General features: G+C 39.4%; 1 protein-coding gene across 1 annotated transcript; it reads right to left on the bottom strand.

Moving 5' to 3' along the window:
• Positions 1 to 15,456: 15,456 nt before the first annotated feature.
• LOC110542654 (uncharacterized protein C2orf78 homolog) lies at positions 15,457 to 48,873 on the bottom strand. Its single transcript, XM_060374669.1, is given in 6 exon segments — positions 15,457 to 17,318; positions 18,994 to 19,223; positions 19,225 to 19,318; positions 19,321 to 19,626; positions 19,629 to 19,708; positions 48,854 to 48,873. Coding segments are annotated over 6 exon segments (2,592 nt in total).
• Between the last annotated feature and the right edge of the window lie 23,216 nt (positions 48,874 to 72,089).

Here is a 72,089-nt window from a genome sequence, read left to right as displayed (position 1 = left end):
CATCAGGTACCAGCAGGCCTACTAACACAAGAGACACCTGATGGCTAGTGGCCAGCAATAAATTCCAAGGCCATGTGACACCACCAAAACCCAACTATTCTACTAGAGATACTATCGCACTTGGAGTGCAAGAAAATCATCTTAAATCTGAGGTTATGAAAATAGCCTTTAAAGGGGAAAATAAAGCCCTCAAAGAAATACAGAATAAAACAATCAAAGAGGTGAAGTAATTGAATAAATCAATTAAAGAATTACAGAAATATACAATAAATAGGGGATGAAAATGGACAAAACTGTTAAAGTCCTAAACATGGAAATAGAAGCAATCAAGAAATCACAACCTCAGGCAGTCTAACAGACATAAAACCTAGGAGAGACAACAGGAACTACAGACTCAAGCATCACCAACAGAATACATGGCGTGGAAGAGAGAATCTCCGTTGTAGAAGATACAATTGAAGAAATTAATGCTTCAGTCAAATAAAATGTTAAATCTAAAAAGTTACTGACATAAAAGGTCCAAGAAGTCTGAGACACTATGAAAAGACCTACAAACATTAGGAATAGAAGGAGTAAACTCCCGAATAAAAAGCCCAGAAAATGTTTTCAACAAAATCATATAAGTAAACTTTCCCAAACAAAGAGATACCTATAAACTTTCAAGAAGCTTACAAAACACTAAATAGTTTGGACCAGAGAATAAAATTCTCTTACCATATAATAATCAAAATACTATTTGTACAGGACAAAGATAGAATATTAGAAACTGTAAGGAAAAAAAGGACAAGATCCTTAGAAAGGCAGACCCATCAGAATTACACCCAATTTCTTACCAGAAACTCTAAAAACCAGAAAGTCCTGGGTAGATAGCTTAGAAACTCTTAAGAGACCACCGATGTCAGCCCTGACTACTACCTAGCAAAACTTTTCATCACCATAGAAGGAAAAGAGATAGTATACTACAAAAACATATTTAAACAGTATCTAACCACAAATGCACTTCTACAGAAGATGCTAGAAGGAAAACTCTAACCTAAGGTGGTTAAGTACACCCCCCCAAAAAAAACACATGAGATAAGCAACCAAGTAAAAGACCTACATGACAATAATCTATCTGATTCAATGCAATTCTCCTCAAATTACCATCACAATTCTTTACAAACCTTGAAAGAAAAATTGTCAAATTAATATGGAATAACAGAAAGCCAAGAATTGATAAACCAATCTTCTACAAGAAAAGATCTTGTGGAGGTATCTCCATCCCTGATCTCAAGCTATACTACAGAGCCAAAGTAAGAAAAAAAATTCATGCTACTGGCACAGAAATAGACTCATGGATCAACAGAATAGAAGTTTCAAATACAAACCCACACACCTACCAACACTTGATTTTTTTGACAAGGAGCCAAACCATACAATGGAAAAATAGATAGCATCTTCACCAAATGGTGCTGGCCTAACTGGATGTCTATATGTAGAAAAATGAATATTGCTCCATATTTATCACCCTGCACTAAAATAAAGTCCAAGAGGATCAAAAACCTCTAAGGAAAACCAGACACACTAAATATGTTAGAAGAAAAATGAGACAGAGCCTCGAACTCACTGACACAAGAGACAATTTCCTCAACAAAGCACCAACAGCTCAGGCTCATGATCTACAATTAATAAATGGAACCTGTGAAATTGAAAACCTTCTGTAAAGGAAAGAATACTGTTGCTAAAACAAAATGACAGCCTACAGAATGGGAAAAGATCTTCACCAACCCTACATCCATGGAGGGAATATATACAGAATATATAAAGAACTGAAGAAATTAGACACCAACAAAAGAAGTAATCCAATATGAAAATGGGTTACAGAGGTAAATAGAGAATTCTCAACAAAAGAATATTGAATGGCAGCAAAACACTTAAAGAAATGCTCAACATCCTTATTCATCCATTTGTGAAATGCAAATCAAAATGATCCTGAAATTCCACCTTAGCCATCAGAATGGCTAAGATCAAAAACTCAAGAGATGAAACATGCTGGAGAATATGTGGATAAAGGGAAACCCTCCTTCTTTGATGGTGGGAATGAAAACTTGTATCTCAGAAAATTAGGAATAGTGCTAACTCAAGATCTATATCTATCTATATCTATCTATCTCTATCTCTAATCTATATCTATATCTATCTATATCATCTATCTCTATCTCTATCTATCATCTATATCATCTATATCTATATCATCTATATAATCTATATCATCTATATTTATCTCTATCTATCATCTATATCATCTATATCTATATCTATAATCTATACCATCTATACAGCTAATATCTGGAAACAACCTACATGTCCCTCAACTGAAGACTGGATACAGAAATTGTGCGACATTTACACAAAAGAATACTACTTAGCCATTAAAAACAGGGAAATAATGAAATATATAGGCAAATGGATGGAAGTAGAAAAGATCATCCTGAGTGAGGTAACTCAGAAGCAGAAAGACACACATGGTATATACTCACACATAAATGGATATTAGCCATATAATATAGGATAAACATACAGGATAGGGGCCTTCCACAGGGGGTCTCTGAAAGACTCGACCCATCAGGGTATTGAAGCAGATGCTGAGACTCATAGCAAAACTTTGCGAAGAGTGCATGGAATCTTAAGGAAGAAGGAGGAGATAGAAAGACTTGGAGAGAACAGGAGCTCCATAAGGAGATCAACAGAGGCAAAAAATCTGGGTTCAGAGGTTCTTGGTGAGGCTGAAGAATCAACCAAGGACCATGTACTGAGAAGACCTAGACCGCCTGCTCAGATGTAGCTCATGGGCAGCTCAGTCTCCATGTGGATTCCCCAAACAGGGGAGCTGGGGCAGGCACTAGCATGAACTCGGTTGCATGCTGTTTGATCACCTCCCTCTGGGGAGGTGGCCTTACTAGGCCACAAAAAAAATCCAGACAGTCTTGATGAGACCTGATAGGCTGGGGTTACATAGTAGGAAAGGAGAACCTCCCTTATCCTTGGAAGGAACATGAGAGCAGGGAAGACAGAGGTAGGATGGGACCTGGGGGAGGTGTACACTTGGGATGTAGAGTGGTAAAGCAACCAGGAGATCGTGGAGAAGGTAAAGCCAAGAATATAGGCCCATCACTTTGTGTTGAGTAGCAGTTTCTTGAACTCTGAAGTTTTTTTTGTAGAGGAGGATAGAGACATATGAGACTCAGTACAACTCACAAGTTCAGAAAAGCTGAATGGTAAAGTGCCCAGGGCTCCTCCCCAAGCTTATAAAAGAGCCATACCAATATTGGGAATATACCCCACCCCAATCTGACTTCAGGTTTTTTCAAGGAGCTGCAGGAACCAAGGTATCCTGATTTGTATCTTATGCGTCCACATCTAAATCATCCACCCTAGTGCATTGTAACATAGTTAAATTGCTCAGTATACAAAATAAATTTCAATAAAAATAAAATATGTTCAGTAAATAGTTCAATCAGAACTAAAGTCAATTAGAAAAAAAATTAATCTAAGTATAATATTTTAATTGCATTAAGACTAAAAAATGTTTCTGAGCTTTATTTTACATGGATTATTTCTACAAGGTCCTTTATATGAAAACATTACAATGATAATAATAATAATAAAGTTAAAAGATATATATCCAAATTGCTTCATATCACTTCCATAGTATAAAGTGATGTACAGTGGCCCCATTACAGTGCCTTTTCTGGAGTTAAAGCAGCACATGGTGAATGATATCCCCAAACACCTCAATATTCTGTTGTCTTTTTCATCACTCCCTTCTACCCAAACTTGTCCTATGAAGATTAGATGCCACAGGTGTTGGCATATTTTAATGCAGGCCTTCTCAACGTTGCTTAATGGGTGACTATTTATTTTAATTAATTTTTATTTTTTTTAATATTAGTTACAGTTTGTTAACTTTGTATCCCTGCTGTATCCCACTCCCTCTTTCCCTCCCAATCCCATCCTCCCACCCTCATCTCCTCCCTGCCCCTTTCCAAGTCCACCTATAGGGGAGAATTTACTCCCCTTCCATCTGATACTGGTTTATCAGGTATCTTCAGGACTGCAAAGTCCTCCTCTGTGGACTAGCAGGGCTGCTCCTCCCTGGCAGTGGGAGGTCAAAGAGCCCGCCATCGAGTTCATGTCAGAAACAGTCCCTGTTCCCCTTATTAGGGTACCCACTTGGATATTGAGCTACCACAGGCTACATCTGTGCAGAGACTCTAGGTTGCATCCATACATGGCCCTTGTTTGGAGAAACAGTTTCATAAAAGACCCCTGTGCCGAGATATATTTGGTCCTTGTGGAGTTCCTGTCCTTTCTAGGTCATATTAACTATTAACTACCTTCCTTTTTTTTTTTTCTGATTCCCTGCACTCTGCCGAAGGTTTGGTTATGAGTCTTAATATCTGCTTTAATACACTGCTAGGTAGAGTGTTTCAGAGGCCCTCTGTAGTGAGCTCCTGTCCTATTACTTGTTTTCTTTTACATCCAATGTCCATCCCATTTGTCATCCTTTTTTTTTAAATTTTATTTTTCTTATTAGTTACATTTTGTTAACTCTGTGTCCCAGCTGTATCCTGCTCTCTCATTCCCTCTCCAACTCCACACTTCCTCCCTGGTCTCCTCCCTGCCCCTTTCCAAGTCCACTGATAGGGGAGGACCTCCTCCTCTTTCATTTGACCCTGTTTTATCAGGTATCCTCAGGGCTGGCTAAAAAGTCCTCCTCTGTGGCCTATCAGGACTGCTCCTCCCCTGGGGGGGTGGGGGTGGGGAGGTCAAAGAGCCTTCCCTTGAGATCCTGTTAGAAATAGTTCTTGTTCCCCTTACTTTGGGAAACTACTTGGTTACTGAGCTACCACGGGCCACATCCGAGCAGAAATTCTAGGTTATATCCATAGATGGTCCTTGGTTGAGTGTCAGTCTCAGAAGACTCTGTGCCCGGATATATTTGGTCCTTGTAGAGCTCCTATCCTTTCCATATCATACTAACTCCCCTTCTTTCATATGATTCCCTTCACTTTGCTGAGGGTTTGGTTATGAGTCTTAGTGTCTGCTTTGAAACACTGCTAGGTAGAGTCTTTCAGATGCTTTCTGCAGTAGACTCCTGTCATACGTTCAATGCACATCCCATTTGTCTTTCTAAATGAGGATTGATCATCTTTGCCCATGTCTGCTTTCTTGATTATCTTCTTTAGGTGTGTAGATTTTATTATGTTTATCATATCTTGTAGGTCTATATAAGTGAGTATATACCATGTTTGTCTTTCTCCTTCTGGGATACTTCACTCAGAATGATCTTTTCTAGATCCCACCATTTGCCTGCAAATTTCATGATTTCCTCCTTTTTGATTGCTGAGTAGTATTCCATTGTGTAAAAATACCACAATTTTTGTATCCATTCTTCCATTGATGGACATCTGGGTTGTTTCCAGGTTCTGGCTATTACAAACAAAGCTACTACAAACATGGTTGAACAAATGTCCTTGTTGTATACTTGAGCAAATTTTGGGTATATACCTAGGAGTGGTATAGCTGGGTCTTGAGGTAGCACTACTCCTAATTGTCTGAGAAAGCACCAGATTGACTTCCAAAGTAGTTGTACCAGTTTACATTCCCACCAGCAATGGAGGAGGGTTCCCCTTTCTCCACAACATCTCCAGCATGTGTTGTCACTTGAGTTTTTGATCCTGGCCATTCTGATGGGTGTAAGGTGAAATCTCAGGGTCGTTTTGATTTGCATTTCCCTGATGGCTAATGAGGTTGAGCATTTCTTTAAGTGTATCTATGCCATCGATGTATCGAGAATTCTTTGTTTAGCTCCGTTCCCCATTTTTTAATTGGATTACTTGGTTTGCTGCTTTTCTGCTTCTTTAGTTCTTCATATATACTGGATATCACACGTTCAGCAAAGTGGCAGGATACAAAATCAACTCAAAAAAATCAGAAGCCCTCCTGTATACCAAAGACAAAAAGGCTGAGAAAGAAATTAGGGAAACAACACCCTTCACAATAGCCACTAATAACATAAAGTACCTTGGTGTGACTCTAACCAAGCAAGTGAAAGACCTGTTTGAGAAAAACTTCAAGTCTCTGAAGAAAGAAATCTAAGAAGATATCAGAAGATGGAAAGATCTCCCGTGCTCATGGATTGGTAGGATTAACATTGTGAAAATGGCCATCCTACCAAAAGCAATCTACAGATTCAATGCAATTCCCATCAAAATACCAACTCAATTCTTTACAGACCTTGAAAAAAAGATTCTCAGCTTCACATGGAGATACAAAAAACCCAGAATCTCCAAAACTATCCTGTACAACAACAGATCATCTGGAGGTATCTCCATCCCCGATCTCAAGATGTACTACAGGGCAACAGTAATAAAATCTGCATGGTATTGGCATAGAAACAGAAAGGAGGATCAATGGAACTGAATAGAAGACCCAGAAATAAACCCACACACCTATGAATACTTGATATTTGACAAAGAAGCCAAAACCATTCAATGGAAAAAAGACAGCATCTTCAACAAATGGTGCTGGACTAACTGGATGTCTACATGCAGAAAAATGAAAATAGATTCATATTTATCACCCTGCACAAAACTAAAGTCAAAGTGGATCAAGGACCTCAACATAAAACCAGATACTCTAAATCAGTTGAAAAAAAAAAAGCAGGGAACGGCCTAGAACTCATTGGTACAGGAGACAACTTCCTGAACAGAACACCAACAGCACAGGCTCTAAGAGTAACAATCAATAAATGGGACCTCATGAAACTGAAAAGCTTCTGCAAAGCAAAAGACACCGTCATCAAAACAAAACGACAGCCTACAGATTGGGAAAGAAATCTTCACCAACCCTTTATCTGACAGAGGGCTAATATTTGTTTGTTTTCCTAAGTGAGGACTGATTATCATACCCTGGGTACTCTTTCTTGTTTATCTTCTTTAGGTGTGTAGATTTCAGTATGTTTATCCTATCTTATAGGTCTGTATAAGTGAGTATATACCATGTGTGTCTTTCTGCTTTGGGGAGACCTCACTCAGGATGATTGTTTCTAGGTCCCACCGTTTGCCTGCAAATTTCATGATTTCCTCATTTTTAATTGCTGAGTAGTATTCCATTGTGTAAAAGTACCACAATTTCTGTATCCATTCCTCAACTGAGGGACATCTGGGTTGTTTCCAGTTTCTGGTTATTACAAATAAAGTTGTACAAATATGGTTGAGCAAATGTCCTTGTTGTGTACTTGAGCCTCTTTTGGAACAGAACACCAACAGCACAGGCTCTAAGAGCAACAATTGATAAATCATAAAAAAAAAGACAGTCTACAGACTGGGAAAGGATCTTCACCAACCCTATATCTGACAGAAGGCTGATATCCATAATATATAAAGAGCTAAAAAAGTTAAAAAGCAGCAAATCAAGCAATCTGATTAAAAAATGGGTACAGAGATAAACAGAGAATTCTCAGTAGAAGAATACAGAATGGCAGAGAAACACTTAAAGAAATGCCCAACATCCTTAGCCATCAGAGAGATGCAAATCAAACGACCTTGAGATTTTACCTGACACACACCAGAATGGCTAAGATCAAAAACTCAACTAACAACACATGCTGGAGAGGTTGTGGAGAAAGGGGAACCCTCCTCCATTGTTGTTGGGAATGCAAAATTGTACAACCACTGTGGAAATCAATCTGGTGCTTTCTTAGACAATAGGAATAATGCTTCCACAAGATCCAGCTATACCACTCCTAGGCATATTTCCAAAAAATGGGTGATTCTTGACAGCAAAAATACCTTGTTGGTATAGACAGGATTGAGCTTTCACAGATGTTGGGGATTGTCAAAATAGTGACACCATGAAAATCTAGCCTTGGGATGCAGACAATAACCCAGTAAAATCCCGATGCCATTCCTCCTAGTAGTAGAAAAGCCACCTTAGTTTTTAGAATTCACTTTACAGCCCTATCATAGCCCCACTCCCTCCTCTATTTCTGGTGGCATCCTCTCTCCCTCTGCCTCCTCTCCCTCCCTTACTCCTGATATAAGGGAAGCCCTCCTCACCAAAACAGACTACAGCAGCCACATCAAGTCTGATCAGGACAAAGCACATTCTCTTCCTCTGTAGGCTGGGAAGGCAGCCCTGTTGGGGGGTAGTGATCAAAAATCAGGAACACAGTTTATGTCAGAGACAGCCCCTACTCCCCTTTCTACGTGACCCACGTGAAGACCAACCTGCCCATCAGCTACATGGGTGTAGGGGGCCTAGTTCGAGTCTATGCATGATTCTTTTTTTGTTCTTTGATCTCCGCAAGACCTGGTTAGTTAGCTCTGTTGGTCTTCTTGTAGAGTTCCTGTCACCTCATTTCTATATTCCCCTGAGTCTTCCATAAGACTACCTCCACTTCACCCAGTGACTGGCTATGAGTATCAGCATTTATTTTAATCCTCTGCTGGGAGGTGCCTCTCAGGGAATTGGAATTCTAGGCTCCTGTCTGCAAGAATAGCAGAGTATCATTAATAGTGTCCAGGGTTAGCTCTCTCCCATGGGATCTGCTCTATTTTTATTCCTGCATGTCTTGTAGGCAGGTAGTTAAAGTGATCCTTTCCAACAAAGAAAGCAGTATTTGCTATTGTGTCTACAGACAGAGTATTAATATGTAGATAATTTATAACTAGATAAAATATAAAAATAGTAGGAAACGAGGCAACTCAGTTTGTTGAGGACAAATAAATTTACAGTCCTTACAGATTTAATACAAAAAGAACGTGAAAAACATAAAAAAAATGTTCAGTATGAGGAGTCAACAAAATGCAGCGTGAAAGTCCAAGAGATGTCATCCCAGATTGATCAGAAAAGAGATGACAAGCACTGATAAGGGCATACATAGGAAAAATGCTATGCACTGCTGGTGTAGATGTGGCATACTCCTGCATGTTTGAATGTTAGTATGGGTTGTCCTCCAAAAGCCAAGATCTGGCCTACAACCTGGTGCAAGTACACCATTCCAAATAACTCGACATATTTAGAGAGACACTTGCCCGTCAGTGTTGACTTGCAGCACTGTCTGTAGTACATTAGGGCACCAAGTTTGGTGTCTCACAGAATTGTCATGGGTTGAGGAAAATGTGATATGCGTTGAGAGGGACGTATTTTCAGCCATAAAAGAAATGAAGTTATGTTATTTTACAGGAATCTGCACTGAACTCAAGCCTGGTGAGACGGCTTAGCAGATAACACTTGCTGTTCTTGCAGAGTCACCAGGTGAATTCCCTTTTGTCCTGTGTGGGCACCACACATACGTGTTGCCAAGTAACATACACTGAAGACACACACACATAAAATAAATATTAAATGGATGTATTCTAAAATGGATACAAAGTGATGTAAATATACAAATCGGATTAAATCCTCGTAAGAAATATAGTCATCCTGATACGTTTATTTTTTTTTCTCATATGCGGGCGCTGAATTATATATACATGAAAGCATGTATATAACCTCATGAAAAAGCAGGCAGAGCTCTGTCTCCAAAAAATGGTGATTAAGGGCTGGGGTGAGGCTTTCAAAATCAGAGGAATTGTGTTAACAGCTGCTGTGTTTTCAGTTTATAATATAAACTTGAGAAAACATACTACATTCAGTGACTAGTACAAAGAAAATAAAAGTCAAGGAGAATAATTTTATTAGCACTACAGATTTTGAGGAATTGCTTTAGTATTAAGTCAGAGTTTTATATTATATGCAGTATTTATGTACATATATTTTTGTCAACCTAAATTATTAATATCAAAGTTATGAGAAAAAAAATCCTCTCTGTATACTATAGATTAAAGAACTTTCTTGAATATTTTTAGTCAATTTTACTGTCTTCAAATGTTTACAAGAAAATATGTCTGTTCATTTATGTAAACACAGGATCTGGGTATTCATTTATGTACCTACATATGTAGCTATGTTTCTATATATTCATGTAACTGTTGAATAATATTCTGTGGAATGTATACAATATACCCTTGTCATTCACATATTGATTTCTCTACCCCACTATCTGGTTTCAATCCAGAAATTTCATTGTGATGCTTATTCTAAGCATCACCTGTCTCAAGTTTGTGTAAACATGTCACCATTTGTTCTCTATATTGCCAATAAAACAGCCAGCCTATACTGAGCAATGGAGAGAATAGGGTGGGGCATCCTGTTTCAGAGGGGAGGAAAAAAAAGCAATTTGGAGGAAAGCCTGGGAGAGAGATCTGAGAGGAGAGGACATGGAAACACCAGGAGAGATGAACCAGACCTAAGATAAGACTAAAAACAAGTATAATGTAGGAAACCTGAATGGCAAGAAGCCATGGGGGCTTAGAGGTTTGGGATAGAGTAATTATTGCCCAGCATTGTGCTCTAGGTTAATTAAATAAATGTTAGTCTCTGTGTGTTGATTTGGGTGTACAGCTGGTTTTGGAGTAACTGCGGTTTAACTAAAAGCTAAATCAATAACAAATATTATTATTTCAGCAACAAATGGCATACCAACATGTGGCAGATTTTATAGTAATCAAGCAATAATTTATGTAGAAAATTAACTACAGATAACTTTCTTAGTTATGTTCCTTAAAACAGAATAAAAGAGTTTCTAAGGTAGGAGCTCACAGATTTTTGACCAGACAGCACCCGCACCCCCATACAAAGCAGCAAGGCCTCCAGCAAGCTGCAGAAAAACAAAAATTGATAAATACTAACTCCCAAAAGGCTGTTTCTTTTGGTAGAGAAAAAATAAATTGGCTCTTTAACAAGAAAGTTTTTTTTATAACCAGACCTTGCTATAGAAGGAAGAAAGCAAAATCCCTTTGAGAAGGGGTTCTTGCTGATCTGAGCAGCAAACACTTGTGGACCCAATAACTTCCCAGAGTGAGTAATGGGTCGGAATCAGTGAGGAATGTAGAAAAATACCTCTCCCTGGAAGCAGGATCCAGAAACTGACTGAGAAGCCTCAAGCATCTGAACTATAAGGTGTAGGAGGGAAGCTGGGTCTAAGAAAGTAAAGTCCTTAGGGAAAGGTTTTGAGATTTAAAAAGATACTTTTCTATGTTGAAAATGGAGGAAGACACAATGACACAGTGTTTCTGGATACCATTTGAGTTTGTTTTTGTTTGCATAAAACTAATTTTTACTGATGATTTCAGTTTTGTGTATCCTGTGTGGGAAAGATCATGATAAGACAGATTTAGAGAGAGAAGAGACTGAGAAAATAGATACTAAAATAAAGGCCATAAAACAGAGTTTGGGGGAATATTTGAATCAAAATAGAGAGCCTTCAGAGAAATCCAATCTGAAATATACAATAACAACAAAAGAGGTAGTTCCATATGAGAAAAGTTCATGGAGGCTTGAAGATCTTGCAAAATGGCAGCCCATTGAAATGCTGGAGAGAAAGTCTTCAACTATAGGCCAGCTTGATCAGACTGGATATTATATGTTTAATGTCAAGTTTCAATTACTGAATAAAGGTCTATATGATAGTGAAGAAATGGAGATCCTATTTAGTGTTGTCTTGGAACAAGATCATACAATGGCCGGTGTGCTCCATTTTACAGAGTTTGGAGAACTGAAATATGTGCACCATGCCATAGATTCATATTTAGAATTCCACTGGGCTTTTGCCTTAAATTCTGAAAAGCATGATCCTAAGGTTACACATTTGTTATAGATGGTGAATGTTTTGCTGATGCCCTTGCAAATTGGGGCTGATGGTCCTTTATCATGTGTATCCATTGGAATTAAACATTTTAGACATTTTTTCATGAAACCTGATACAGATATAACTTCTAATACCACAGGTCAAATAATTATGAAAATATTTAAAAATAGTAATTTTAAAAAGATTGTCATAAAACAGAAGGGAAATATAATATCTCCCACAATTATATTAATGATTTATCAATTTAAAAACATTTAAGTGTGATAAGTAGCACACCTGCTAAGACACAATGGAATTTAGAAAGGACTTTTGAATTAGAGTAACATATTAAGGTCCTAATTCCAAAATGGAGAGGATGGAATATGTTATGATGGGGAAGAGGTTTTGCATATGTTCATACAGGAGAAGAGAAATTATGGGTTCCATTCAAACTAATAAAAATCAGATATGACAGAGGAAGACCACTTGAAGATCTTGGCCACCCACAAGAAAAGAGAAATCAAGAAAACTAAACAGAACAGGTAACATAATTTGCTGATCCTTTCAAATAGGAACAACTCTGAAACTGAGATAAAAAAAATGTCTTCAACAATACATGGCCAATAAATCCTTGGCTACAATACCCTCAAATTTTATTATGTCATTCTTTTAATTGGCATAGATAAAATTGGTTTACAGTTTAGTTTCATCCTGCACATCTCATACATTTATAATTTTAGGTCTGTACAATGCTGTAAGAAATTTTATGTTTTCAGAACAAAAGGACTGGACACCAGAGATGCTGTATCAAATGTGACAGAATTCAATTTCAGCATGCTGAGACGTTGACACATTTATTCTGGCATTGTGCTTGTTCCTGCCTCAACTGCTTCAATTGCTGTTTCTCAGCAAAGCCTGCTCCCAAGAGAGCTTTGAAGAAAGCTACTAATCCCAATTGGTCTAGCATTTTAGACTGTTCCAAACAGGATTTCTATTAAGCCTGAAATTTCTCAACATTCAAAGACTGGACCACTGTTTTGCCTGATTCATGAAATCCCCCAAAAGACTACCTTTGCAAAAACATATCAGGATCTTTATTCACTGCTTTTTCTGAGACTCTCACAGATACCAAGGCATTTGTATCCAGCAGAGAGCGCTGAGCTCAGGACTGTGGGTGATATGTAAGTCCCAAACCTTCCCCTGCTACGCCCCCCCCCCCCCCCCAGTGCACTCAAAGCTGGGGGATTCCAGCCTGGCAAGCTTCTAGTGATTAAAACAGAAAAGGGAGGCTACATTTCAGGAATTATTTGCTTTGGTAAGGTGCCAAAACCATGAACATTTCTGGCTTTCTTTGTTCTCTCTCTGGTCTTGGGAGAAACTGTTGGCCTTGTGTAGTCTGAGCTATTTTCAGGAGCAAAGCCAAGTGTTGGAAAGAGTTAGGGGCCATCTTGGCTGGTTCCATGGCAACGATATCTGTAAGGAGCAGCAAGGTCAGCTCTTCCCTGCAGTTGGCTGGATCTGCCTAAAAGCAGAAAGGTCCTCTGGGCTGATGTGTTTTAAACTTTTTAGCACAGTAACCCAAGAAACCTAATTTTTTATTCTCTGGTCTCTCACACACATGTTAATACTTGCTTAATTAACCATTTTCCCAATTTCCTTTGGGCCCCCTAACAGGAGTATTGTGTGTCCAAAAAATCAGCTAGAAAAAAAAAATACATGAGGACAACATCTATTTTCTTTTATCGGGTGCTGAGTAGGTTTTTGGTTGTTTTCTGGGGCTATAAATGTTTATTGTCATTGGGAGATGGTTATAAGTTCATAATGATTTTATTCTGAGAGAAAATAAGGTTAGGATATTAGGTAATGCATGCTAATTTTAGTTAATTAACTCATAGTCATATCAGACACTAGTCTAATTTATCACAGGAGTGATTTAACCAACTTACTTATGTTTATATAATCATATATAAATTACATCATTGGTTTAACAGATAGATATGATTATATAAACATAAGTAAGTCAAGAACCTGAGATACCTACAGAACATGACATTTAAATATGCCTTTATTGTTTAAAGATCGTTTGACAATGAGACAGTTCATCTCCTGGCAGCACTCAGCCTACCTCAAAGATGATGATGAGCACCAAAGAACCTCCATATGGAGATGGTTTCAAATGTGACAAATGAGCCACCTGGGCAAAAAGAAAATGCCCTCATTTCACAACAGACAGAGTTCGCTTAAAATGGACAAGCTTAAATGCAGGCCAAGTTTACTGCCAAACTCTGACAACACAGGGTAATCATGCCCTAAATAGATCTGTCAAAATAAACAAAGTCAGAAGGCTGAAGATGATGCTCCAGTGTTACAGAGAGTTTTGGCAGCAAACTGTCTCTGTCATTAAAAAAAATTTTTTTTGGAAGCTGCTAACATGCACTTACTATTTATTCCCATAACTAATTTTATTCCTTCTCAAGTCTCTGGTGGGGTTGATGACCAAATAGCTATAGTTCCACAATTAAGCCTAAGTTGTTTAGGACTTAAGAAAATGTTTTCATATAGGTAATACAAATAAAGATAAAAGTTAGTTTAGGTATAGAACTCTAAACTTGTCAAGATAGAATAATCAAATACTTTCTCCTAACTTACCAAATGCACATGGACGGGACATTGCACATGTAAATCTTACCTCATAGTTTTCATAACTGTTTTATAATTATTAATGTATTGAAAGTAAAGGAGCCTTTTATTGGACTTAAAGGTGGAAATGTTGGTATAATGTTCTTGTGAAAGGTATACAATTTACTCCTGTTTATTCACATACTGATTTCTCTACCCCACTATCTGGTTTCAATCCAGGCATTGCATTGTGATGCTTACCTTTTTTTTCCTTTTTTAATTTTAATTTTTTATTAATTACATTTTATTCACTTTGTCTCCCCCAATAAACCCCTCCCTCCTCCCCTCCAAATGCCACCTTCCCTCCCCTTTCTTCACTCATGCCCCTCCCCAAGTCCACTGATAGGGGATGTTCCCCTCTTCTTCCTTCTGATCTTAGTCTATCAGATCTCATCAGGAGTGGCTGCATTGTCTTCCTCTGTGGCCTGGTAAGGCTGCTCTCCCCTCAGGGGAATGATGATCAAAGAGCAGGCCAATCAGTTTATGTCAGAGGCAGTTCCTCTTCCCATTACTATTGAACCCACTTGGACACTGAAGCATCACCTGTCTCAAGTTTGTGTAACTATCCTACCATTTGTTCTCGGTATTGCCAATAAAACAACCAGCCTATACTCAGCAATGAGGAGAATAGGGTGGGACATCCTGGTTCTGAGGGGAGGAGAATAGAAGAGAGTGGGAGGAAAGGCTGGGAGAGAGATCTGAGAGGAGAGGACCTGGTAACACCAGGAGAGATGAACCAGACCTAAGGTATGACTGAGAAGCAAATATAATGTGGGATATCTGAATGGGTAGAAGCTATGTGGGACTGGTGGTTTAGGATGAAGTAACTATTGCCCAGCATTGTGCTCTAGGTTAATTAAATAAATCTTAGTCACTGTGTGGTGATTTGGGTATACAGCTGCTTTAGGAATAACTGCTGCTTAACTAAAAGATAAATCAATGCTAAATATTAATAATCAACAACATGTACCACTTTAAATTCTATGTATACCTCTTTAATGATGTCGATATTAATCCTTGTACACTCAGAAAAATCATTGGTACAAAGATCTGGCCTGCTCTTACGCTAAATATCCATAATATTCAGAAATTTCCATATCCTTTTCCCTCTGAAGGAAAATCTTCAGCTTCTCATTGGAGGGACACTTGACAGCATTCTTTCTCTCTAGTTGAGCTCTCCTCTTCATGGCCTCCCTCTCTGGTCTCTGCTCTTTTGTGATGGGTCGTGAAACAACTGGACCTAAAATATCAACTTTCCTCCACGGAATAGCTTGGCGGCTAAGGTCTTGCAGCAGATATTTGGTTTGAGGTTTTTGAGGTGATGGCATCTTGTTCTTGGTAGGAGAAATCAGCTGCCTCTGTAGAGAAGCATGATATAACGCTCTGTAGGTTGCAGGCTTTGAGTTAGATGACAGAGGCATAGTGCTAAATTGGATGGTGTTGGTTTCATTAGCTCTTGTGCCACTGCTTGAAATTGGCAGAAGTGGCTTAGCAGAGGCCATCAAAGATGTGCTGGCAGGAGGTGATTGTGATGACCCTACAAAGTTAGGTTGACTTGATTGGGAATGAGGCCCTGCAGGGTCAGCTGCAGTGGCCCTCTGTGAAGCCAATAAGGGAAGTATTTTAGAAGCAGGTGTGTCTTGAAGCGTGTTCAGTGTTGGGTAATGTGATGGAATTAACTTGACTTTCTCATGTGGGGGCAGCTCATACTTGGATGAGGTTGGACAGTCCTTGTGAACATTGATCTCTGCTCTCTGCAGGTTTCCCAGGGTTTTGTCAGGGCCCTGGCCTTCACGTGGCATACCCAGTAGTGCTGTGGCAGGCAGGCCTGGCCTGAGATCTTTCTTGCTGCTGGAAAATCCCTGAACCCTGGAGGAGCATGTGCTTGTTTTCATCTCAGTCTTTTTGCCCAGTGGGTGAAAAACTTGCACAGACTCCACCATGTACATGCCCAGCTCGGTTCGAGGTTTTCTAAAGCTGTTGTGGCTGAACTCAGATGGATTCCTCTTCCTTCTGATCTTGGGCATTGTAGATTGCTCTTCAGCCCTGAGTCCCTTCTTTGAGTACTTAAGCTCTTTTGCTTTCTTTAAGTTGTTTTCTCTGCTCCACTTGGTCTTATATTGCTCCTGTCCTCTCCCTCTGCTGGGCCTTGGGACAACATTCTGAGCTTTGCCCTCCAAGTGCTTGGCCGTGTTCTTAATAGCCTGGTCACTAGCTCCGACACTGCCCACAGCTCCCTCTCCCTTCACCAGGTCCCAGCACTTGATTTTGGCCTTGGGAGCACCATCGAGCAGCTTGGACGCTTCATGGTCTTTCTGTTCAGAGGGTCCAGTAATAACTCTGGCGATGTCCTGGACCTGAACCCTCTGGATAACTGTGGAGAGTTTAGATTTGGTTGTTGCAGCATCTGGATATTGTTCTAAGTTTGCGAAGGAGTAGAATAGTTGTGGACGGTGAATGTCTCCCACCAGTGTCTTTGTGTCTCCAATGTAGATGGTGGACATCATCAGATGTTCCAGTGACCCTTGCTGTAACAGACCAAGGCTGCTACGTCCCATGCTGGCAATGTGAGAAGCAGGATTCTGCCTTAGCCTCCCACCAACAGTACAGTGTGGAGGCAGCTGCATATCAGGATGTGCCAAAGGGAGGACTGGTGTGTTTTGGTTTTCATTTGTGCCCTCATAGGCATGGAGGAGCATTGAAAGGTCAGCTTCAGTTTCATCAAAGTTTCTGTTATTTCCTTGTTCTAGGATTGGAGCTGGAGGGAAGACCAGGATGGGGGCTGTTAAGGACCTGCCCCCATCAACAAGTGATGTTGTCATTTCAGTAACCTGGTTGCAGGTGTTGTGTATTCTTGGAGTCTGCAGGAGAATTACTGTCTGGTCTGAAGGTGGCAATCCCAGGGATGCCTCCATTTCCACCACTGAAAAAGAATCAAGGAAGAAGTCAGTGCCTGGTCAGTAAGATGCCTGCTCAACCTTTCATACCACCACAGCATTTAGGCGCTTGCAGCTGTGGTACTGTGAAGGCATTCCTATGAGCTCTACTTGAGCAGCACTGCGAGCACCTCTGTCCACAAACAGGTAGTAACTGATCTGTTTCTAGTTTCCATGCCATGTCATGTTTTCTCACATGTGTTTGTGTCCTTTGTGTTTGTTGGTGTGTGCATAGCCACAGTGGGTAGGTTACAGAATTCCTTTGATGTGTGCTCCTCAATTGCCTTCACCTTTGTCTTTGATACAGTGATTCTCATTTCCTTGGAACTTTGCTATTAGGCAGGTTGTCTGGCCCATAATATTCGAGAACTTACCTGACTGCCAACTTCTTTCATTAAATGTCATTGCTCAGATGCCTCCAGAACCCTGGCTTTTTATGTGGGTTTTGATGTGCAAACCCAATTGGGGCCTGCTGTGAACAAGCATTTCAATAACTGAGGCTTTCCTCCTGACCCGTGTTTCACAAACTTATAATAAGTGACATGAAAAGTGATTTAAGAAATTGAAATCTTTGGGTTTGGGTACGACTCAGTATTTGAAAACATGTCTTCATGATCTTGTAATCTTGGCTGTGGATTACGTCTGAAGTACCACAGCAAAAGTAAAAAGAAGTGAAAGCTTTGGCCGACTTTGCAATGGTATATGGGCTGCACCTAACATGTTTCTACAATTTTTTTAACTTTTTATTTAACTTTTATTAATTACACTTTATTGATTTTGTATCCACCCATAAGCCCCTCCCTCCTCCCCTCCCGGTCCTACCCTCTCCCCCCCTTTCTGCATTCAAGCCCTTCCCCAAGTCCACTGATAGGGGAGATCCTCCTCTCCTTCTTTCTGATCTTAGTCTATCAGTTCTCATCAGAAGTGGCTGCATTGTCAGAGTTCTAGGTTATCTCCATGAATAGTCCTTGGTTGGAGTATGAGTCTCTGGGAAGTTCCCTGTGTTCAAATTTTCTTGTTCTGTTGCTCTCCTTGTGGAGTTCCTGTCCTCTCCAGCTCTTACTATTTCCCACTTCTTAAAATTCCATTCACTCTGCCCGACAGTTGGCCATCAGGCTCAGCATCTGCTTTGACAGTCTGCATGGCAGAGGCTTATGTTTCTACAATTTTAGGTATAAGAGAATGCCATGAAAAGAGCTTGGGATCTCAGAGGAGTACTTACTCCATGAAATATTTGAGCTGCACTGCTCTGAAAGATTTCAACTTGTGGTAAATCTAGTGTTACCAAAACAAAAACAACAACAAAAAAAACAAAACAAAACAACAACAACAAAAAGGAATCCTCAGTATTTTCTTAGCCCAAAGCAATAGAAGGAAGAGATGATTGCAATTTGTTGGTGCATGGATTGCTTCACTTTGATAGTGACACGTGTGACTATAGTATGCTCTGTGGTCATCACTTGATGCAGGATGGATGCCATATACTATGGCTTTGCATTCTCTCTCATTATGGAGTCTGGTGACAAGGATGGGAAGCCAGAGCTGGAATAACCTGCCAGGACTCACATTTTCTTTCTGTGGGGAGTGTCTACTACTTAAAGGTAGATCTGAGTCTCCTTGGAGTGCTGATCCCACTCCTTCCCCTCCTGGTTCTTTACTCACCTTGAATACTGGTGCCTGGCCTTGCTTGGTCAGATGTGGAATAAGAGAAGGCAGAGGTGAAGGGTGGGGTTTGGATATTCGTTGGCTGAATCTCCTGTAGCACCATGGCCATCTCTGGTTGCAGAGCAGATGCCTGACTCCCAGGGTAGGACATGGAGCTGTAGGCATGCAGGCCCCGCCTGAGTTCTCCAGGTGTCAGAGAGTTCAGGTTGTTGTGCCCATAGTAGTAGACCTTCTTGGTAAGAAGGTTCCAGGCTGTATCTTTGATTTGGCACCTGTGGTGTTGTGGCATCGACAAAACTTGCAGGCAGTGTTAGATAAAAGAGACTATGTCTTTGGGATCAAAAATGTTATCATGCTCAGCTGTTGCAGACAGTGAGGTTACTGTGGTGTCCTGGTGAATGATAGTCATAGGGAAATCCTGGAGCACAGATGCCCTCCCATGTGTGCTTCCTGTGAGATTCCACCTGAGAGAACCCAGATAGAAAAGTTCTGAGATGGGCATCAGGCCCTGGTCAGTCAGCAATGTCAGCATGGTTGAGCCAGGATTTTGGTAAAGGTAGGCACTGTCCATGAGAGCCTGGAGAGAAGTGTTGAAGGCTAATGGCATGTGCTATGCTGAATACCCACCAGAGTGGAGACCCTGGAGAAGTTGCACACCCTTCCTGCTGAGGGTGGGGAGTTGTTCACCATAGGCAGAGAGGGCTGAAGGGCACTTGCAGCCACAAAGAAAGGGACACTTTAAAAATTTTCTGAAGCCAGGATTAGATGGAAGGGGAGGAGGACCTCCCTTATCAGTGGACTCAGAGAGGGGCAGGGAGGAGAAAAGGGAGGGAGGGTTGGATTAGGAGGGAATGAGGGAGGGGGCTACAGCTGGGATACAAAGTAAATAAACTATAATTAATATAAAAATTAAAAATTTAATTAAAGATTTCTGTGGGAAGCAAGAGGACAGTGGGAAAAATATAACATTGATGCTTCCTATCTTCCTGCGGGAAGTAGTGCTATTTCCAGTTTGTACTGGATGGGAAATTCTAAGACCAATGTTCTCTCAAACATCCCAGTTGCAAGTGTTCAGATGGATTCTCGGTACTGCATAGGATGATGCTTCTTTGTTGACCTGCCTGTTCTACCTGTGTGAGCATGGAAATCCCAGTTGATTTGTTTCAACCTCTGCTCCATTATAGACAGTACTATGTTGTCCCACTTTGATTTGTTCTTTCTCTAATTCTATTTATTTATTTATTTTACATTCTGATTGTAGCTCTTCATTCCTCTCCTCCAAGTACCATGCTTACTGCCTTTTCCTACTTCCCCACTTTGCTGTTCCTCATAGGAGAGCTGCCCCACCGACCTACTCCAACTCATCAAAGCATATCAGGTCTGACCATGTTATCTTCCCCTGTGACCTGGTAAGGCAGCCCTAACATTGGGAGGTGATAAAAAAAGCAGGCACTGTGTACATGTCAGAGGCAGCCCCAATTCCTCTTACTAGGGAACACAAATGATGCATGATTTTCCCTTCTGCTCCATCTGGGTAGGGGGCTTTGGGTCAGTCTTGCATGGTTCTTGGTTGGTGCTTCAATCTCCATAAGACCTTCTGGGACCCAGATAGTTGCCTACGTTGTTCTTCCTGTGGAGCTATCAACTCCAGGCCCTTCTATCTTTCCTTCAACTCCTCTACAAGACTCCCTGTATTCTGTCCAATGTTTGCCTATGAGTTTCACCATCTGTTTCCATCTGAAGCTGGATGGAGGCTCTCAGAGGACAGTAATGCTTGCTCCTGTTGTGACCATAGCAGAATATTGTTGCTAGTTTCAGGGGTTGGTTCTCTCCCATGGAATGGTTCTCAGGTTGGGCCTGACATTGGTTGGACATTCCCTCAATCTTTGATCCATTTTTATCTCTGCATATCTTTTGTCTTGCTCTTAAACTTGAGAGTAAGGTGTCTGTCTAAAGTCACCTTCTAATTATGAACCAACGTGAAATGTGGCACAGAACACTATCGCATCTCTAGTATTCTAAGGATTTCAGTGTATATTAAACATAAGGTAAGATGCAAGATATGATGAAAACAGACATTTTAAAGTTTTTTTTTTCCTTACCTGAAAAGGTTGAGGTCGGGTGGGTGGGAATAACAGTAATCCAAATTACTATGGAGCAGGATAAATGGTGGTCCCTGACTGGTCTAAGGACCAAACTAGCCCTTGTGTCCAGTATCAGACAGAGCCCACTGGACACAGGTGATTTGTGATCCAATTTGTGTACAGGCAAGTCCATGGAAACCTCAAGTTTCTCCCAGATTCTGATAGGGGGAGAGGGAGAATGATGTCATAATTCAAGCAGTAGGCAATGAGAAAGGCAGATTCTGAGCTAAAAGACAGGGTTGGGTGGAGAAGATGCCAGGAGACCATCAGCAGCTATGAAGGCCAAGGTGCGAGCTGATCATGGAATGGCAGTCCCTCTTCCTATGACTTTTGCTTAGGAGACCATGTCAGTAATTCATATGAGGCTCATTGATGAAACTTTTTTCATGTATAGGATGTGTTACATTCCAAGAAATATATACCCAATAAGCATGCAATCACTGTACATGTAGATAGTACCCTTGGACAGGAAGAAAGAGGGATGTCTAGGTTGAGTTAAAACCATTGAGTAACCTTTTTTTCTTTTCTTTTCTTTTTTTTTTTTTTTTTTTTACTTTGGCAACCTTTTTTGTTTAGTCATCCCAAAAGGATAGTTATAATTTTTATAGTTAATATACTGTGGTTTTAAAAATTTTATTTATTTTTATTAATTACGGTTTATGCACATTGTATCCCTGCTTTAGCCCCCATTCTTATCCTCTCCCAATCCCACCCTACCTTGCTTATCTCCTCCCATGCTCCTCCCTAAGTCCACAATAGGGGAGGACCTCCAAATCTTCCATATGACCCTAGCCTATTAGGTCTCATCAGGACAGGCTGCATTGTCTTCCTCTGTGGTATGGTAAGGCTGCTCCTCCATTAGGGGGAGGTGATCAAAGAGCCAGTCACTGAGTTCATGTCAGAGATAGTCCCTGTTCTCATTACTAGGGAACTCACATGGAGACTGAGCTACCATGGGCTACATCTGTGCAGGGATTCTAGGTTATCTCCATGCATGGTCCTTGGTTGGAGTAACAGTCTCAGAAAAGACCCCTGGGCCCAGATTTTTTGGTTCTGTTGCTCTCCTTGTGGAGTTCCTGTCCCCTCCAAGTCTTTCTATCTCCCCCTTTTTCCATAAGATTCCCTGCACTCTGCCCAATGTTTGGCTATGGGATTCAGCATCTGCTTTGATTCATTGCTGGGTAGAGTTCAGAGGCCCTTTGTGTTGGACTCCTGTCCTGTTTCCTGTTTTCTCCCTCTTCTGATTTTGGTCCTGTTTGCCTTTCTGAGTGATTATTCATATTACCCAGGGTCCTCCTTCTTGCTTGGCTTCTTTAGGTGTATAGATTTTAGTATATTTATCCTATATTATATGTCTAATATCTACATATAATTGAGTATATACCGTGTGTGTTTCTGCTTCAGGGATAGCTCACTCAGGATGATCTTTTCTAGTTCTCATCATTTTCATGCAAATTTCCTGATTTCCTTGTTTTTAATTGCTGACTAGTATTCCATTGTATAAATATACCACAATTTCTGTATCCATTCCTCAACTGAAGAACATCTGGCTTGTTTCTAGACTCTGGCTATTACAAATAAACCTGCTAGGAAACAAGGTTAAGCAAATGTCCCTGTGTATACTTGAGCATATTTTGCATATATGCCTAGGAGTGCTATAGCTGGATCTTGAAGTAGCACTATTCCTAGTTGTCTGAGAAAGCGCCAAATTGATTTCTGAATTGGTTGTACATGTTTTCATTCCAACAGCAATGGAGGCATGTCCCCCTTTTTCCACATCCTCTCCACCATGTTTTGTTACTTAAGTTTTTGATCTTAACCATTCTGATGGATGTAAGGTGGAATCTCAGGGTCGTTTTGATTTGTGTTTCCCTGATGACTAAGGATGTTATGCATTTCTTTAAGTGTTTTCCTGCCAATCGATATTCCTCTATTGCGAATTCTCTGTTTAGCTCTGTACCCCATTTTTTAATTGGATTACTTGATTTGTTGCTGTTTAACTTCTTGAGTTCTTTATATATTCTGGATATTAGCCCTCTGTCAGATACAGGGTTGGTGAAGATCCTTTCAAAGTCTGTAGGCTGTTGTTTTGTTCTGACGACAGTGTCTTTCACTTTACAGAAGATTTTTAGTTTCATGAGGTATCATTTATTGATTATTGATCTTAGAGCCTGTGCTGTTGGTGTTCTATTCAGGAAGTTGTCTGCTGTGCCAATGAGCTCAAGGCTCTTCCCCAAGCTTTCTTCTAACAGGTTTAGTGTGTCTGGTTTTATATTGAGGTCTTTGATGCACTTGAACGTTAGTTTTGTGCCTGGTGATAAATATGGATCTATTTGCATTTTTCTACATGTAGACATCCACTTAGACCAGCACCATTTGTGGAAGATGCTGTCTTTCTCCATTGTATCATTTTGGCATCTTTGTCAAAGATCCGGTGTCCATAAATGTGAGCGTTTATTTGTGGGTCTTCTATCCGGTTCCATTGATCCACCATTCTGTTTCTATGCTAGTACCATACAGTTTTTATTACTGTTACTCTATAGTACAGCTTGAGATCAGGAATGAAGATCCCTCCAGAAGATCTTTTATTGTAGGAGATTGTTTTAGTGTTTCTGGATTTTTTGTTATTCCATATGAAGTTGATACTTTTTCTTTCAAAGTCTGGGAAGAAGTGTGTTGGTAACTTCATGGGAATTGCATTGAATCTGTAGATTGGTCTTGGTTAAGATGGCCATTTTTACTATGTTAATCTTGCCAAGACATGAACATGGGAAATCTTTCCATCTTTTGATATCTTCTTGTATTTCTTTTTTCAGAGACTTGAAGTTTTTTTCATACAGGTCTTTGGCTTGCTTTGTTAGAGTTACTCCAAGGTACTTTATGTCCTTGGTGGTTGTTGTGAATGGTGTTGTTTCTCTAATTTCTTTCTCAGCCCATTTGTACTATATATACAGGAGGGCTACTTTTTTTTTTTTTTAGTTAATTTTGTATCTATCGATATTGCTGAAGGTTGTTATCAGTTGTAGGAGTTCCCTAGTAGACTTTTTGAGGTCAATTATGTATACTATCATATCACCTGCAAATAGTGATACTTTTTAAAAGTAAGGACTAATGATTCACTTAATTTCTTCAATGTCTGTTGTTCTGTCTACCTTTTCTTTTTTGATTTTACTGATTTGGTTATTCTCTCTATGCCCTTAATTAGTTAGGCTAAGGGTTTGTTTATCTTGTTGATTTTATTGAAAAAACAAGCTCTTGGTTTCATTAATTCTTTGTACTGCTCTCTTGGTTTCTAATTCATTGATTTCATCCCTGAGTTTGATTATTTACTGCTGTCCACTCTTCTTGAGGGTATTTGCTTTTTTTTATTTTCTAAAGCTATCAGGTGAGAGGTTATGTTGCTAATATAGGATCTCTCCAATTTCTTTAGGAAGGGACTTAATGCTATTAAATTTCCTTTTAATACTGGTTTTATTATGTGCTGAAAGTTTGGGTATGTTTTGGTTTCATTTTCATTGAAGTTTTACAAGTCTTTAATTTCTTTCTTTCCTGATCCAAATCATTGAGTAGGGAGTTGCTCAGTTTCCACGAGTGTGTAGGCTTTTTGTTATTTCTGTTGTTGTTCAAGCCCAGCTTTACTCCATGGTGATCTGATAAAGTACATTTTTATTGTATTGGATAAGGTTTGCTTTTTTATTGATGAGATGGTTGATTTTGGAAAACGTTTTCTGAGGTATTGAGAAGAAAATATATTGTTTTCTTTTTGGGTGAAAAGTTCTAGAGATATCACTTAGGACCATTTGATCCATGACATCTGTCAGTTTCATTATTTCTCTATTCTTTTCTGTGTCGACGATCTGTTCATTTGTGAGAAAGGGGTACTAAAGTTTTTAACAATTAATATGTGGGGATTGATTGATGTGTGGTTTATGATTTATGTTTCTTTTAAAAGTTATGCATGCACTTGCATTTGGGGCATGGATATCCAGAATTGAGATGTCATTTTGGTGGAATTTTCCTCATCTCTTTGGATTAATATTGGTAGAAAGTCTATCTAATTAGTTATTAGAATGTTTACTCCATCTTGCTTCTTGTGTCCTTTTGCTTGTAAAACTTTTTTCCAGGTCTTGACTTTTAGATAACCTCTATCTTTGTTGATGAGTTATGGTTTTTGTATGCAGCAGAATGTTGGGTTCTGTTTATATATCGATTCTGTTTAGATATCTATGTCTTTTTATTGGAGAGTTGAGTCCTTTGATACTAAGAAATGTTAATGACCAATGTTTATTAGTTTCTTATATTGTGATGTTGGTAGTAGTGGTGTGTTTGTATTCTTTTGGTTTTATTATTGTGAACTTATTTATATCCTGTGTTTTCTTGTGAGCAGTTCATCTTGTTGGGTTTGAATTTTCGCATAGTATCCTTTTTAGGGCTGGGTTTATGCATAGATATTTTTAAAATTTGGTTTTGTCATTGAATATGTGGTTTTCTCAATCTATAGTGATTGATAAGTTTGCTGGGAGTAGTAGTCTGGGATGACAACGGTGGTCATTTAAGTTCTGCATACATTTGGCCAGGCCTTTCTGATTTTCATAGTCTCTGTGTTAGGTCAGGTATCATTCTGATAGGTCTGCTTTTATACCTTACCTGGCCTTTTTCCCCTTTAAGCTTTTAATATTTATTTCTTTGTTCTGTCCATTAAGTGTTTTGATTATTATGTGATGGAAAATAGGGAAGGAAGTGGAACAGGGAGAAGATAAGGGAGGGGTCTATAATCAGGATGTAAAATGAAAAAGTAAATTAATTAATTTTGAAGCACTTAAAAACCACTGTTAAATAAATTAAATAAGTAAATGAATATAAACATAGATAGAAAGAAAGAAAGCAAGAAAGCAAGAAAGCAAGAAAGAAAGAAAGAAAGAAAGAAAGAAAGAGTGAATCTTGGATTTTTTCACTGTTGAATATGAAGTTATGTTCTTCTCTTTGTCAACTTTGGTTTGAAGTACTATTACTATTGTTAATAATAATTTATTTTATTCTGGATATTAGCTCTTTGTCATAAGTAGGGCTGGTGAAAGATTTATATGAAAAAAACCTACAAATCTCTGAAGAAAGAAATTAAAGAAGAAATCAGAAGATGAAAAGATCTTCCTTACCTCTTGGCACTGTGTAACTTATTAGTCAACTTCCAATACTCCCTAACAGCCGTCAAGTATCTAAAAAAACCTGCAGTGCCAGCCATGATAAAATTTGTTTTGAGTTTTTTTTTTGTTGAGAATAGATTATATTCTTATTTGATATAACTTGATTATACTTTATTCTCCCTCTACTCATCCCAGATCCTCCCTACCCCATAGTTCTACTCCCTTTATGTCTTTCATTAGAAAAGAACAGGCTTCCATGCAACAACAAAACATTAAAAAATAAAAGATAATAAGACAAAGCAAAAACTATCATATCAAAGCTGGACACAGCAGGCCAACAGGAGAAAAAGAATACCAAGAGTAGGCACAAGACTCAGAGACACACTTGTCTTACAGCCAGGAGTATGATAAAAAAGATTAAGGTAGTAGCTATAATATATGTAAAGAGGACCTGGTGTAGAGCCATGTAGACCCTGTGCTTGCTGCTTTAGTCTTTTTCTCTTTTTTTTTAAATTAAATTTTTATTTACTTTTTCTTCTTTTAATTCTTTTTCTATATTTTTATTTTAATTTTTTTATTAATTATATTTTATTCACTTTGTATCACCCCAGTAGTTCCCTACCTCTTCCTCTCCCAATCCCTCCTTTCCTCCCTCTTCTCCACTCATGTCCCTCCCCAAGTCCACTCATAGAGGAGGTCTTTTCCTTCCTTCTGATTTTAGTCAATTAGGTCTCATCAGGAGTGGCTGCATTGTCTTCTTCTGTGGCCTGGTAAGGCTGCTTCCCCCTCAGGGGGAGGTGATCAAAGAGTAGGCCAATCAGTTCATGTCAGAGACAGTCCCTGTTCCCATTACTATGGAACCCACTTGGACACTGAACTGCCATGGGCTACATCTATGCAGGGTTTCTGTGTTATCTCCATGCATGCTACTTGGTTGGAGTATCAGTATCAGGGAAGACCCATGTGCCCAGATTTTTTGGATCTGTTGCTCTCCTTGTGGAGCTCCTGTCCCCTCCAGGTCTTACTAACTCCCACTTCTTACATAAGATTCCATGCACTCTGCCCAACAGTTGGCCTCCTCAAAGTTTGCCCATAAGTCTCAGCATCTGCTCTGATAGTCTGCAGGGCAGAGCTATTCAGAGGCCTTTGTGGCAGGCTCCTAACTTGTTCCCTGTTTTCTCCTTCTTCTGATGTCCATCCTCTTTGCCTTTCTGGATGGGGACTGAGCAATTTAGTGAGAGTCCTCCCTTTTGATTAGTTTCTTTAGGTGTACAGATTTTAGTAGGTTTATCCTTTATTATATGTCTATACGAGTGAGTATATACCGTGTTCATCTTTCTGCTTCTGGGATAGCTCACTCAGGATGACCTTTTCCACTTTTCACCATTTACCTGCAAATTTCATTCATTCTTTCTTTTTTAATTGCTGAGTAGTATTCCATTGTGTAGATGTACCATACTTTCTGTATCCATTCCTCAGTTGAGGGTCATCTTGTTTGTTTCCAGCTTCTGGCTATTACAAATAAAGCTGCTACAAACATGGTTGAGCAAATATTCTTATTGTGTACTTGAGCCTCTTTTGGATATATACCTAGAAATGGTATGGCTGGATCTTGAGGAAGCATCAGATTGATTTCCAGAGTGGTTGTATAAGCTTACATTTCCACCAGCAGTGGAAGAGGGTTCTCCTTTCCCCACAACCTCTCCAGCATGTGCTGACACTTGAATTTTTTATTTTAGCCATTCTGATGGGTGTAAGGTGAAGTCTCAGGGTCGTTTTTATTTGCATTTCCTTGATGACTAATGACACTGAGCATTTCTTTAAGTGTTTCTCTGCCATTCGATATGCCTCTATTGAGAATTCTCTGTTCAACTCTGTACCCCATTTTGTATGCAAGCTGTAGCCCTCTCCCCCATTCCCTACCAATCCCAACTTCCTTCCCTCATCTCCTCCTTGCCTCTCTCCAAGTCCACTGATAGGGGAGGTCCTCCCCTTCCATCTGACCCTAGCTTATCAGGTTTCTTCAGGACTGGATGCAATGTCCTCCTCTGTGTCCTAGAAAGGCTGCTCCTCCCTCAGTGGTGTGTGTGTGTGTGTGTCAAAGAGCTAGCCATTTGAGTTCATGTCAGAAATAGTCCCTGTTCCCCTTATGAGGGTTCCCACTTGGATACTGAGCTGCCATGGGCTACATCCGAGCAGGGGTTCTAGGTTGTATCCATACATGGTCCTTGGTTGGAGATAAAGTCTCATAAAAAGACCCCTGTGCCCAGATATATTTGGTCCTTGTGGCTGATTCAGTCTTTATGAGCTCGTATGGACCTTGCTTAGTTGGGCCTTGCTCAGAGGGCCGTGTTATTTTTTTCATTTTTAATTAAATTTTTATTTTTTATATTAATTACAGTTTATTCACTTTGTAGCCCGGCTGTACCTCCTCCCTCATTCACTCCCAATAACACCCTCCCTCTCTCATTTCCTCCTATGTCCCTCTTAAAGTCCACTGATAGGGGAGGTCCTCCTTCCCTTCCATCTGACCCTAAACTATTAGGACTCATCAGGACTGGCTGCATTGTCTTCCTCTGTGGCCTGGTAAGACTGCTCGTCCCTCGGGGGTGGGGTCAAAGAGCCGGCCACTGAGTTCATGTCAGAGACAGTACCTGTTCCCCTTACTAGGGTACCCACTTGGATACTGACCTGCCATCGGCTATATCTGAGCCGGAGTTCTAGGTTATATCCATGAATGGTCCTTGGTTGGAGTATCAGTTTCAGAAAACATCCTTGTGCCCAGATATTTTGGTTTCGTTTCTCTCCTTGTTGAGCTCCTGTCCTCTCCAGGTCTTACTATATTCTCCTTCTTTCATAAGACTCCCTGCACTCTGCCAAAGGTTTGGTTATGGGTCTCAGCATTTGCTTTTATACACTGCTGGGAAGAGTCTTTTAGAGGCCCTCTGTGGTAGGCTCCTGTCCTATTTCTTGTTTTCTCCTTCCTCCAATGCCCATCCTGATTGTCTTTTTGAGTGAGGATTGATCATCTTACCGAGGGTCCTCCTTCTTGCTTAGCTTTTTAAGGTGTACAGATTTTAATATGTTTATCCTATATTGTATGTCTAGTATCCACTTATAATTGAGTATATACCATGTGTGTGTTTCTCCTTCTCGGATACCTCACTCAGGATGACCTTTTCTAGATCCCCCCGTTAGCCTGCAAATTTCGTGATTTCTTTGTTTTTAATTGCTGAATAGTATTCCATTGTGTAAATGTACCACAATTTCTGTATCCATTCCTCTGCTGAGGGACATCTGGGTTGTTTCCAGGTTCTGGCTATTACAAATAAAGCTGCTACAAACATGGTTGAGCAAATGTCCTTATAGTGGATCAAAGACCTCAACATAAAACCAGACACACTAAACCTGTTAGCAGTAAAATTGGGGAAGAGCCTCAAAATCATTGGCACAAGATATAATTTCCTGACAGAACACCAACAGCTCAGGCTCTAAGATCAGCAATCAATAAATGGGACTACATGAAATGGAAAAGCTTCTGTAAAGCAAAAGACGCTGTGGTCAGAACAAAACAACAGCCTACAGACTGGGAAAGGATCTTCACCAACTGTACTTCTGACAGAGGTCTAATATCCAGAATATGTAAAGAACTAAAGAAGTTAAAAAGCAACAAATCAAGTGATCCAATTTAAAAATAGGGTACAGAGATAAACAGAATTCTCCATAGGGGAATATTGAATGACAGAGAAGCACTTAAAGAAATGTTCAATGTCCTTAGCCATCAGGGAAATGCAAATCAAAATGACCCTGAGATTTCACCTTATACTCATCAGAATGGCTAAGATCAAAAACCCAAGTGACAATACATGTGGTGAAAGGGGAACCCTTCTCCATTGCTGGTAGGAATCTAAACTGGTACAACCACTTTGGAAATCAATCTGGCGCTTTCTCAGACAAGTAGGAATAGTGCTTCCTCAAGATCCAGCTATACAGCTCCTAAGCATATATCCAAAATATGCTCTAGACAACAGGATCCTTCTGCAGCAAGCTTTATTACAGTCAAGCGATGAAAGGAGGAAGACCCCGAACCCCGAAGTGGCGCTGTTCATATAAGCCCTGCTCGCACCAGAGTGGTGTGAGATGATGTATCATTCCCTGATTGGCTGCTCACCCATGGTGTGAGATGACGTATCATCCCCTGATTGGCTGCTCACCCATCACCCCATATGACGCCCCGGGCTGGGCTCGTGACTTGGCGCGCTATTGCCGAAAGGTCATGTGCTCTAGGACTTGTTTACCAGTTTTGAGGGCGGAAGCCAGCGACATGGCGACCAAACCCCAGCTCTCCACATCTCCCCCTTTTTTATTTTGTTTGAAAAGTAAGCTTCCTACTGTCAATACATCATTATGCCAGAAAGCCAACGTCTGAGCCTGGTGGAAGGCAATGCTTCAGCCGTTGCCCGTCATTGGAGCAACCTCCTCACTGTGAGGCTGTCCTGTCTTAGGTCAGTGAAGACTTATTTGCACTCTTCCGTCACTGACTTTCCAGATCGTTTGGCAAGAGAAAAATTGTGATTTACACCCATCCCCGTGCAATGGGAAACAGATCCCCAGGGAGTGCAAGGGCTGTAAATCCAGATTGTGGCATGTGCCTGCAAAGACAGAGGCAACCTTGTCAAACATTAATTTTTCAGCATGGATAACCAAATATTGGGGGAGGTGGCTTGCTCCAGAGCGGCTAGCGCCTGTGCGATCACCACCTTGTCACATTTTTGTTGGGTTTTGAGTTTGCAGAACAACCAGAGGACAAATATTAAACCACAGCACAGGGCAGCGCCAAACATCCCAACGCCCACCCATTCCTTAAAATAAGAAAAGGCAGGAGAAACCCAGGATAATAAGCCATCTGTGAGCGATAAATTCACTCGAGTAGAATTAATGGTCACCACCGCCGCCCTTAGCTCTTCAAGTAGTTGCAGGTATATTCATTGAAAGATCATCTTCAGCTGCCGCGAGCTTTCGTGTGAGGTGCTCTGGTACCCAGAATGGATTGTTTTCTTCCTGTGGGAAAACACAGACAGCTCCCCTGGATCTTATTAAGATAGGATCCGGGCCTTTCCATTAACCAGTCAAGACATCCTTCCATTTGACCATTTCCTTAGGCCTATCAGGCTCTACAGGGCACGGCTTGCTGTAGAGCCCAGCCTCTCAAGCTGCATGATTGTAAAATTAGCATCCACCCCGTACTTGTTAACTGATTCTGCCAGTTCTTTGACTAGGGAGTAGTCTATAGGCACGTAGACACGGCCTCCCTCCACGTCTTCGAATACTGGAAAAGTCTGAAAAATTTTATGTCTATCTTTTGTTGAAAAGAAGGAGTCAGGGCAGTACCTCCCAATGTAGGGAGGAGGAGGAGCACTAGGGACAACAGGAGCGGCCGACCAAGAAAGTGCACGCTTCCTGTTTCTCAGTAGTGGCCGCTCATCCAGGTGGTATCGTTCTTCCTCATAGCGGGCTGCTTCCTCCTCTAGATCTGAATCCTCGGAGGGACTTAACTCCTCCGACTCAGAATTGCCAATTTCTTTTGTCGGATAGAGAGGCTCCTTTTTAGATTTTTTTCTTCTCCTTATCATGTTTCTCTCCCAGGGTGTCCTTTCCCTTGCCTTTCGCTCCCACGGCTTTACCGTCCGTGGAAGGGTCTTTATCCTTAGGGACATCTTTCGAGACATCCTTTTCCTTTTTTGTAAGAGCTCTTAACCTTTTATCCCGTTCTGTTTCTGACATGCTGTCTTGTATCTCCTCCAACACTTCCTGACCAGCCTTAATAGAGGAACGACAGTTTTCATCTTCCAAGCAAGATTTAACCAAAAGCCACAGTGATCTAGTACCTGCTCTTAGCTTTCCGTTAATCTCTTCCCTTTCGAGATGGCCCTCAAGCTTGTACAAAACCAAAAGAAAAAGGATGAGGGCAACAGTCACAACAGGGAAAGCAATAAGGGCTCCTGCTAGCTGAGGTGAAAGATGAGATAAATCAAGACCAAACATACCTCTCAGAACTTACCTCTATGCTGCAGTTCTGAATCCTCCCCGCGAACGGGGGCTCTCCTCGGCACCGACAATGGCAGGCTCCCCGGCGTCCCGGGTTTCGGCACCAGATGTTGAGACCCACATAATCGTCTCGCCAGCAAGAACGCACGCGGACAACAGGATCCTTCTGCAGCAAGCTTTATTACAATGAAAAGAGGAAGACCCCTAGCCCCGAAGTGGCGCTGTTTATATAAGCCCTGCTCGCACCAGAGTGGTGTGAGATGACGTATCAATCCCTGATTGGCTGCTCACCCATCACCACATATGACGCCCCGGGCTGGGCTCGTGACTTGGCGCGCTATTGCCGAAAGGTCATGCGCTCTAGGACTTGTTTACCAGTTTTGAGGGCGGAAGCCAGTGCCATGGTGACCAAACCCCGGCTCTCCACAGAGGTTCTAGGTTTTATCCTCTCATGGTCATCGGTTGAGTGCCCATCTCAGAAAAGACCCTGTGCCCAGATATATTTGGTCCTTGTGGAGCTCCTATCCTTTCCACATCAAACTCCCCTTCTTTCATATGATTCCCTGCACTCTGCCAAGGGTTTGGTTATGAGTCTTAGTATCTACTTTGGAACACTGCTAGGCAGAGTCTTTTAGATGCTTTCTGCGGTAGACTCCTGTCATACGTTCAATGCATATCCCATTTGTCTTTCTAAATGAGGATTGATCATCATACCCCGTGTCTGCTTTCTTGGTTATCTTCTTTAGGAGTATAGATTTCATTATGTTTATCATATCTTTTAGGTCTATATAAGCGAGTATATTCCATGTTTGTCTTTCTCCTTCTGGGATACTTCACTCAGAATGATCTTTTCTACATCGCACTATTTGACTACAAATTTCATGATTTCCTCTTTTTTGATTGCTGAGTAGTATTCCATTGTGTAAAAATACCACAATTTCTGTACCTATTCCTCCATTGATGGACATCTGGGTTGTTTCCAGGTTCTGGCTATTACAAATAAAGCTGCTACAAACATGGTTGAGCAAATGTCCTTATTGTGTACTTGAGCAAATTTTGGGTATATGCCTAGCAGTGGTATAGCTGGGTCTTGAGGAAGCACCATTCCTAATTGTCTGAGAAAGTGCCAGATTGACTTCCAAAGTGGTTGTACCAGTTTACATTTCTACCAGCAATGGAGGAGGGTGCCCCTTACTCCACAACCTCTCCAGCATGTGTTGTCATTTGAGTTTTTCATCTTGGCCATTCTGATGGGTGTAAGGTGAAATCTCAGGGTCGTTTTGATTTGCATTTCCCTAATGGCTAATGACGTTGAGTATTTCTTTAAGTGCTGCTCTGCCATTCTATATTCCTCTACAGAGAATTCTTTGTTTAGCTCTGCTCCTCATTTTTTAATTGGAATACTTGGTTTGTTTCTTTTCAGCTTCTTTAGTTCTTTATATATACTGGATAAGAGTCATCTGTCAGATAAAGGGTTGGTGAAGATTCTTTCCCAATCTGTAGGCAGTCGCTGTGTTTTGATGATGGTGTCCTTTGCTTTACAGAAGCATTTCAAAAGTTTCATGAGGTCCCATTTATTGATTGCTGCTCTTAATGCCTGTGCTGTTGGAGTTCTGTTCAGGAAGTTGTCTCCTGTGCCAATGAGTTCTAGGCTGTTCCCCACATTTTCTTCTAACAGATTTAGCGTATCTGGTTTTATGTTGAGGTCTTTGATCCACTTAGACTTTAGTTTTGTGCAGGGTGATAAATGTGGATCTATTTTCATTTTTCTGCATGTAGACATCCAATTAGACCAACACCATCTGTTGAAGATGCTATCTTTTTTTCATTGAATGGTTTTGGCTGCTTTGTCAAAATTTGAGTATTCATAGGTACATGGGTTTATTTCTGGGTCTTCTATACGGTTCCATTGATCCTCCTTTCTATCTCTATGCCAATACCATGCAGTTTTTATTACTATTGCTCTGTAGTACAGCTTGAGATCAGGGATGGAGATACCTCCAGATGATCTGTTGTTGTACAGGGTTGTTTTGGAGATTCTGGGTTTTTTGTTACTCCATATGAAGCTGAAAATCTTTTTTTCAAGGTCTGAAAAGAATTGAGTTGGTATTTTGATGGGAATTGCGTTGAATCTGTAGATTGCTTTTGGCAGGATGGCAATTTTCACAATGTTAATCCTACCAATCCATGAGCACTGGAGTTCTTTCCATCTTCTGAGATCTTCTTCAGTTTCTTTCTTCAGACATTTGAAGATTTTCTCAAACAGGTCTTTCACTTGTTTGGTTAATGTCACCCCAAGGTACTTTGTTATTAGTGAGTATTGTGAAGGGTGTTGTTTCCCTAATTTCTTTCTCAGCCTATTTGTCTTTTGTGTAGAGGAGGGCTTCTGATTTTTTTGAGTTGATTTTGTATCCTGCCACTTTTCTGAATTTGTTTATCAGGTGAAGGAGTTCTCTGGTTGAATTTTTGGGGTCACTCATGTATACTATCCTATCATCTGCGAATAGTGACACTTTGACCTTTTCCCTTCCAATTTGTATCCCCTTGATCTCCTTTAGTTGTCTTATTGCTCTGGCTAGGACTTCAAGTACCATGTTGAAGAGATATGGAGAGAGCAGGCAGCCTTGTCTTGTCCTTGATTTCAGTGGGATTGATTTAAGTTTCTCTCCACTGATTTTGATGTTGGCTGTAGGCTTGCTGTGTATTGCCTTTACTATGTTTAAGTATGTGCCTTGTATCCCTGATCTCTCCAAGACTTTAAACATGAATGGGTGTTGGACTTTGTCAAATGATTTTTCAGCATCTAAAAAGATGATCATGTGGTTTTTCTCCTTCATTTTGTTTATGTGATGGATTACATTGATATATTTCCATATGTTGAACCACCCTTGCATGCCTGGGATGAAGCCTACTTGGTCATGGTGGATGATATCTTTGATGTGTTCTTGGATTCGGTTTGCAAGTATTTTATTGAGTATATTTGCATCAATATTCATAAGAGAAATAGGTCTGAAGTTCTCTTTTTTTGTTGGGTTTTTGTGTGGTTTGGGTATCAGGGTGACTGTCGCTTCATAGAATGAGTTTGGTAGTGTTCCTTCTGTTTCTATTTTGTGGAATAGTTTGAGGAGAATTGGTATTAGCACTTCTTTGAAGGTCTGGTAGAATTCTGCGCTGAAACCATGGGGCCCAGGGCTTTTTTTTGGAGGGAAGACTGTTAATGACTGCTTCAATTTCCTTGGGGGATATAGGGTTATTCAGTCTTTCTACCTGATCTTGACTTAATTTCAGTAGATGGAATCTATCAAGAAAATTGTCTATTTCGTTTAGATTTTCAAATTTTGTGGCGTATAGTCTTTTGTAGTATGACCTAATGATTGTTTGGATTTCTTCAGTGTCTGTAGTTATGTCCCCCTTTTCATTTCTGATTTTAGTGATTTGGATAGATTCTCTCTGCTTTTTAGTTAGCTTGGCTAAGGATCTGTCTATCTTGTTGATTTTCTCAAAGAACCATCTTTTTGTTTCATTGATTCTTTGAATAGTTTTATTTGTTTCTAATTGATTGATTTCAGCCCTGAGTTTGATTATTTCCAGCCTTCTGCTCCTCTTGGGTGTATCTGCTTCTTTTTTTTTTTTTTCTAGGGTTTTCAGTTGGGCCTTTAAGTTACTTGTATGTGATGTTACAAATTTCTTCTTGAAGGCACTTAGTGCTATAAATTTTCCTCTGAGCACTGCTTTCAATGTGTCCCATAAATTTGGATATGTTGTGCCTTCATTTTCATTGAATTCTAAGAAGTCTTTAATTTCTTTCCTTATTTCTTCCTTAACCCAGCTGTCATTGAGTAACAAGTTGTTCAGTTTCCATGTGCGTGTAGGTTTTTGGTTATTTCCATTGTTGTTGATGTCCAGCTTTAGTCCATCGTGGTCTGATAGAATACAAGGGATTATCTCAATCTTTTTATATATGTTGAGGCTTGCTTTGTGAGCAACTATATGGTCTATTTTGGAGAAGGTTCCATGAGGTGCTGAAAAGAAGGTATACTCTTTTGAGTTTGGGTGGAAAGATCTGTAGACGTCTATTAGGTCCATTTGATTTAGGGACTCTGTAACTGCTTTTATTTCCCTATTTGGTTTCTGTCTAGTTGATCTGTCCCTTGGTGAGAGTGGGGTGTTGAAGTCACCCACTATTAGGGTATTGCGATCAATGTGTGGTTTAAGCTTTAATAATGTTTTATTTATGAATGTAGGTGCTCTTGTATTTGGGGCATAGATGTTTAGAATTGTGATTTCTTCTTGGTGAATTTTTCCTTTGATGAGAATGTAGTGCCCCTCTATGTCTTTTTTTATTAGTTTTGGTTGAATATCTATTTTATTAGATATTAGGATAGCCACTCCTGCTTGTTTTTTGGGTCCATTTGCTTGAAAAACTGTTTTCCAGCCTTTTACTCTGAGGTAATGTTTATCTTTGTTGCGTAGGTGTGTTTCTTGGATGCAGCAGAATGTTGGTTCCTGTTTCCACACCCATTCTGTTAGTCTGAGTCTTTTTATTCGAGAGTTGAGTCCATTGATGTTGATAGATAATAATGACCATTGAATATTATTTCCTATTATTGTGGAGTTGGCGATGTTACTGTGAATCATTGCTTGTTTGCTTTTGATTTTTGTTGGAAATTATCTTTAACCTATGTTTTCTTGGGTGTATTTGTTTGCATTGGATTGGAATTTTCCTTCCAGTATCTTCTGTAGGGCTGAGTTGCTGTTCAAATATTGCTTAAATTTAGTTTTGTCGTGGAATATTTTATTTTCTCCATCTATGTTGATTGAAAGCTTTACTGGGTAAAGTAGTCTAGGTTGGCATCTGTGATCCCTTAGCGCCTGTATGATATCTCCCCAGGCCCTTCTGCCTTTCATAGTTTCTGATGAGAAGTCTGGTGTGATTCTGATAGGTTTGCCTTTATATGTTACTTGGCCCTTTTCCCTTGCTGCTTTTAGTATCTTTTCTTTGTTCTGTAGATTAAGTGTTTTGACTATGATGTGGCGTGAGGAGTTTCTTCTCTGGTCTAGTCTATTTGGTGGTCTGTAGGCCTCTTGTATGTTTGTGGACATCTCTTTCTTTAGGTTGGGAAAATTTTCTTCTATGATTTTCTTGAAGATATTTTCTGGACCTCGTAGCCTGGACTCCTCTTCTTCTTCAATTCCTATTATTCTTAGATTTTGCCTTTTCATGGTGTCCTTGATTTCTTGGATGGTTTGTGTTTGGGATTTTTCTGATTTTATTTTTGCTTTGAGAGAAGTATCAATTTCTGTGAGTGTATCTTCAGCATCTGAGATTCTCTCTTCTATCTCTTGTATTCTATTAGTGATGCTTCCCTTTGTGATTCCTTCTCTTTTCTCTAAGTTCTTCAGTTCCAGGGTTTTCTCAGTTTGTGTTTTCTTTATTGATTCTAATTCTGTTTTCATGTCTTGCAACATTTCCTTCATCTGTTTGAGTGTGGATTCCTGTGTCTCCAAAATGGTCTCTATTTTTTTCTTTGTTTCCTCTCTTAGTGCCTCTGCCTCCAATTGTTTGGCTATATTTGCATGTGTTTCTTTAAGAGCTTCTTCGTTCACTTCATTTTTCTTTGTTTCTATTTGGGAGGCCAAATCTTTTTTCTTTTTCTTTTTTTTTTTACATTTTTTAAAATTTTATTTTATTTTTTTCTTATCAGTTACATTTTATTAACTCTGTATCCCAGCTGTATCCCGCTCCCTCATTCCCTCCCAGTCCCTTCCTTCCTCCCTCATCTCCACCATGCCCCTTCCCAAGTCCACTGATGGGGGGGGACCTCCTCCTCATTCATCTGTTCCTGTTTTATCAGGTATCTTCAGGACTGGCTGCAAAGCCCTCCTCTGTGGCCTAACAGGACTGCTCCTCCCTTGGGGGTAGGGAGGACAAAGAGCCAGTCATTGAGTTCCTGTTAGAAATAGTCCTTGTTCCCCTCAATTTGGGAAACCAATTGGTTACTGAGCTACCACAGGCTACATCTGAGTGGAGGTTCTAGGTTATATCCATACATGGTCCATGGTTGAATGTCAGTCTCAGAAAATACCCTGTGCCCAGATATATTTGGTCCTTGTGGAGCTCCTATCCTTTCCCCATCAGACTAACTCCCTTTCTTTCTTATGATTCCCTGTACTCTGTCAAAGGTTTGGTTATGAGTCTTTGCTTTGAAAACACTGCTAGTTAGAGTCTTTCAGATGCGCTCAGTAGACTCCTGTTATATATTCAATGCACATCCCATCTGTCTTTCTAAACGAGGATTGATCATCTTACCCCATGCCTGCTCTCTTGATTACCTTTTTTAGATGTATAGATTTCATTATGTTTATCATATCTTATAGGTCTATATAAAGGAGTATATACCGTGTTTTTCTTTTTCCTTCTGGGATATTTCACTCAGAATGATCTTTTCTAGATCCCACCATTTGCCTGCAAATTTTGTGATTTCTGGAGGCCAAATCTTTAAGGGATTTTTTTTTAATCCTCTTTAACTGTTTGAATCTCTATGACTATTTCTCTGAGAGATTTGTTGGTTTCCTCTTTATGTGCCTCAAATAACTGGATAATCATAGCTTTAAAATCATTTTCTTGTGTTTCTGCTGATTTGGAGTGTCCAATAATTTTGGAGGTTGCTGGTGAAGCCATGATATCTTGATTTGCGTTGGTTGTGTTCTTTCGCCGACCTCTGGCCATTTGGTTATCCATAGTGTTCACTGTCTGTTCCTGGATTCTGCAGGTCAGACTGGTTTTTCTCTGGTATTTGGAGAATTCTTCAGGAAAATGGGTGAGGTCTAGTGGTTTCAGTGTATATGTTGGTTATTCAGCTATACCTGTAGAAGGAAAGTTCGCAGGCACAGAAGGACAAATGCTGGTTAGCGTGTGTTTGAGCATGTGCTTATGGGTGTGTCCTAAGGGACAGGGTGTTGGTGAATGAAGAGGCCTTCAGTGTGTGAGAGGGGTGCCCTGTAGGCACTGAAGTTGTTGCAGGTGCTAAGAGATCGCAGGCGCTAAGGGATCGCAAGTGCTGTTGAAGAATGCGTGCACGTATTGATTTTACAAGTCTGCTGGTCTTTGGTGTCTATTCAGCTGGTTTTCTGCCACTGAGGGCTTGGATGGCCCATACAATCACTGGCTGGGCAGCCCTGTGTAGTCTGTGCTGTCACTTGCAGACTTGGGATCTGGGACGGGTTGTACTGTGGATCTGAGTCTCTGTGGCTAGCACTGTATTGGGCGTGTGCTCTGGCAGGGTGGAGTTTCGGTGGTGCGTGCACTCCTGCAGAGCCGGGTGGTGGTGGTAGTGAGGGGTGTGTTCTGAAGGGTCAAGAGCTTGGCGAGAGGGCCCTAGGTGGGGTGTGTTCTCCTCTGAGTGGTGGGGTTCAGCAGGTCATTACTGCTCTCCCCTGCAGCTGCGGGGTCTGGATCCCTGCCTCCCTGCCTCTGCCTGTCTTGGGTCCCAGACACTGAGCTTTGCGGCTTTGGTATCCAGGAAGAATTGTATGTGGATCTGAGTCTCTGTGGTTAGCGTTCAGTGGTTGGAGCTCTGTGATTGGGCCTGCGCTCCTCCTGTGAGGAGGTTTCTGGGGTTATTGTGCTCTGGCCACTTGGGGCGTGAGATCCACTGCACTTCCTGCTGTGGTCTAGCTTGGGATCACGTCAGCGGGATGGGGGAGGGGATGCTCCGCGAGTTGGAGGGCCCTGAGCGTCCTGAGCGGGGCCGGGTGGGACGTATGTCCAAGGAGGGGACGGGTGTTCAACGGGTGGTTACAGCAGACCGCTGCTGGAAGAGGCCCGGAGCACTGTCTCTGCTGCCTTGATCTCCTGGATGTGAGCTTTGTGCTCCGCTGCTTGGTGCTGTGTGTGGGTTTCCCCGCGGGAGGCCCGGACAAGGGAAGAGCCCTATTTCCTTCCCGGAGAAGTCCGAGCCCGATCTAAGTCTACTAACACTCCACGCTTCTGTGGTGGCCCTTCTCCTTTAGAAAGCCCAAAAGTCCAAATTCTAGCTTTGAGTGACTCTCCACTCACCAATTCCGGAGCTTCATGTCTTCTGCCTCTCCAAAATGGTGTGCTCTGCTCGCAGCCATCTTGGAGTCTGAAGATTTTCTACACTCTGCCCAAAGTTTGCTTATGAGTCTCACCATCTGTTTCGATACCCTGCTGGGTGGAGTCTTTCAGAGGGTCTCTGTGGTAGGCTCCTGTCCTCCTTCTTGTCCTCTATACACTTTTGATGTTTCTCCTGTTTGCCCTTCTGAATGAGGATTAAGCATTTTCCCAGGGTCCTCCTTGTTGTTTAGCTTCATTAGGACTATAGATTTTAGTATGTTTACCCTATATTTTATGGCTAATATCCACTTATAAGTGAGTGTATTCCATATATCTTTGTGCTTCAGGGTTATGTCACTCAGGATGATCTTTTCTAGTTCCATCTATTTGCCTACAAATTTAATGATTTCCCCGTTTTTAATTGCTGAGTAGAATTCCACTGTGTAAATGTACCACAATTTCTATATCCATTCTTCAGTTGAGGGACATCTGGGTTGTTTCCCAAATTCTGTATATTATGAATAAAGCTGCTATGAACATAGTTGAATAAATGTCCTTGTTGTATGGTTGAGCATCTTTCAAATATATATATGGAGTAGTATTGCTGGATTTTGAGGTAGTGCTATTCTGAATTTTCTGAGAAAGCACCAGATTGATTTCCAAAATGGTTGCACATGTTTGCAAATGCACCAGAAACAATGTAGGACTGTTCTCCTTTCTCTACAACCTCAGCAGTATATACTGTCAATCTTAGCTAATCTGATAGGTGTAAGAGGGAATCTCAGAGTTGTTTTGATTTACATTTCCCTGATAACTAAGAATGTTGAACATTTCTTTTTTTCTTTTTTATTATTATTATTTTTTACACTTTATTCACTTTGTATCCCCCCATAAGCCCCTCCCTCTTCCCCTCCCAGTCCCACCCTCCCTACCCCTTCTTCATGCTTGCCCCTCCCCAAGTCCACTGATAGGGGAGGTCCTCCTCTCCTTCCTTCTGATCTTAGTCTATCAGATAACATACAGAGTGGCTGCATTGTCATCTTCTCTGGCCTGGGAAGACTGCTCTCCCCTCAGGGGGAGGTGATCAAAGAGCAGGCCTATCAGATTAAGTCGGAGGCAGTCCCTCTTCCCATTACTATGTAACCCATTTAGACACTAAACTGCCATAGATTACATCTGCACAGGGGTTCTAGGTTATCTCCATGCCTGGTAGTTGGTTGGAGTATGGGTCTCTGGGAAGGCCCCTGTGTTCAAATCTTCTAGTTCTGTTGCTCTCCTTGTGGGGTTCCTGTTCTCTCCATAACCTACTATTTCCCACTTCTTACATAAGATTCCATGCACTCTGCCCAACAGTTGGTCATAAAGTCTCAGCGTCTTTGATAGTCTGCAGGGCAGAGCCTTTCAGAGGCCCACTGTGGCAGGTTCCAAGGTTGTTTCCTGCTTTCTTCTTCTTCTGATGTCCACCCTCCTTGCCTTTCGGGATGTGGATTGAGCGTTTTAGTCAGAGTCCTCTCTCTTGATTAGTTTCTTTAGATGGACAGATTTTAGGTTTATCCTATAAGTCAATATGAATGAGTATATACCGTGTGTGTCTTTCTGCTTCTGATACAGCTCACTCAGGATGATCCTTTCCAGGTCCCACCATTTACCTGCAAATTGCATGATTTTTTTTTATTTTTCATTGCAGAGTAATACTCCATTGTATAGATATACCACAGTTTCTGCATCCACTCTTCAGTTGAGGGGCATCTGGGCTGTTTCCAGCTTCTGGCTATTACAAATAAGGCTGATACAAACATGGTTGAGCAAATGTCCTTATTGTGTACTTGAGCCTCTTTGGGATATATGCCTAGGAGTGGTATGGCTGGATCTTGAGGAAGCGCTATTCCTAGTTGTCTGAGAAAGCACCAAATTGATTTCCAGAGTGGTTGTACAAGTTTACATTCCCACTAGCAGTGGAGGAGGGTTCCACTTTCTCCACAACCTCTCCAACATATATTGTCACTTGAGTTTTTCATATTGGCTATTCTGATGGGTGTTAGGTGAAATCTCAGGGTTGTTTTGATTTGCATTTCCCTAATGGCTAATGAGGTTGAGCATTTCTTTAAGTGCTTCTCTGCCATTCGATATTCCTCTCCAGAGAATTCTCTGTTTAGCTCTGTTCCCCATTTTTTAAGTGGATTACTTGGTTTGCTGCTTTTCAGCTTCTTTAGTTCTTTATATATACTGAATATTAGCCCTCTGTCAGATAAAGGGTTGGTGAAGATTCTTTCCCAATCTGTAGACAGTTGCTTTGCTTTGATGATGGTGTCCTCTGCTTTACAGAAGCTTTTCAGTTTCATGAGGTCCCATTTATTGATTGTTTCTCTTAGAGCCTGTGCTGTTGGTGTTCTGTTCAGGAAGTTGTCCCTTGTGCCAATGAGTTCTAGGGTATTCCCCAGTTTTTTTTCTAGCCTATTTAATGTGTCTGATGTTATGTTGAGGTCTTTGATTCACTTGGATTTCAGTTTTGTGCAGGGTGATAAGTATGGATCTATTTTCATTTTTCTACATGTAGACATCCAGTTGGACCAGCACCATTTGTTGAAGATGCTATCCTTTTTCCACTGTATGGTTTTGGCATCTTTGTCAAAAATCAGGTGTCCATAAGTGTGTGGGTTTATTTCTGGGTCTTCTGTTCGGTTCCATTGATCCACCATTCTGTTTCTATGCCAGTATCATGCAGTTTTTGTAACTGTTGCTCTATAGTACAGCTTAAGATCAGGGATGGAGATACCTCCAGAAGATCTTTTATTGTAGAGGATTGTTTTAGCAATTCTGGGTTTCTTGTTATTCCATACGAAGTTAAGAATTTTTCTTTCCAGGTCTGTAAAGAATTGTGTTGGCAATTTGATGGGAATTGGATTAAATCTGTAGATTGCATTTGGTAAGATGGCCATTTTTACTATGTTAATCCTGCCAAGCTATGAGCATGGGAGATCTTTCCATCTTCTCATATCTTCTTCTAATTCTTTCTTCAGAGACTTGAAATTTTTTTCATACAAGTCTTTGACTTGCTTGGTTAGGGTTACACCAAGGTACTTTATGTCATTTCTGGCTATTGTGAAGGGTGTTGTTTTCCTAATTTCTTTCTCAGCCCTTTTGTCTTTTGTATACAGGAGTGCTACTGATTTTTTTTTTTTTGAGTTAATTTTGTATTCGGCCACTTTGCTGAAGGTATTTATCAGGTGTAGGAGTTCCCAGGTAGAGTTTTTGGGGTCACTCAGGTATACTATCATATCATCTGCAAATAGTGTTAATTTGACTTCTTCCTTTTCAATCTGTATCCCCTTGATCTCCTTCAATTGTCTTATTGCTGTGCAAGGACTTCCAGCACTATGATGAAGAGATATGGAGAGAATGGGCAGCCTTGTCTTGTCCCTGATTTCAGTGGGATTGCTTTAAGTTTCTCTCCATTCAGTTTGATGTTGGCTATAGGCTTGTTGTATATCACCTTTACTATGTTTAGATATGTGCCTGTATCCCTGATCTCTCCAAGACTTTAAACATGAATGGATGTTGGATTTTGTCAAATGCTTTTTCAGCATCTAGGGAGATTATCATGTGTTTTTTTTTTTCTTTCAGTTTGTTAATATGGTGGATCACATTGATGAATTTCTGTATACTGAACCACCCCTGCATACCTGGGATGAAGCCTACTTGATCATAGTGGATAATATCTTTGATGTGTTCTTGTATTCGGTTTGCAAGTATTTTGTTGAATATTTTTGCATCAATGTTCATAAGGGAGATTGGCCTGAAATTCTCTTTCTTCGTTGAGTCTTTGAGAGGTTTAGGTACCAAGGTGACTGTGGCTTCCTAGAATAAATTTGGTAATGTTCCTTCTGTTTCTATTTTGTGGAATAGTTTGAAGAGAATTGGTCTTTAAGGGTTTCTCAGCCATTCTATAGTCCTCTATTGATAATTCTCTGTTTAGTTCAGTACTCCACATTTAAATTGGATTATTTAGCCTGTTTTGTTTGTTTGTTTGTTTTTTAGTGTTTAATTTTTTGAGTTCTTTATACATTTATGTTGTTAGCCCTCTGATGAATGTAGGGTTGGTAAAGATCTTTTCCAAGTCTATAGGCTGTTTTTTTGTTCTAGTAACAGAGTTTGTTGCTTTACAGAAACATTTCAGTCTTATGATGTCCCGTTTATTAATTGTTGATATTAGAGCCTGGTCTGTTGGTATTCCGTCAGGAAATTTTATATCTTATGATTATATCCTATGATTTTGAGGCTCTTTCCTAATTCTTCTGCTAATAGATTTAGTGTCTGGTTTTGTGTTGAGGTCTTTGATCTACTTGGAGTTTAGTTTAATACCGATTGATATATATGGATCTCTTTGCATTTTCTACATGTAAGACATCCAGTTCAACCAGCACCATTTTTTAAACATGTTATTTTTTTTTCATTTTGGCTACTTTGTCAAAAATCAAGAATCTGTAGGTGTGTGGGTTTATTTCTGGGCCTTCAATTCTATTCCATTGATGCATGAGTCTGCTTCTATGCTGGTACCATGCAGTTTTCTTTCTTTTCCTCTGTAATATAGCTTGAGATTAGGGATGGAGATATCTCCAGAAGATATTTTTTTGTACAGGATTGTGTTAGATATTCTGTTTTTTTTCCATATAAAGTTGAAATTCATTATTTTAAGGTCTGTAAAAAATTGTGTTGGCATTTTGATGGTGATTGTATTGAATCTGTAAATTGCTTTTCGTAAGATGGCCATTTTTACTATGTTAATCTTACAGATCCATGAGCGTGAGATAACTTTATATCTTCTGATATCTTCTTCAATTTCTTTCTTCAGTGACTTGAAATTCTTCTATAAGTCCTTGACTTGTTTGGTTATTTCATGTGTCTTCTTGGGTGTAGTTAACCTTCCTTGGGTGGGATTTTACCTTCTAAGTATCTTCTCTAGGGCTTTGTGTAGGCTTTCTGTCTGTTTGTGGTTAGTACTGTTTAAATTTGGTTTTGGATGGGAATATCTCCCTCTATGGTGATTAAAAGTTTTGCTAGGTAGGGCTGACATCTGTGGTTTCTTAGTGTCTTTAAGGTATCTTCCCAGGACCTTCTGGCTTTTAGAGTTTCTGCTAAGAAATTGAGTGTAATTTTGATGGGTCTGCCTTTCAATGGAACTTGTCTTTTTTCCTTGAAGCTTTCAATATTCTTTCTTTCTTCTGTACATCTAGTGTTTTGATTATTGCAGCAGGAGAATATTTTTCACTGGTCCCAACTGTTTAGTGTTTTGTAAGCTTCTTGTGAGTTTCTTCAGGGTGGGGAAGATTTCTTCTATGATTTTGTTAAAAACAAGTTCTGGGCCTTGGAGTTGGGAGTCTACTCCTTCTATTCCTATTGTTCGTAGGTTTTTTCATAGTGCCTCAGATTTTTTGGATGTTCTGTGTCAGGAACATTCTAGATTTAATATTTCCTTTGATTAATGCATCAATTTCTTCAGTTGTATCTTGTACACTGGAGATTTTCTTTTCCATCTCTGGTATTCGGTCGGTGATGCTTGTGTCTGTAGTTTCTGTTCTCTTCCTTAGGTTTTATGTCTCCTGGAATGACTCAGATTGTGTTTTCTTGATTACTTTTTTTTTTTTTCAATGCAGTTTATTCAGGAACATTGAACAATCCTCGGACCCCGGGGAAAGCCAGCCCACAGCTTAAATAGCCTCTGGGTAGCCAACCCAGGCATGCCACGGGGGCAATGCAGATAGGTCTACATACATGGAAGCAAGCCAGATCCTCAGCCTTAGCCAAATGTGGAATTGTTCCTGACAGAGAACACTCACCATCGGGAAGGTGGAAGGCGGAAACCAGCTCCATCTTTAAGGCATAGCATTCTGCAGCTCTCTACAGTTCCCCCTTTTTGTTTTAGACGTCCCAATTTATTTCTAATATCAGAGATCAGACCTCTACTCTTGCCTGATGCGTCTTGATTACTTTTATTTCTGTGTTTAGGTCTTGAACAGTTTTGTTCTTTTCAGTCTCCTGTTTATCATATATTTCTGTATTTCTTTAAGGGATTTATTCAGTTCCTTCACCTCTTTGTGTTTATCTGTATTTCTTTGAGGGCTTTATTTTCCTCTTTAATGGTCTCTATCATTTTTATAACCTCAGATTTAATATCATTTTCTTGTGCTTCAAGTGGGTCCCAGGTCTTTTTGACAGGTGAGGATGAAGGGCTTCACCAGAGGGACACTGTCTGTTTGATAGGCCTAGAAGATAGTGGGTCACTCCCCTGGAGACAGAAAGTGCCACCAACATACTGGTTTGGGGTTCTTACCTGCTGCACTGGTGGAATCTGTTGCTTGGCTTTGTGTTTGTCTGTCTTGCTGTTTATGAACATATAGTTTTAAAACACAGTTAGCACTCACCAAATCTCAGAGATCAAAAGTCAGAAATGACAGAAATGGAAAAGGATTAGCAAACAAAAATTAAAGGATAGTCACAAAAAACAAACAAACAAACAAACAATAATATAGGTACCGTTCTCCATTACCCGCTTCTCAGGTAAGATCAGTGAAGACTGAGCTTCACTTAATTTTGTCATTATCAAGACCACTTTCTCCCACATTTAAAGCTTTGTAGTTCTTAATTTATTCCAGTTATAAAAATCTACTGCTTTTGGAAATAGCTAAAGGAGAGGCTACTTTAGCTATTTTTAATCTTCACTTGCCCCTGCTCACATCTAAAATGCCAGACACACCCAATTTCTGCTAAGAAACAGCTTTAGTCTGAATTTCTGGTACTCCTCAGACTGAGGTATATAATTTTTTTTCTTATATAAGTCCTCAGGTTTCTTTGACCCACCTTGCTTAAAGCAGCAGGAACAATCAGTACTTTATAACTGTGACAATTTCTAATATTCAGTCTAGAACATCAAACTATGTGGGCTCAAGGGGTCAACTGGCATAGAAACAGTTCATTTGTCATTAATTTTTCTTTTTTAAAATTTTTTTATATTAATTACAGTTTATTTACTTTGTATCCCAGTCGTAGCCTACTCCCTCATTCCCTCCCATTACTACCCTTCCTCCCTCATCTCCTCCCTGTCCCTCTCTAAGTCCACTGATAGGGGAGGTCTTCCTCCCCTCCCATTTGATCCTAGCTTATCTGGTCTCACCAGGACTGGCTGCAATGTCCTCCTCTGTGGCCTAGGTAGGCTGCTCCTCCCATGGGGGCGAGGGGGGGGAGTCAAAGAGACGATAAACATACTCATTTGTCATTCTTATAATGATACATTTCAAAAAATTAGAATTTTTTTGTTATTTTATGTATGCCTTTCTTTTGCTTGTACATATACCTGTGCACAACATACATGCCTGATGCTCACAAGGGTCAGAAGAAGGACCCTCGATACCCTGGAATTGGAGCTATCGAGGATTCTCACCTCCCATGTGGGTGACAGAAACTAAATCCAGGTCTTCTGTGAAAGAAGCCAGCATTCCTGAGGGGTGTAACCTCTTTAGCCTTTCTCAAACAACAAGGTTGCCTTAGCATCCTGCGGCATGACCTTTATAGTGTCTATAGTTCTCTTTATTCACCAGAACTACCTGGATCCAAGGACTTTAAGAGCAGCTCAATTTAAACAATTATTCAGTGATATGATGTGCAAAGGATGTCAATGGGTAACAAATGTAAATTTTCTATGAATATGGTTGAGTTAAAGAGGAGAAAAAAACAACAACAACATAAACAAACCGTATACCCGTAGGTCTACTTAAGGCTTTAGGGCTCCTCCAAGTTCCCCATAGGAACACTTTGCTGGAGTTCACCCAGCCAATATGGACCAAGGATTTCATAAGGCATAATAAATTTTACTTGTAATCATATGAAGGTTTGTAGAGTTTTAAAAGCCCTCTAACACACTCATGATAATTTTGAACACTGCATACCTTCTCACCCTTTTCAGAACAACTGTATACCAGGCCTGAGTATTTAGATAAAGAGGGAGGCATTTTTAAAATCACAAACCATATACTGATTGAGAACATTGGAATTCCATTGAACAAGGGATTTGGAGGAAGGGGCTTCCATCTACCTTTGACTTCAACTTTTTCATCCCTGTAATATAATTTCACATACACACACACAGAATTTTATTTATATTTGTATCTATGATTGTATGCTCACATATATTCAGGTGCTACTGGAGGCTGAAAGAAGGCATCAGATGCTCTCAGGTTAGAGTTGGAGGTAGTTGTGAGCATTGTACATAGGTGCTGGGATAAAACTAAGGTTCTGAAGAACACCTTTATAGATTTCTTAACTTCTGTGTCTCCTCTCCAGCCCTTACATTCTAATTTTTTTGTGAATTATTCTTATGATCTGTCTCATAGATTTGCCTTATCTGTCTTCTCTCTAACCTAATTTCCACCTGTCTGTTCTAAACTGACCTCATTTCGTCTCTCACCATGTACGATTCCTAAATGACCACTAGCCCCTTATATTAAAATACTGTCATTATACTGTCATTTTGGTGGTAAGTAATAATTTTATCACCAGCCAGAGGAATTCTCTAAATCTCCAAACTATATATCCCATATATCTGAAATCCATTTTATAGTTTCATCAAAACTTAACATATTTAAAACAGTACAATTAATTTTCTATCCTAAATGCAGCTTCTCCCACCTGTCTTCCATGTCTATTTATAAGTGCTATAACTTTTTACCCAAAAAATCAGTTCAGAGATAGGCAACTTTATTTACCTTTTCCTTAACTGTTTATAACCTATCTATACAGCCATTTCTATTTATGTACCTTAAGAGGCCTCATTTCTTTATCCCTATCATAGTTTGAATATGCAATGTCTTCCACAGGCCTATGTGTTCAAACACTCATCAAGAAGTAGTGCTTTTACAGGTTATGGAAAGCTGTTAGGCTTAGGGCATAGGTGACAAATGCGTAACTATAAGGACAAGCTTTAGAGGTTTAGCCTGAGCCTACTTCTGACTGTGCTCTCTGCTTCCTAGTCTTTCAAGACATAACAAGCTCCTGGCATCAGAGATCTAGCCCATCAGCTCAACTTCTGTAGGTTGATAGACTATCTCCCACCAGGCATGCCCATGTTGTGATCATATGTTGGTATAATGTTCTTGTGGGATGGATACAATTTACCTTTGTTCATTCAAATGCTGATTTCTCTACCCCACTATCTTGTTTCAATCTGGACATTGCATTGTGATGCTTATCCTAAGCATCACCTGTCTCAAGTTTGTGTAAACATGCCACCATTTGTTCTCTGTATTTTCAATAAAACAACCAGCCAGTGCTGTGCAATGGAGAGAATAGGGTGGGACATCCTGGTCTGGAGGGAAGGAGAGAGAAGTGAGTGGGAGGAATCAGGGAGCAGAGATTTACAAGAGAGTACTTGGCACCACAAAGAGAGATGAACTGGACTTAAGATATGACTAAAAGCAAGTATAATGTGTTAAATATGAATGGGAGGAAACTATGTGGGCTTGGAGGTTTAGGATGGAGTAACCATTGCCCAGAACTGTGCTTTAAGTTAACTAAACACATCCTAGCCTCTGTGTGGTGATTTGGGTATACAGGCTGGTTTAGGACTAACTGCTATTTAACTAAAAGATGATCAATAATAAAATTTAATATTCAACAACAATGGCAAACCAACGTGAAGCATAATTTACAGTAATCTAGCAATAACTTCCATAGAAAGCAAAAGTATAGAGCAGTTTTTTTAGTTATGTTTTTAAAAACAAAGCAAAGGAAGTTCCTAAACTAGGAGCTCACAGATTCCTGATTAGACAAACCCCCGAGAGGCATTTTCTTTAGGTGGAGAAAAAATGTGGCTTTTTAACAAAGCCAGACTTTGCTAGCCAGGGAAGAAAGCAAAATCCCATTGAGAAGGGGTTCTTGTCAGTCTGAGGAGCAAATATTCGTGGACCCAAAAACTTCCCAGAGTGAGGAAAGCGTCAGGATCCAGTAAGGGAGGCAGAAAAAAAAAATACCTCTCCCTGGAAGCAGGAGCCACAGACAAACAATGAAACTTCAAGCATTTGAACAGGTAAGGTCTAGAAGAAAAGCTGAGAGGCTGTATCAACTGCTCTCTCAGGACAAAGCTTATCTAAAGAAAAAAGGCCAGTTTAATAGGTCCAAACTAAGTGCCTTTCCCAGTCAGACAGGTACTCAACTGATTGGGGGAGGAGTTGGGATCTGGTAAAATAATTCTAAGTTCCAGGTGGGAGGTAAAACCACATCTCTTTTCTGTGAGCTGATAAATAGAAGTTTTGTGAGACACAGCAGAGTTTAAAGAACACAGACCAGGAACAGAGCTTATGATCAGCTAAGTTGTTTAATAATCACGATTTTATGCTATACATAAATTTTAACAAAGCAGACAGTATGGGAGAGACAATAAAACAGATTTCTTGGAGCATGACAGATTATCTCTTCTATGGTTTTAAGACAGAAAAAAAAAGGAAAATTTAAAAATTATGACTATGGTGACATTCATAGTAATCAATTTAACTTTAATCATTGGATTAGCCTTGTATGTCTTCTCAAAGGCCCGCGTAAAGATACTGGAACAACACAAAGAACAACTAGAACAATATAAAGAAAAAAATTCTTGTGGAGTTGGTGGTGTTACTGTATTTCATTGCTTGTTTTCTTTTATTTATTTATTTATTTATTTGTTTATTTATTTATTGTTGTGAAGTTATCTACATCCTGTGTTTTCTTAGGTGTAGTTGTTTTTGTTGGATTGGAATTTTCCCTCCAGTATCTTCTGTACGGCTGGGTTCCTGTGTAGATATTGTTTAAGTTTAGTTTTTTCATGGTTTATTTTGTTTTCTTGACTGTGTTGATTGAAAGCTTTGCTGGGTATAGTAGTCTGGATTGGCATCTGTGATCTCTTAAAATCTGCATGACATCTGCCCAGGCCCTTCTGGCTTTCAGGAAGTGAGGCATAAAAAAAGAGGTTCAATAGATTATTTAACAAAACAAAACAAAACCATAGAGATAGGTGTCAAATATGGGTGCAGACTTTAAGAGAAGAGTTCAGAATAATATGTAAAGAAAATACTCAGGCAGAGGCAAAAGATAAAAATAAAGAACGTCAATCAAAAGTGGTTAGAAAACAAAGGTTATGTTCGTGGCAGCTTTATTCATAATAGCCAGAATCTGGAAAGAACCCAGATGTCCCTCCATGGAAGAATGGATACAGAAATTGTGGTATATTTACAAGATGGAATACTACTCAGCAATTACAAACAAGGAAACCATGAAATTTGCAGGCAAATGGTGGGAACTAGAAAAGATCATCGTGAGTGAGATATCCCAGAAGCAGAAAGACACACATAGTATATACTCACTTATAAGTGGATACTAGACCTATAATATAGGATAAACCTACAAAAATCTGTACACCCAAAGAAGCTAAGCAAGAAGGAGAACTTTGGGTAAGATGATCAATCCTCACTCAGAAAGACAAACGGGATGGGCATTGGAAGAGGTAGAAAACAGTAAATAGGACAGAAGCCTACCACTCTGAAAGACTCTACTCAGCCTTGTATCAAAGCAAATGCTGAAACTCATAACTAAACTTTGTGCAGAGTTCAGGGAATCTTATGAAAGAAGGGGGAGATAGTAAGACCTGGAGAGGAAAGGAGCTCCACAAGGAGAGCAACAAAACCAAAATGTCTGGGCACAGAGGTCTTTTCTGAAACTGATATTCCAACCAAGGACCGTTCATGGATATAACCTAGAACCCCTGCTCAGATGTAGCCCATGGAAGCTCAGTATCTATGTGAGTTCCCTAGTAATGGGAACAGAGGCTGTCTCTGACATGAACTCAGTAGCTGTCTCTTTGACCACCTCCCCCTGAGGGGGCAACAGCCTTGCCAGGCCACAGAGGGGAACAATGCAGCTAGTCCTGATGAAACCTAATAAGCTAGGGTCAGATAGTAGGGGAGGAGGACCTCTCTTATCAGTGGACTTGGAGAGGTGTATGGGAAGAGATGAGGGAGAAAGAGTGGGATATGGAGGGAATGAGCGAGGAGGCTACAGCTGGGATACAAAGTGAATAAACATAATTAATATAAAAATAAAAATGTAATCTAATTAAAAAAAGAAAACAAAGGTAAGTTTATCCAGTCAGTATACAATAGAGACCAGTAGATGATGATCATTCACGAAGCTGAATGGCACCCTGTTGAAGTGCTAGATCTGAGGAAATTTAAGGAAAGTGTCACTGATTTCGGGATGCCTTCACCATTTATAAAACAAATGCTGACTTCCTGGTTATTCAGAAGTAAAGTAATCCCAAAAGACTGGGAGGATATGGCAAAGGCAATATTAGAACCTGAGCCATATTTCCAATGGCTTTCATGGTGGAGAGAAGAGGCTAGAGAGATAGCATACAAAAATAGAGCCAGTGGTGTTGGTGTTTCTAAGGAACAACTACTTGGTGGCAGCCAATATGCTGACACAGAGATACAATCTGAATATAATGAAGAAACCTTAGCATTATGTCGCCTAGCAACCTCAAATGCCTGGGACAAGGTTGTAGAATCAGGAATAAGGCTTGAGCCGTTCTCTCAGGTCATACAAGGTCCAAGTGAAACACTCACTAACTTTTTGCAAAGATTGACTTCATCTGTGCATAAAAGTATGTCAAATCCACTAGCTAGAAAAGCACTAATAGAATCTTTAGATTTTGAAAATGCAAATATTGAATGTAAAGGGGCAATAAGACCATTAAGAGCAAGATCTGCACCAATATCTGAATGGATTAGATGTATGATTCACATCAGAACTCACTTCCCCATTATGACCTTGATAGGAGAAATTACCCCTAAAGACTTTGGGAAATGTCCTAATTGTGATGGGCAAGGTTGCTACAAGAAGCATTACAAGGAAAACCAAAATAATTCAAAAAGGGAGCCTATGCTTCCTAGAATATGCAGAAGATGTGGCAAGGGTCGACATTGGCCTAGTGAATATAGAACAGTTACAGATAAATGGGGTAATACTTTATTTAAAAATGCCCAAGGCCCCAATACAGGACAGGGATGCTCCTCCACAAGAAAATTAAACACCACTGCTCTGGGAAGAAACATTAAAAAAACTAGACAGCAAAGTCAGAGCAAGTTCTATGGATAAATCATAAAACCAGGAAGGGAACAAAAAAACCAAAACAAACAAACAAACAAAAAAAAAACACAAAAAAACCCAACCCAAATATATTGAATATATTGGCAAACCTCTTTAAATGATAAAAGGCTATAGTTAAAGATAATTTTAAATAATATTGAAATTGAAGGCATGGTGGGTACTAGAGCTCATGTCACAATTATCACTCCTAAATCCTGGCCCCAGATTGGCCACTTCAAGAGGCGGGTATCCAATTCCAAGGAGTTGGAACTTTATCTAAAGTAAAACAAAGTGTCAGATGGCTTAAATGTACAGGACCAGAAGGTCAGATAGGAAAATTAAGGCCATATGTGGCTGACATAGCCATAAACTTATGGCAGAGAGATCTGTTACAACAATGGAAAACCTAGATTAGCATTCCCCCGATTTCAGAGACAAGCTAAAAAACCTTGGAATACTCCTGATAAAGAAGTTAAAATTACTAAAAGATGCGATCAAAAAGAGTTACAGACTCTCTAGGCTGTCCATACATAAAATACAGCAGAAGCTGTCTTTTCAACTTCATGTTGGGAAGCCACTGCTATTAAGACCCCCACAGCCTTACCACTAAGGTGGTTGGCTGACCAACATATTTGTATTGAACAGTGGTCTATGAATAATGAAAAATTACTGGCACTAGAACAGCCAGTCCTAAACAGGTGGAGGCTCAACATATAGAGGAGTCCAACAGCCATTGGAATTCTCCTGTATTTGTCATCAAAAAGAAATCTGGCAAGTGGAGGATGTTAACAGATATCAGGACAATTAACAAAATTACTCAGCCAGTGTGATCATTACAATCTGGAATCCCATTGCCTTCCTTCTTACCTAAGGAATGGCCTATTATAGTGATTGATTTAAAGGATTGTTTTTTCACAATTTCTTTACATGAACCTGATAGGGAGAGGTTTGCATTCTCAGCACCGACTTTGAATAGAAGCTGTCCAATAAAGAGATATCACTGGAAGGTCTTACCACAGGGGATGTTAAACAGTCCTACTTTGTGCCAATATTTTATACAACAGCTATTGGAAACAATTTGTAAGCCATTTCTTCAATCCATAATTTACCACTATATGGATGATATCTAATTGGCTGATTCAGATACAAAAACATTAGAAAAATATTTTATGAAATACATAGAACTTTGCCTTGTTGGGGGTTACAGATTGCTCCCAAAAAATACAAATAGGAGATTCTATTAATTACCTAGGCTACAAAATAGGTATACAGAAAACTGGACCACAAAAGTACAAATTAGAAGAAACCAAATCTTAGTTATTTTCAAAAATTATTGGGAGATATTAACTGGCTATGGCCTACTATTGGTTTAGCTACTCAAGAGCTAAGTAACTTATTTCAAAATTTACAGGGTGATAATGACTGAAATAGTCCAAGAACGTTATCAACTGAAGCTGAGAAAGAATTGTCAGGTATCTTCAGGACTGGCTGCCATGTCCTCCTCTGTGACCTAGCAAGGCTATTCCTCCCTCAGGGAGATGAAGGAGCCAGTCATTGATTTCATGTCAGAAATAGTTCTTGTTCCCCTTGCTAAGGAAATCCACATACTGAGCTACCATGGGTTACATCTGAGCAGGGGTTCTAGGTTATATCCATACACGGTCACTTGGTTGGAGAAACTGTCTCATAGAGGACCCCCATGCCCTGATATATTTTGTTCTTGTGGAGCTTCTGTCCTCTCCCGATCATATTACCTCCCCCTTTTTATCATATGATTTCCTGCACCCTGCCGAAGGTTTGGTTATGAGTCTCCACACCTGCTTTGATACACTGTTAGGTAGAGTCTTTCAGAGGACCTCTGTGGACTTGGAAAGGGGCAGGGAGGAGTTGAGGGAGGGAGGGTGGGGTTGGGAGAGAATGAGGGATGGGGCTATGGCTGGGATACAAAGTAAATAACCTGTGATTAATATAAAAATTATAAAAAGAATTGTCTCTGGTAGAAAGGAAATTACAAGATGCATATGTAGACAGTGTTGATCCAATGATGGCCTCTATTTTGGTTATTTTGCCTTTCACTCATTCTCCCAGAGGAATTAATTCTTTTTTTTTTTTTTTTTTTTTAGTCAGCAGTTGTTCCCATAGGAATTCTTATGCAGAGGTAGGGTTATGTCTTAGAATGGATATTTTTGGCACACAAACAAAATAAAAAATTAAAAACCTATATAGAAAAGGTTTCTGAATTGATCCCAAAAGGAAAAATGAGACTTGGTCAATTAGCTGCAATAGATCCAGCTGGAATTGTGGTGCCCTTTACCAATGCTGAGATTGTGTCATTACGGGCAGACAACGAATACTGGCAAAGAGCTTGCTGTGACTTTTTGGGAGAAATGAAGAACAGATACCTGAAAAGCAAGCAACTTCAGTTTATAAAAAGAACCAATTGGATTCTCCCTTGTATAACAAAAGAAACTTCAGTTTCTGGAGGTCCCACATTTCATATGGATGCCAATAAATCAAAAAGGACAGGTTATAAGTCAGAAAATGTGAGTATTTTGGAAAGTCCTAATGATTAAGTTCAAAAATCAGAATTACATGCAATTCTCTTGGTGTTTTCAGATTTTCAAGAATTTCTTAATATAGTCACTGACTCTCAATATGCAGAAAGAGTTGTTCTGTATATAGAAACTGCTGATCTAATTCAGGATAATTCAGACTTCACTGTTTCTTCAGTTACAACAAGTAATCAGAAATAGAAATAATCCTCTTTATATAACACATGTCAGATCTCATACGGGTCTACCAGGCCCTCTAGCACAAGGCAATGAAGAAACTGATCAACTATTGAGCCCTCATAATTTCATAAAAAACAAACAAACAAAAAAACACCATGTTAACAATGAAGGTTTAAAAAGACTTTTCTATCACTTGGCAACAAGCCAAAGAAATTGTGAGTAAATGTCACGTTTGTTCTTTATATAACCAAACTCTACTACCTGCAGGAAATAACCCTAAAGTTAACCAGAGAATTGAAATTTGGCAAGTGGATATGTTTTATTTTACAGAGTTTGGTAAACTGAAATATGTGCACGAAACTATAGACATATATTCAGGGTTTCACTGGGCAACAGCCTTAAGTTCTGAAAAGGCTGATTCAGTTATTATGCATTTATTGGAAGTCATGGCAGTTAGGGGTATACCTAAACAAATTAAGACTGATACTGCTACAGCATATGTCTCTAATAAAATGGAATGATTTTTTTATATATTATATGATAAAACATGTAACAGGTACACCTCAGAATTCTACTGGTCAAGCAGTCATTGAAAGAGCCAATTGTACTTTAAGGGACATGCTTAACAAACAGAGAGGGGTATTAAAAGCCCCCCGAGATAGATTACATAATGCTTTATTGACCTTAAGTTTCTTAAATGTTAATGAACAAGAAACAATGTCTGTGGAGAGACATTGGGTTGTAGAAAAAAACTGCCTAATTATTTCAGTATGTTTATTTCAAACATACCCTGACTTGCTTAATTAACCGTTTTCCCCAGTTTCCTTTGCCCCCTCCCCCTTACAGGAGTTCTGTGTATCCAAAAAATAAGCTAGAAAAAAATCATGTGAACAACACCCAATTTCCTTTAAGGGGGGTTGGGTAGGTTTTTGGTTGTTTTCTGTGGTTATCAATATTTATTGTCATTGGGAGATGGTTATAAATTATTAATGGTCTTATTCAGAGAGAAAACAAGGTTAAACTCAGGGATTTCTCTCTTTTCCTTTCCCTTTGTCTATCTTTCTTTCTTAGATAAGGAGAAAATGGATTGAAAAGAAAGGGAATAAAAAATAATAAAATGTCTTTGTAATTTTAAAGATTCTTTGACAATGAGACAGGTCATCTCCTGGCAGCACCCCACCTATCTCAAAGAAGATGATGAACATCGAAGAATCTCCAAATGGAAATGGCTTCAAATTTGGCAAATGAGGCACCTGAGCAAAAATAAAATGCCCTTGTTTCAAAACAGACAGAATTCTGCCAAAAAAAAAAAAAAAAAAAAAAAAAAAAAAAAAAAAAAAAGGGCAAGCTTAAATGCAGGACAAGCTGACTGCTGAACTCTGCCAAGACAGGATAAGCAAGTCCTAAATAGTTTTTGCTTCTATGTCTGTCAAATATTCTGAGCCAGAAGGCTGAATGAAGATAATGCTCCAACATTATAGAGTGTTATGGGTGACTGTTCAGGCAGCAAACTGTCTCTGTCAATTCTTTATTTTTTGGAAGCTCCTAACATGCACTTCCTATTTACTCCAGTAACTAATTTTATTCCTTCTCAAGGCTCTGGGTTGAAGACCAAATAGTTATAGTTCCACAATTAAGCTTAAGTTGTTTATAATTTAAGAAAATGTTCTCATATAGGTAATACCAATAAGGATAAACGTTAATTTAGGTATAGAACTATAAACTTGTCAAGATAGGATAGATAATCAAATACTTTCTTCTAAGTTGCCAAATGCTTGTGAACTGGACTTTGCACATGTAAATCTTACCTAATAGTTTTCATAACTTTTATAATTATTATTGTATTGAAAGAAAATGAGCCTTTTATTGGCCTTAAAGGAGGAAATGTTGGTATAACATTCCTGTGAAATGTATACAATTTACCTTTGTTCATTCAAATGCTGATTTCTCTCCCCCACTATCTGGTTTCAATCTGGACATTGCATTGTGATGTTTATTCTAAGCATCACCGGTCTCAAGTTTGTGTAAACATGCCTCCATTTGTTCTCTGTATTTTTAATAAAACAACCAGCCAATGCTGTGCAATGGAGAGAATAGGGTAGGACATCCTGGTCTGGAGGGAAGGAGAGAGAAGTGAGTGGGAGGAGTCGGGGAGCAGAGATCGACAGGAGAGTACTTGGCACCACAGGAGAGGTGAAATGGACCTAAGATATGACTAAAAGCAAGTATAATGTGTTAAATATGAATGGGAGTAAACTATGTGGGCTTGGAGGTTTAGGATGGAGTGACCATTGCCTAGCACTGTGCTCTAGGTTAACTAAACACATCCTAACCTCTGTATGGTGATTTGGGTATACAACTGGTTTAGGACTAACTGCTGTTTAACTAAAAGATGAATCAATAATAAAATTTAATATTCAACAACACACATAGGCCAAAAATGCTCTAGCATAGCTATGCCCACGGTCCAACACAAAACTGTAAAAGTTACTTTAATGATCATGATATGGTTTTGAAAAGAAAATTGTCTTTGATTGGGTGTCACCTGAGCATGAACTTTGTGAACAACATCTGGTCACAATGTCAAAAGTTAATATATCTGAAGTGAATGAGTTAAATACACCATTCCTCCATTAATTATTTCTATCAGATATTCTGTGATCAAAACAAGAAAACTAATGAATACTGATCCTACAATTTCCACCTTACTCTAGGGTACCATCATCCCCTCATCTCTCACACAGACTGCAGCACTATGTCCAGTCTGGTAGTATAGATCTAAAATACAATAATGAGTTAGGCATGGTAGTATGTATCTGTACTAGTAGCACTCACTAGAACAAAGTGAAACAGCCTTCTGTGGCAGGAAAATCATAAATTCCAAGCTAGTTAAGGCTGCGTGGTAAAATCTAGGCTTGTGAACTTTAATTTAAAAATAAAAATACAATGTCTATCATCTTTTTCCTTCAGAATGAGGATTGAGCATCTTCCCTAGGATCTTCCTTGTTGTTTAGCTTCTTTAGGAGTATAGTTTTGTGTTTATCCTATATTATATGGCTAATATCCACTTATGTGTGGTTATATACCATGTGTGCCTTTCTGCTACTGGGTTACCTCTCTCAAGATGATCTTCTCTAGTTCCCACCATTTGCCTGCAAATTTCATGATTGTTTTGTTTTTAGTTGCTAACCAGTATTCCATTGTGTAAATGTACCACAATTTCTGTATCCATTTCTCTGTTGAGGGACATATAGGTTGTTTCCAGGGTCTGGATATTATGACTAAAGCTGCCATGAAAACGGTTGAGCAAATGTCCTTGTTGTGTCTAGGAGTAATATAGCTGGATCTTGAAGTAGCACTATTTCTAATTTTCTGAGAAAGTGCCAGATTGATTTTCAAAGTGGTTATACAAGTTTACATTCCCACCAGCAATGGAGGAGGGTTCCCCTTTCTACCTACCCTCTCCATCATGTGTTGCCACTTTAGTTTTGGATCTTAGCCATTCTGATAGCTGTAAGGTGAAATCTCAGGGTTGTTTGATTTTCATCTCCCTGATGGCTAAGGAGGTTGAACATTTCTTTAAGTGTTTTTCTGCCATTCGATATTTCTCTATTGAGAATTCTCTGTTTAGCTCTGTACTCATTTTTTAACTGGATTACTTGGTTTGTTGGTGTTTAACTTCTTTTGGAATCAGGAGAAGATAGGGAAAGGACAGGAGCCTCTGAAAGACTCTACTGAACTGGGTATCAAAGCAGAGGCTGATACTCATAGCCTAACTTTGGGCAGAGAGCATGGAATTTTATGAAAGAAGGGGAAGATAGATGTGCGGGGGACAGGAGCTCCAAAAGGAAATCAACAGAGAAAAAAAAAAAAACAGCCCTGGTAGTCTTGCAGAAACTGATACCCCAACCAAGGACAGTGCATGGAGAAGACCTAAAACTCTGCTCTGGCTCAGATGTAACCCATAGAGTCAGTCTCCAAGTGAGATTGCTAGTAAGGGGATCAGAGGCTTTCTCTGGCATAAACTCAGTGAGGCTATCTGATCACTTCTCCCAAGTGAGAGCCTTGCCAGGCCACAGAGGAGGACAATGCAACCAGTCCTGATGAAACCTGATAAGCTAAAGTCAAATAGAAAGGGAGGACGACTTCCTTATCTCTTATCAGTGAACTGGGGGAGGGGCACAGGGGGAGAAGAAGGAGGGAAGGTGGGATTTGGAGGAGATAAAGTGGGGGCCACAGCCTGAATACAAATTGAATAAATTGTAATAAATGATAAAAATAATAAAAGAAAAAATACAACCTAGATTATATTTTACTCCACAGCTTCCTACATCATTTACAACCCTCCACCACAGCCTTCCAAGGCGGCCCTGTCTATCTTCCAACAATGTTTCAAACCTTGGTCTCCCAGCTGGTATAATAAGCTGCCTCACATTTTGCTGTTTAAAGTTCCTATAGGATGCTAAATACTTTTCTGCTTCAGAGACTTTACAAAAACTGGTCCATCTGCTTAAAGTGCTATTGCGGTATTTCCATAACCAATTTTGTCTTATCTTTTAGGTCTAAACTCAATTGTTTCTACTCAGAGAAGCCTTCTTACCATATTTAAAGTAGGCCGCTCTGATTACTCTTCATCTAAAACTACTTATTTGTTTCATAAGACATTAATATTTGCAACACAAGTCCACCTCAGAAATATTTTGGGTTTTATTCCAGATCACTACAACAAAGCAATTATTATAAAGTATGTCACACAGGTTTTTTTACTTACCCGTGCATATTTTTTGTATAGCTTACTGAGCTGCCTATATACCTAAAGGTGTGGGGCCATCCTATGGAATACAGTATATAATTGACTGACCAGGGACAATACCTTTAAAGGTAACTGACTCTCCTGTACCCAGAAGCAACTAATTTCCAATAGCTCATCAGCTAAAAGTTGGAGCTGATTAGCTCCTCTATGCTCAACCCTTAAATAGCTTGATCTTGTACAAGAAACCAAAGCTGCTGTGAGTGGAGTTGCCCTGTCACATCCAGAAAATACTGTTTGGCGTTGGTTCTCTAAGACTTGTAAATCTTGAGGTCATCTGTCTTCTCTTCTGAGATGTTCTCTAATCCTTAGGGTAGAGGAGATGAGATACAGACATCTTATTTATGACTGAGTGTTCCACTGACATCTGCACTTTGACCAGTTGTGATTTGCTACATAATTGCTATACTCTGCAAAAGAAAATTCTCATGTGTTCTGAGTGCCACACAGACTTATGGTTATAGAGAGGTATTTGGGGAGCAGTTAGATAGTATGCTGATTTAGCAGAATAACAGTAACTGATTTAGACTTGGGGCCTATGAACTACTCAGTCATGGGTTCTTGGCTTGATTTACAGTACCAAGCATACATTTTCTCCTGTGAAGGGAGCATTAAACCTAATGAGAAAGCAGTTGGTTACCCCTATAATGTTGATATCATTATTGTACCTATAGGCAATTATTGCTAAGTTGGCCATCAATGTGGTTCACAGGGTTCAGAGTTGGGTAAGATTGTTGATGACTTTTCTCCCTCAATAGCCTGCATAGCACTTTTGTGTACTAAGAAGGCTAGACAATCTAGAGGACACCTCCAACTCAGGACCAGCTTGATTTCTCCAGGTCCTATGTATGAAACTGTGTGGTGTCTTCAGCAATAGAGCCATGCCAACTTATGATGGCCAATGAAGAACAATGGCAATAGTCTGAGCTATATTTTGTGGAGTCTCTGGGACATTCTTGACAACTTAAGAGTAGGTATCTGACATGTACTATATAATACTTTATAAATATTTTATGTGATATGTATAAAGCTTATGAAATAGTCAGTTTTCATATGGCTTTTTCAAACATCCATAGTGCTAGAGGACATGAGTGGAGAGAGTGGTGGATCTAGGAGGCATCAGAAGGAAGAGTGAGTAGGGAATGAATATGATCAAAATATATTTCATGCATGCATGAAATTCTCAAAGATTAATAAAAATATTTTTAAAAAACCAGTAGTTTACAGATCACCATATAAAATCATGTAAATTCAAATTACATATTAATTACTGAAATATCCATTCTACAAAATTTTGTCACCATTAAAAACTTACTTTTACCTGGGTGCTAGTGGTGCAAGCCCTTAATTTCAGGACTTGGGAGGCAGAGGAAGGCTGATCTCTGAGTTTGAAGCCAGTGTGGCTTACAGAGTGAGTTTCAGTTCATCCAAGGCTATACAGAGAAACCTTGTCTTGAAAAACAAACAAACAAAAAACCAAAAAGCAAATAAACAAAAAAACGGAAACTTACTCTTTGACTGAAAAAGAAAACTTCTTGAAAGAGTTTGTGTTTATAGCAAGCTATAATTTAAGTGTGCCATAGCATTACATCTAAATAGTTCAGAAGCCTTCATCAAAAACTGTTTTTGTTTTGGGGGATAGCAGATCCTAGGGGAAGTTGGAGGGGCAAATAGGGGAGGGTATAACCATGATGTATTTGTACACATGCATGTCATTTTCGAAGAATAAACATGAAATATTATTTTAAAATTACTTCTGTTAATGCTTACTGTCACTAAAACTACTTGAAAAATGGTGTAGGTAGACTCGTTCCCTGAATGTTTGCCACAAAGCTTCAACTTGAAAGTAATATAACATATGTAAATCACATGTTCTTAGGATTTCTACTGCTATAATAAAAACACTATGAGCATAAGCACTTGGGGAAGAAAGGGTTTGTTTCATTTATACTTCCACATCACAATTTATCATCAAATTATGTTAGGGTAAGAACTCAAGGCAGGAAGATGGGTGTAAATACTGGTACAGAAAACATGGAGAAACACTTCTTACTATCTTGCTGTCCATGACTTTCTAATCCTGCTTTTTTTTATTATTATTATTACCTTGGATCACCTGCCTAGGAGTGGCATCACCTTACAATGAGCGGGGCCCTCCCACAAGAATCAATTAAGAAAATGTCCCCACGGGCTTGTCCACAGGACAGCCTGATGGAATCATTTTCTCAGTTGAGGGTCTCTCTTACAGATGACTGTAGCTTGTGTCAAGTTGTCATTAAAAATAAGCCAATTCAGCAAAACAGAGAAAAAATACAATATTGTATTTATTAATTTGTCTCGTGGCTGTTTATGGGTGCCATTCTCTTGTGTATATGGCATATACTTCGAGTTAAACAATCTGCTGTTATTTTATCTTTCCATATTTTGCTGTTTCTCCTAGTATTTTTCATAGGTTTCAGTATGAAGTCTTCACTATGGGTGAGAAACCCATATGCAAAGTGCTTAAAATTAAAAGTATTTCTGATTTTAAAAAAGCTTTATATTTGCATTTACATATAGCTATACACAAAATACGTGTGTGTGTATTTAACAAGAGTATACAATCCTGGCACAACTACATTTTTTACTGTGTTCTATCAGAAAAGGTCAGGTGTGGAAATTTCCACCTGTATCAACATGTCAGTGTTCAAAACAGTTACACTTTTGAGAGCAGATTTCAGATTTCAGACTTTTGTATTAGGGAATATTCAACTTGTGCACTGTTTGGACACTTAAAAATATTAATCTAATCCATTTTATTCAGTGTATTCTCTATCACTTCAAAAGCCATTCTGTGACAGTTAGTCATTCATTCATACAGTAGAAAATGTATTCAGAAGGTCTTAAACTATTAAGAGAACTACCATTTTCTTATATAACCAAAGTCTGGAAAAAATGTAATTGGAGCTCATTTGGTAGTTCAGAAAAGCCACAGAGAAGACAGGCATTCTTTGTCATGTTGAGTGTATCATGTCCCCACCTCGCCTGCGGTGATATTGACAATGTGTGATTATTATGGTCATGACTGCAAATATGTGGGGTATGTCTCTGGTTGTTTGCCTGTTCTTTGTGACTATTTTCCTCATATGTGGTGCCTCTCTAGCCTTGATATGAGGGCTTGTGCCTAGTCTTATTGTTAGTTGTTAATCCATGTTCAGTTAATATCACGTGAGACCTCTTTTATGAAGGAAAACCGAGAAGCAGTAGGTCTCGGGGAGATGGAGGTGCTTGGAGGAGTATAGGGAGGTGAACTGCCACTGATGTGTAATGTATGAGAAAAAAATAGATAGATAGATAGATAAATAGATAGATAGGCAGGCAGACAGACAGACAGGTGTTGTGTTTGTGTGTCAAAATTGGCAAAGGGTAGAATGTTATAATTTTTGTCACCTGACAAGCTTACACTAACCTGAGAAAAGGGAATTTCATTTGAGGAATTGTTTTTATTAGATTGGTTCATGGCTATGTTGGTTCGACATTTTCATGCTTAATGATTAATGTAGGAGGGCCCAGCCCACATAGGTGAAGCTACTCCTGAAATGGTGGTCTTGAGCTATGTAAGAAATGTTGGTGACCCAACTAGGAAAGGTAAGGCAGTGAGCTACATTCCTCCATGTCCTCTGCTTCAAGTTCCTGCCTTGAGTTCCTACTGTGACTTCCCTTGATAGCAGACAATATAGTAAGCCAAATAAACCCTTTCCACCTCATGCTGGTTTTGGCCAGCTTTTTATTACAGCAACAGAAAGCAAGCTGGGGCAATCAGTGTTCATTCACTAAACCAAGCACAGTGGAGGCTGTTTTTTTCCCCTCTTACTAATACTTGAAAAATCTATCATCTTTGTTTTATAGACAAGATAACTAAGCTTGGGAAAAATAAATAAACTTCACTAAGGCCACAAAGTAATAAGATGCACACTCCTCTTACCCCATCAGGTCTCTGCCACCTTTTGAGTTTCTGTGTGCATGTTAAATCTAGTTAAATACAGGGCTATCAATGTAAGACCATCTTGTTTCTGCAAATAAAATTTTATTAGAGCATAAACACACTCATTAGTTTATATATTGTCTATGTTGCTTTTATATAAATACATTGTAAACAGAAGACTCAAATCATTGGGAGCAGGTGCATACAGACTGCAATCCTTAAAATAATGAATGACTGGCTTTTTACAGAAAACAAAAATATAAACAGACAAAAAGATGGCTTCTACCTAGGGTAAATCACATTGAATTCTAAATTAAATTGAATTATAAATATTACAAAATAGAGGTTTAAAGAGTTACATTAGAGAAATAATATCAAGAAGAAAAGAGAGGACTCTTGACTGAAAATATGTAGAATTAAAAGTGATAGAAGAAAAAAAAACTAATTTGGGCTTTTTTCTTTCTTTCTGTGTTTGACAGGAAAGAGATCCAGTCTTGAAAAGAACTTGAGTTCAAGAGAAATAACTGAAGAACCACTCCAAGAATATTTCTTATTCCAAAGGGCTGTTAGAGAAATGAAATGAACTCAAAGATGCCATGAAGCACAATGTCCAGACATGTAGTCAAGACCCAGTAAGCTCCCTGCACTTAATAAACTCAACTGTGACCTAATTTTGACAGCTATAGTTTCTTCTGAACATGTCTGTGTTCCTGGGACTGTTCCCTTGGGTTACAGGAAAAGAAAGATCATTTGTCCTACTTCAAGACCAGAACTCTAAAAGGTTGAAAGTTTGTGGATAGGATTCCATCTGTTGGTTTTATTTTTTTCCACAGAGCCAGTTATATATCTTGAAGGAAGTTGCATTTTCAGGTATGAAAACTAAGTCAGAGCCCATTAGCTTTCCTCCTGTCTGTCCAGCCCAAACAGTTGTATGTGTAATTGTCACTGCCCTCACACACAAGGACCATGTGCAGGGGAGACAGGATGGTGATAAAAGTATCCCATCGCAACTGCAGGGAAATTCAGGGAAGCTCATCACAGTCCTCTAGAGTTTCCTCAGACTACTGCTTTCCAGATATAGCCTGGGAGGAAATGTCTGCCTTGGTATAGGCTTCCATAATCCAGTGTAGAAACCAGCTGGATCTTAGCCACTGCAATGGAACCACCTCATTTGAGTCCTATGCATTTACCAGAGACTACATTATTTTTTTCATCTTTTTTATTATTATCATTTATTCAGTTCATATCCCAGCTGTGCACTCCTCCCTCATCTCCTCCCAATCCCATGCTCCCTCCCTCATCTCCTCCTATGCCCCTCCTCTAGTCCACTGATAGGAGAGGTCCTCCTCCCCTTCTTTTTTATTTTAAGTTTTATTAGTTTATATTAATTACAGTTTATTCACTTTGTATCCCAGCTGTAGCCTTCTCCCTCATTCCCTCCCAATCCCACCCTCTAACCTTCATCTCTTCCCATGTCCCTCTTCAAGTCCACTGATAGGGGAGGTCTTCTTCCCCTTCCATCCGACCCTTGCCTATCGGGTCTCATCAGGACTGGCTACATTGTCTTCCTCTGTGGCTTGGTAAGGCTACTCCCTCTCAGAGGTGATCAAAAGCCAGCCACTAAGTCCATGTCAGAGACAGTCCCTGTTCCCCTTACTATGGAACCCACTTGGATATTCAGCTGCCATGGGCTACAACTGAGCACACCAAGCCCCACCTGAGGGAGAATTTTCAGCTAGGTGAAGGCTTTCCTATGTTCATGTGACTAACTTTGACAATCCTGATAATACTAATGGACAGTGCATCAAAGTGAAAGACAGCAACGAAGACACAGGAGGGTCCTCCTTAAACAGACTGATTTTTTCTTCTGCTGAGTCATACAGGAATCCAAGAAACAGCCTAAATTTATTTTCTTTATGTCTCTTGACTGGATATCCTTAATTGTATATGCTCTTAAAACTCAGAAAAAAAAAACAACAACTAGAAAATATTGCTATTACTGGCTACCAAAGCTATCTGTAGCAATAGAAGGGATACATAGTATAAACTTTTGCCACTTAATGGCAGCCAATAAATATCATTTCTACTAGCAAGTCCATTCTGTGAAGTGTGCATCCTGTTTCTATAGACATTTTCATTGTTGTTCACCTTTTACATTAAAATCTGTTAGTTTTAGCACAACATTTACAAAAGTCTTTGACAAAAAAATTAGAAGAAAACTGCATTCTGAAAAGAGATATGCTATCCAATATGAATTCTACGAGTAGCACATTTGGTTAGTATGTCATATATGGTGAGATTACAGAAATATGAATTGTTTAATGTAAATGTTTATGGCCTTTTCTAGAGAAATGCCACATCTTATGTATTTTTGAAACAAAATATAAATAAATGAACAATACAAAAGTAGTTTTATTTTCAACATATTTTGATTGAAATAAGGCAAAGGAGAGGAACATTCCCAAGGCTTTTCCATATGTTGTGCTATTTTTGCTGTTGAGGGATGATTTGCTTGTGTGTTTTTGTAGTGCTTTGCATTGGACTAGGGCCTCCTGCCTGCCCTGTAAACACTCTATAACTGAACAATAGCTCCAGTTCTGGAATGTTCTTTTCAAAATACTGCCTGTAATTTGAGAATGTGTGAAGCTAATGGTAGCTATGAAAAAGTGATAAACTGAATTTCAAGGGAAAAACAGTTCTATTGCTACCTGTAAATAGCCCCTCCTTTCTTTTTTTCCAAAATATTTTCCCTTTTTTTCTCTTCCTTGTTAAAAGTGAACCCTAGTGTAGTTTGATATGAAATGTCTGGGAATGAAGGATTTTATGAACACTTTGCCTGATTTTTCCCTTTGGATTCGAATATACAGAACATTGCCCTTTGTTATTTGAAGTGAACTTGCAAATTAAGCTTGACTTGAATCCCAAAGATTTCTATGGATCTTCAAATTTCCTTCTATCCTTTTAAAATACACACCTCTTCTCCTTTATTGTCTGTCCATTGATCACTCACATAGCTTTGCATTCCCATAATACACTGTAAGTGAAACCATATAGCACCTTTTTAACTTCTTTAAGCTTTCTTCATTTATAATGATGGCAACTGAGTCTTTGTCATGTAATACCTATCATTTACTGTTTCTATTGATGAGTGGTATTTCATTGGATCAACCTATCACCGTCTTAGTAACCAGTTTTAAGTTCTTCTGAAAGAGAGGGTGAGCTTTTGTTTTTACAGTTCTTCGAGGATTCAATAATACAAAGATAAGGGTTATATAAAACCACTCAAATTTAGAGAGGATACCTATAATTATTCGACATGAAGGAGAACCCTAGTAACTTGACTCATTGATACCTATGACACAGTTAGCTTGTTATTCCTTTGTTTCCTTTTGAGATAATATAATTACAATATTCCTCTTTCCCATTCCTGTCTCAAACCTTTCCATTTACCCTTCCCTGCACTCCTTCAAAATTCATGGCCTCTACTTTCACTAATTGTTATTGCATGCATATATGTATATATGTGTATATATGCACACATATATATAATGCATATATATGCATGTGTATTTATGCATGTGTATGTAAATATAACCTGTTCAATCTGTAGAATAGTACTTGTGTGTATGTTTTCAGACCTCACTATTTGACACTGTCCTGCTAGTCTTTATACAGGCTGCTGTTTATGGTTCTGGCAGAGAGGAAAATACTGGGAAGAAATGAAGAAATCTAAGATGCAGGTCCTGTTTATAAGAAAGATGAATGCATCATGACACTAAAGGCTGAAAACTTTTTTATAAAATAGAGTTAAGAGTATGCAAGTTAGAGCCTTCTCCTTACCACTAATGTTGCAAAGGGGAAACATGAGGTACAAAGAATGTGTCAAGTAACTTACTGGAATGACTTGAAGACTCTTCCAAGCAAAGTTTGTTTCATTCACTTTTGTCTGTATGCCTTCTGGTTCATAGTACATAGTAATTGGTAGTTGCCTATGCAATAACTAGTAAATGAGAAACATGTTTTGTGGCAGGAAAGCTCATGTGTAAAAGTATTGCAATTCAGCTTTTATTCTCTTCTCACACACAAATTTTCACGACTCATCTGGGCTTACAAGCACAAATTTCTGGTAGTTCAGCTGTAACCTTCTATCTACCCATGTCTTCCAAACCATATCATAATGCTCAAGACAGTAATCATAATGCCCGCTGATTTGTTTTCTTATGTTTCCAAGAAAAGTGAAGGTGAAAAAAATTTTACACTATTTTCTAGTATTTTTCTGAAGTATTTAGAAATCTCTATCTGCTTATTTCTTAAAGAATACCATTTCCACTGCAGATTATTGGTTATTAACAATTTTAGAAAACAAAAATGATTACTATAAATCATTTGACACTAAAGAAATAAGCTCATAAAAGTTGGTCTTTATCCATTTAGGACACTAAAACTTTAAGATATTATTGCCTAAATTATAAGAATGACTATAAGGGGAAAACTTCCTTGATAATATCTGAATTACTCTAATTATAGTTAGACTAGAAAGCCTGAAATGTTCAGTGTAAGATTTTGGTACTTGGATTTCCATTTATGATGATGAACTAGAAGCTGCCTCTGTGTGAGCTGTTAAAGGAGAAGAGCCAGAATAAGAAAAGCAGACTTGATTCCAAAGTGAGGAAGAGAGGAAGAAAGGAAGAGCTTCAAAAACTCACAAGTCGTGATAAGATAAGTAACACACAGAAATGGAATACGCTGAGTCAAACATAGTTCCAGACACATGGCTCCCTGGTGGGTGGGATGGAAGCAAAAGCATCTTCTCAAATGTAATCTAAGCAGCCCTGGTGAAAATATCTAACAACCCTATCCTCAGGAAAACCCCACAGCTGTGGCAAACCTCAAAACAGCTGCAGGTTTTGATGAGACAATAATTCCTCCATGGACATGTGAGTAGAAGAGAATAATCCCACTTTGTCACTCTAACTTGGAGGCTGAGGTGCCATCTTAAGTGAAAGCCATTTTTTTAAAAAAACTGAGCGACTCTACAGGCCCGAGAATGGGGGGAAATTACAAGTCAGAAAGCCTGAACTTAATCTGCCATAATCCAATGGTGAGAGATAGCCTTGGGAGGCAGGTCTGGGGATTGGGAAGAGCAAATAGGAATAAGCCAAGAAGTACTTGTGATAGACAGCTCAGCTCAGGAAGCAACGTTCATGGTGAAAAATAACTCCACCATCTACATCTTTCAGGAAATGTAATCAACTGAGAATAACGTTGCTGTTTAATAGCCTTGAACCTAAGGCCAGAAGGCAGAATGATCTCTGGAGCAAGCTGTCTACATTTCACTGCTGTGGAACCTACAGACACAAAAAGCTCCAGCAGTATACTTTACACCTATAGCAATGTCCCTCATGCAGAGAAATCACTCTTTCTTTTTTAAGGTTCTCATTTTCCCTTTTTTAGTTTTTAAATGGTTTTATTTTTTTTTAGTTTATAATATAAATAAATTATTTGCCCTCTCTTTCCTCCCTCCAAACCCTCCTACATGCCAGTTCTTGCTCTCTTTCAAATTCATGGCCTCTTTTTTACGTCAAGTTTTATTACACACACATATATATATATATATATATATGCTCTTTTTTGTTCATTTATTATTTATCATAATTTATTCACTTTGTTTCCCAGCTGTAGGCCCCTCCTATGTTTCCTCCCAGTCCCATCCTCTCTCCCTCTTCTTCCCTTATGCCCCTCTCTTAGTATCCTGATAGGGGAGGTCCTCCTTCCCTTCTATCTGACCCTAGCCTAGCAGGTCTCATCAGGACTGGCTGCACTGTCTTCCTCTGTGGTCTGGCAAGGTTGCACTGGCCAGGGGGAGGTGATTAAAGAGCCGGCCCATGAGTTAATGCCAGAGACATCCCCTGCTCCCTTACTAGGGAACCGACTTGGAGATCTGAGCAGGGGTTTTAGGTACTCTCCATGCATGGTCCTTTGTTGAGGTATCAGTCTCTGCAGAGACCCCTGGGCCCAGTATTTTTTGGCTCTGTTGGTCTCTTTTTGGAGCTTCTGTCCTCTTCAAGTCTTTCTATTTCCTCCTTCTTTCATAAGATTCCTTGCACTATGCCCAAAGTTTGACTATGAGTCTCAGCATCTGCTTCAATACCCAAATCAGTAGAGACTCTAGAAAATATCATCCTGAGTGAGGTAGCCCAGCAGTAGAAAGACACACATTGTATATGCCTACCCATAAGTGGTTATTAGACATATAACATAGGATAAACATACTAAAATCTATACTCCTAAAGAAGCTAAACAAGAAGGAGAACCCTCAGGAAGATGCTCAATCCTTATTCAGAAGGGCAAACAGGACAGACATCAGAAGTGGGAGAAGGCAGGGAACAGGACAGGAGCCTTCCACACTGGGCCTCATTAGGTTTTGGAAAGAGTTGAGACAGGTTGTGTGCCTATACAGCTCTCAATACTGTGGCTGTTCCACACAATCACAGTGGATGAGAAATACACCTCTGCTGCATCATTAGCCAACTTAGAAGATCTTGCAGTTTCAAGGTCTAGCAATACACAAATATGGAAGCAACCAGAAAGGAAGGATTTTTAAAATATTTCTTCATTATGTTTTGTTTATGTGCTTGTATGTGTGCCTCAGTGAGTTTATGTGCACGAGTGCACCATGAGTGCACGGGTGATCACAGAAACCAGAGGAGGTCAGATCCCCTGGAACTGGAGTTACAGGCATGAATAAGCCACCTGATGCAGATACTGAGTACAGAACAGGAGTCCTCTTTAAGAGCAGTAAGTGCTCTTAACTACTGAACTATCTTCAAACCTGAATGTTTTTGTTAATCCTATCATTAAATAAAGCTTAAGGCACAGAATAGCAAAAAGTTTAAGATATACTTGAGGTAGTTATAAGAAGAAAGCAAATAGCTATAAATGCTTACCTTAAAATATCAGAGAGATATCAAACAAATAATATTTTTCAATGAAATAGAAAAACAAGA

Source organism: Meriones unguiculatus, chromosome X (genome assembly GCF_030254825.1).
Source record: "Meriones unguiculatus strain TT.TT164.6M chromosome X, Bangor_MerUng_6.1, whole genome shotgun sequence".
In the NCBI taxonomy this organism is placed as follows: Eukaryota; Metazoa; Chordata; class Mammalia; order Rodentia; family Muridae; genus Meriones; species Meriones unguiculatus.
This window is presented reverse-complemented; position numbering and strand designations above follow the sequence as displayed.